Source organism: Hesperophylax consimilis, chromosome 4, assembly GCF_061612785.1.
Source record: "Hesperophylax consimilis isolate HC1 chromosome 4, BYU_Hcon_1.0, whole genome shotgun sequence".
NCBI lineage: Eukaryota > Metazoa > Arthropoda > Insecta > Trichoptera > Limnephilidae > Hesperophylax > Hesperophylax consimilis.
The window spans coordinates 36,848,702-36,920,790 of record NC_142839.1 but is presented as its reverse complement, the minus strand read 5'-3'; the positions used below and the strand labels follow the sequence as shown (position 1 = coordinate 36,920,790).

Sequence of the window (72,089 nt, the reverse complement as noted above, 5' to 3'; positions counted from 1 at the left end):
GATGGAATAAGGGTTGATATCTACTTATTAATGTTCTCGATTCGGTTATTTTAGCGGATCTTTAGAATACTCGGTTTTTGAAGGGATAAAACCCAATTTATGGATATCTACATATTTAAAACGACAGCGAATTGAAAAAGCAATGGTCCAAAGACAAATGCAAGGATAAAACTATATACTTTAGTTCATTAGGTAGTGTTCTGGTAAATTTAAATACGAACTCTAAATGTCATGCATATTCAAACTAAAAAATGATTGCTGAGAGATAAAAAAACTTAATGTTCTCTGTGCATTTTTAACGACTTCAATCAAAGTATGTTTAAGGAGTAAGGTACCTACACTGATCAAATATGTTGATATATATGACAATAGCAACGCCTGAACTGAAATCCTAACATATTATTTGTAAATTGTCCTTACATAACTGTTTCAATTGAATTTTTTTACCAAAAGACCAACTCATAACTAAATAAACAAATAAATATAACTTTATTTTCATTGAAATTAATCGTAAAATTAACCCGAAACCACCTGCCCAGTATCAAAGCTTTTACCGTCCGCCATGAAGTATTACGCCATTACACTTTATGTCATAAAATATAACAGCGTGACTTTCCAGAAACTTTACAACGTGACGCCATTTTCCGTGCATCATTATTTCCTTGAAAAGAATAGTTTCAGCGTACCTTCAAGTACCTTCGTTGTTACTCCCCGTAAATAATTTACAGGGGAGTATAGGTACAGTATAAAGTTCGTTAGAGTATATGGTACTTATGGTAGTGGGTCAAAATCTGACGTCCTTCAAACATCATTATAGCGGGTAAACAACCCTTCTAAGTTCTCTGGAAGGGAGAATTCTTTTGTTTGATCTCGTTACTTCGTCAAGTTGTGCCGTTGTTCTTATTTTACTAAACACAAAAACTTAGGGGGTGTCGACGATGTTACGACGCGTTCACTGCATGGAGAAAAATTAGTATGGCTGATTTATTGAAATCCGGTTAAAAACGTGATTGCAATCCATTTCCTATTAAAATATTAGTCCATTCAGAATAATATCGGAACACGTGTTTATGCAGCTGTGCTCTGAAATGCTATAATATTAGAATTTTCATGAACACGTGTTCCGACATCCCAATAACATAATTTTTTTTTTTTTTTAATTTTTTAAAAGAAAGACAAACATTCCCGGGTTACGAATAACCCAACAATGTTTGAAAATCTCCTACTACCACCACAGAAAGCCGAAAATGTTGCTTGTGTTGTGATGGAGGACTTAGCCAGCCGAGGAATCGAACACGCGACGCTCGGGTGAGACCCAAGCGCTATGCCCACTCAACCACTGACCGGACATATTCGTGTTTTATTGACAGTTTGTTAAGAAACCTATCAATGCATTCGTTAAAGGCCTGCTGTCCCGTTTTTAACAGGAATACGATTACTTTGTCCAGATTTTTAATAAATTAGCAATATTTTATATCGGTAAGTTTTCTTCCGTATGGGCATTACTGACTACTTCCAGCTACGGTGAACATGAACAGTGGGAAGATAAAAAGTAAGTTTGTCAAACACGAACTTCTGAGAGAAAAACAAACTTATTTATTTTTCACTGCACTCAGCAAACACCTATCACTAACTAGCATTTAGCAAGTTAAACTATGCAGGTAGGTTTGGAGAAAAACAAATATGAAAAAAATATTTTTTCCCAAAACGAATTACTGTCTGTATTGCATTCATGCAGCATTTTATAACTCTACACATTTTACAACAAAAATCAAAATTTCTCTATTTCTAAAAATTTCTCTATTTCTAAAAATTTCTCAATTCGCTTCAGAAGTATTAAATTTTACATAAATGCATTTTTAACTCGACTTTTTGTCCCCCAAATATTTAATAACAAAGTTAATAGAGTTTATTTATTCGTGGCTTTTATTTTAATCTTTTGACTGATCTTTCATCATCATCCCGTTTCAACTTCAAATAAATGAAATTAATTGATGAGCCAAACTACCACTGCTTCATTTCATCTCTTTATTTGTTTATGTGCAGACAAATTATATGCTTGAAGTATACTACTCGCCGCTCACCGCTCAGTCTAGTATTGAAACAACAAACTTTCTGCTTTACGATTGCCACCATAAAATAACGTATGGCAATATAACGTACATCAGGAGACGGAATTTGGAGCATCGTTAAAATATTTATATGAAGCATATTACAGTGATCAAAAACCTGATACAGATTGAATTAATACTACTAGTATTTACTAATATAATAAAATCGATGTGTTAAATGGGTAAAAGCTCTGTACTCGTGGACTTGGACGTATAATAAAGTCATCAATTGTATAGAATGAACTAAACAAACTACAGGGTTTTCCAATAAGAGGTGTTATTTTGAATAGCCCACTATTTCGGTAGATGTTACTTTTGAAGCTGTCATTTATTAACATTTGACAAGTAAAAACTACGCCATTAATAAAAATGGAATGATACAGGCTTCAACAACGCATTGAAATTATTCAAATTCACTTGAGTGAATCAAATGCAAATCATCAAATGCAATGATGAGGCCCATATCCACCTTGGTGGCTTTGTCAACAAGCAAAATTGTCGCATCTGGAGATCGGAAACCCAAGAGTTATTGTTGAAAAGCCTTTCGATTCTCAACGTGTGACTGTTTGGTGCGGTTTATGGTCCGGCGGAGTCATTGGACCTTAATTTTTCGGAAATGAGGCTGGAGCAACAGTTACGGTGAATGAATTGCGCTATCAAGGGATGATTAATGATTTTTTATGGCCGGAATTGGATGGTATTGATCTGGACAACATTAACTTTTAACGAGACGGCGCTACGTGCCACACAAGCAACGAAACTATTGATCTTTTACGATTGAATATCAAAATAACACCTCTTATTGGAAAATCCTGTAATTGTGACGTCATTTATACAATACAAAGCGCTGTACTTGGGAGGAATATTTTTGTATTCCCGTTATCCTAAAATCCTTGATTCTCTTGTTCCTCTCGTTCACTGACTGCTTCTGAAGAATTAATACTACCACTTAACCGTTCTGATCATCAGCTGCGATAAAAACGCATAAACCCTTGCTAAATAAAAGTGTGGCGTAATAACACGTAAAACCCATAACACGTTTTAATAGATCACCCCAAGTGGTTCGCTGAATTTGGTGTCTTAGCAAGTGAGCATTATCTAGGTAGTGGCTTGGATGCGTCTGCCCACCTACTATGTGGCGGGCCGGATTTGGAGAGGAAATTTTTTTCCTCAGCGCCTCCTGTGTGGATCTAATGTTTAAAAAAAAATCTCTGTGAGACATATTCTTCTTGGTACAGTGGTTTGTTCCACACACTAACTTACCATATTTTTATTTCTCGAAACATTCATAGCAATGAGTAAGGATTATTTCCTGGGTGTTGCAATTATTACACAAACCATCTAGCTTGGGCAGCTTAGTGTGTTTTATGAAACACATTAAGCTGCCGTTTTAACCGTTTGTAGAAAATATTGTGGCTGTTATATAATTTCGTATTTTATTTTTGAGAGAAGGATGCTTTAATACTTCTGGTGAGAAACCATCATCTTAGCTAGACAACCTTCTTCTATCTCTTCTTTCGTTCTGACCACTTTACCTATAACAAAATTTACACACACATACCTATAACAACGAAGTAACATTTATAAATAAATACATTCCTCAAAGATCGTTCGGGTTTGGAAAAAAAATCTGGAGTGGTGAAGACTTAACTACAAAGTTGCGATCCGCGTCTGTCAGTTTGTGTGCTTAGTTCTTCTAAACTACGTAACGGATTTTTATAGGGTTTACACTATCACTTAGAGAATTTCTTCCGGAAGGTTTATGTGTATATGTAATACGAAATTTGAGAAAAGTCTCCGAACAACGCCGGGTACACTTTAGCTAGTATAAAAAAAGACTTTTTGTATAACTAATTTTAACTAAAGTTTTAACTTTACTCCAGTTTTTTGGTGAAGCTAATTATTTACTACAGCCCTTGAGTTGTTTCATAAACACAGCATTAAATAATGTAGTCATTTTTTATAGTTATTTTTAACTAGAAATGTTATAGAAAAACTTGGCTGTAAAATACTACATACTACGCCCTTTTAGTGTCGTCCCACGTACATAGTATTTTAACGATCGTAATTATGAGGAATCGTGCCATTAGGGACCCGTGCGAGGACATATTGTATTTATCTTCACGTGTTCCTTGTACAAAACAAACATCGTAATAAAACGTATCGTAAAAACTTGGCTGTAAAATACTACATACTACGCCCTTTTAGTGTCGTCCCACGTACATAGTATTTTAACGATCGTAATTATGAGGAATCGTGCCATTAGGGACCCGTGCGAGGACATATTGTATTTATCTTCACGTGTTCCTTGTACAAAACAAACATCGTAATAAAACAAATAATAATACTGCACGATGTCCACTAGAGGTGAGGCGTATTTATCGTACCCAGTAAAAGTACCGGGTATTTCCATGCGATACTTTGTACTTGTAACAGATCTCTAAAATACCTGGTTCCAAAATACTCATGAGTATTTTATACCGGGACTAAATATTTTTAATAGGTACTTTTACCAGGTATTTTTGATAGGTATTTTTGACAAGTATTTTTAATAGGTATTTTTGATTGGTATTTTCAGTAGGTATTTTTGATAGGTATTTTCGATGGGTATTTTTTATGGGTATTTTTGATGGGTATTTTTAGTAGGTATTTCTGAAAGGTATTTTCGATGGGTATTTTTAGTAGGTATTTATGATGGGTATTTTTTCGTAGTAGGTATTTTTTTGACGGGTATATTCGACGGGTATTTTTGGGGTGTATTTGTGACTGGTATTTGATCTGATATTTTGCGAAGGGAAAAATGTGAGGAATATTTTTCGAAACGGAATTCCGTAGCAACCCCCCATGGATTTCGAAAAATTATTGTGACACCCCTCCACCCACGGATTTCAAATATTTCGTGGGGAGTATTCATTTTGAAATTTTTTTGTGGACAATAATGTTTTTCAGAAAATCTGTAACAAACCCCCCCCCCCCCCCCCCCCTCCATGGATTTCGAGTAATAAAACGGGGAATCAAGCTCCCGTAGATTATATTTTATATTTGTGGGGAATATGTGGGCAGAATTTATGCGAGTTCATTAGAATTACTTATTTTGAATCAATCCTCAAGTCAGTTTGAGTATTTTGTCACCGGTATTTATTTGTTCCTGTACTCATTGTACCCAGTAACGAAAAGTACTCATATGACCCACCTCTAAAGTCCACTCCCCATGAAACCAAAATATTTTGATAATGTTTAAGTCTTAAAATTTCCATATAAATCCACTTAAATTTCAGGGTTGGCAGCTTTAGCAGGGAAGAATGTGGTGCTATGACAGAGTTATTAACAATACTAAAACAGCAAACATTGAATCTTCTAGTGTGAAAATCATAAGTGGTTCTTGGTGCAGGGAGTCACATGAAGTCAACCAATTAACCAGGAAATCATTTTCTTGGCTCATCAACCCATAATGAGCAACAGTATAAGAACTTGTAAAATATCTTGGATTTTTCATGGACAAAGGACCTTAAGTGTACAAAGCTCAGCTATCTGGTGTCAAACCTGTAAATAGACCAAGACAGCAAACACCATACACCAAGTGCTGGCTGATGTGAATAGGCTTGTAGAGAGAGTAACAGGAATAGATCAGAAATTGACACCATCAAGGAGGCTAAAGCTCAATAAGGCTGTTTGGCCATCGACGAAGAGTGAAATAAGTAAGGACTTTCCACATTTCGAGGCATTCGCGTGCGGCACAACCAGGAAAACCGATAATTAAATTGAATATTTGATACTGGCTGTGAAAGGTTCAATACATAAAATAATGATAACTAGTTTCTGAGAATCAGTGTTGGTTTATTAGATGTAGCTTATCGGGTTCAGTTAATTAAATTAAATAATTATATTATTGATTATCTTCGCTTCCATCCTAATTCATTATATCACCGCTACCTTTATCAACTTTATATATACATTGATAGGGTGAGTACATCAAATACTAAGATAGCACATGACTGTGTTTCCTTTTTTATCAAAGGTAGACTTTGTTGAACATTAACACATAAACCGTACAACTATACAAATTTGTTTTATCGGTTAAAAACTTTACGCTGCCTTCAGAGCCTTCAAAGTTTCCTGATTTCCACAACAATAAAAATTCAGTTTGTGGTATACCTATAGGTAGTGTTTAAAATTTGTATGCCATGATGACCTCTCTGGCCCAATCATTAAAATCTCTAGCACCAATTCCATAGGTTACGGGTTCGAAACACGACGTGCTCAAATCCATTTTATTAATATTCGACTATCTCTCCTTGGACAACAAAACACTTGAATTTTTAATGTGATAGATTGACAATGGGCTCAATAGCTTTAATATGAACCTCGACCTTGAGGTTCCCACTTTATTTATAATACACTCGGTCTCTACAATACTCGACAGCTAAACGCCATCTATGGGTAACCTAACAGACTAAACCAATGCAATCTATGGGTGAGCTCTTGCACTAATATCAAGAATATTGCAATTGGTGTCATGAAAAATTTCTCCACATTTCAAATCTTTCTTCATGGTAATATCGACACTGGAAAGGCAAAAGGTAGTCAAAATGAGTTAATCATACATATTTCATTAAATTTTTTGTCTGATTAAAACTGCATTTTGGCTAAATTATCGCTTACGCCAGTTTCACGCCAGTTTTACGCCATTTCCGGCGTTTTTATGGAAATTCGACGCCAGGTAGATGCCGTCTGTATAGATAACTCTAAATAATTTCACCATTTTAATCACTGTATTTTAACACTTTTTTCATTATATTAAAACAGTTGGTAGGGCAAGATTTTCAAGACAATTAACACGCAAAAAATTCCAAAGTTGTCATTAAAAGCATGTTTTTTTTTCTTCAATTGCCAATGTAATATATACTCGTATATATGTGTTAATTAAAATACAAAAACTATCAAATATAACATATCCTCGGTATATCTGTTTATACTTTAATTATTTATTTACTTTAACTGTGGAACCCTCAATATAAGGTGTACATAGATTCAGTAGAAAGTAAACAATACATTTTTGACAAATTTTTGCACCAAATACAAAATAAACTGTAAATAATATGTTAAGTTTGCAAGAAAATGCACAATTATGTTTTCAGATCTATTTTTTCTACTTTTAAATGCTCAAATTAGGCCTACCTACCAGGCACACTACGCTCTTCGCGTAGAAGCCAAGAAAAATAAAGCAGTAAAACCTCAAACTGTAATATTTAACCACTGAAGACAATATTAGCGATTTAAAAAAGGATATGTTTATCCAAGAAACTATCTAGATTGCATTTAGTTCGAGATGAATCTTGCGATCATTCATAAAAATAGAAGCCAATAAAAATGTGCGCTGAAAAAATAAAAAAAGATAATTTTGTTACTTCTTTTTCGAAGTATGATACAGTTAAATATGACCGAAGGAAATAGAGTCCCATTCGCTCAGTTGGCAGAGCAGCGGCCGACTAGGCGAAGGTCCTTAGTTTAAGTCATAGATGCGACCGTATATTCTTTTGATATTTCTGTTTCAAATTTTAGTTTAAGAATCGCTAATATTGTTTTCAATAGTTAAATCACCAATACGGAATTACATGAATTGTGTAGATACTTTACATTAGTATATGTATCCCCATGTGATGTTCCCAGTAAGCCTCTACATCACAAAAATTTCCCACATTTATCAAAGTGTTTTCATTTTTAGATAATAGACGTGTACCTTATTGAATATATCTTTCCATATTTTTTTAGTTAAACATTGTCGCAGCAAAGAAAAGGTTCAACCGAAATCATTTGAGGATATACCGATTAAAATATTATTTATTTTGTCTGCGATGTTCCCCAAATACCCTAAATGTGTACATTTAACCTCTCTAAATTGAGCTATTTCCTGTACCTGTTCTAATTGGTATTACAACGAATAAAAAACATTTACACACCTGCAATTCTCGGGTTCCAAACCCGTGACCCCCGAGTTTAATTGCCGGTTTAAAAACGCGTTACCTGTGCCGTGGGATTACTGATAATCTCAAAACAAATGCCTGCCATGATAAGCAATGTTTATATTACGTATCTACGTATCTTACGTATCCGTAAATTGTAGAAATATTTTCTCTAGGGATAGGAAACACTGCTGAAAATAATTATTGCAGTGACAACTCAAACAAGAAGTAGTAGAACCTAAAATAAAAATGTGTTCACAACACAATGGTAGTACGAGAATTTTACCAGCCACTCATAGAACATTTTCCAAGGATCAGATAGATTTTAAATATCATATTATTTTTGCTACGTTGGCTTATTTTTAACCGCCGAATGATTAAATAAATAGTAGTATTTTATTTAAAAACTATTGTTGTTTATAATTTTTTTCCTTTGAAAACTATTGTTGTTTATAATTTTTTTCCTTTGAAAACAATCAACTTCATGTTTTTAGCACAGTGGATTCCCGTCGGCGGCATTTGTTTTTTCTCCGAAGATTTTTTCAATTAATTTTTGTCTTTTAGGCTAATAATTATTGGTTATATTAATTTGTTCAAAAATATATTACTAACGATGGGGTGAATTGAATATTATGGATAAAATATATATATTTGTTTTTTTTTAAATTATTATTTTTAAAAAGAAAGACAAACATTCCCGGTTTACGAATAACCTGACAATATTTTCAAATTTTCTACTACCACCACAGTAAGCTGAAAATTTTGCTTAGTTGTGATGGAGGACTTAGCCAGCCAAGGAATTGAGGATAATTTGTAGAGCGCCGTTTTGTGAAAAATCACCCCAGGGGCGCTAAGGGTTGGGCGATCGCGATTATAATATAAAATGTGTTAAATTAAACGTGATTTCGTAAATGTGTAGTTCAAACTAAATTACTTGTCTTAAAAACATGAAAATAATAATAATGATGATTGCGTTTTAAAACAGAGTGAACGTATATAAAGGCAGGAAGTTTTTGAATCGGGCTAGGGAGGAATTGATTTGGCGAGATCTATCCACGGAGACCGAAAACCAGAGAATCAAACAAATCATAAACTCGGGTTCGAATCCTGACAGAGATTAGGGAAGTACAATTGTATTTACAGTATTACTTAATTTAATACTTTTCATCTATTTTTTGACTTTCTAAGCTACGAATTGGGATGCACAAAACAAATCTAGAGTCAAAAGAGAGAGATGGTAATCTCCGAAATAAAACTACCAACCGAACAACTTTTCTCAACAGGTACCTTTCGAGAGGTAGGCAGCCTCTTTAAATTAAATGCAAAAATAAAACCAATTATCCGTTTATACCTACCTGAGAGGATAGGTATTCAATAGAAGTTACCCATACCTAATACACGAGGGTGCTAATGACCTCATAAAATAAATACTAGAACCAAATATTAAAATACAGACAGTCCTCATCCTAAATTTGGCATTTCGAGTAGACCTTACATATATCTCACATGATAATTGGCTGAATGGGTAGGCACACAACCTATCGCTAAAAGCAGGCTAAATGTCGACAAGATCGTCGTGTGTTATCTATGTTATTGACCTTGAAAGGGATGTAAATCCCCGACGACGAGTGAGTTACAACGTTTTCTAGAGGTGGCACGTAACTTAGGACCTTACGTGTCACATTTTCGCGACTAGATTCGTGATAAGGGATGTCATGGTTTTCCCCTTCTACACTCAGTAAAGTAGATTATCCTGGAGGTGTATGAGGTTGGGGCAATTCTGAAATGAGTGATGAGACCTGGTTTTCTTTATTCTGGCGTGACGGTTGCCGATTTGGAACAAGGGGAGACCCGGCCGGTTGTGATATCCAGACACGCAGATATCGATCGCCTTGTTCAAATTATCATCCATCGGTTTTGTTTGGTAAAGAGGAGGAGCCAATCTTAGCTTGAAAAAAAATAATTTCCTTTCCTCTCCTTCCCCTCCCAAAATATATACATGGATGGTGCCGACAACTAACACCATAAATTTATCGTATGTATATCACATATATAAAATCAAACACTTTATTATATTCACATTACCCTACGACAGGTAGAATCACGTAGCTAGTCGATGAGCAGGCGAATCAGAGAATGAGGTTTATGAAATGGCTTTAAAACACAGCGGTAATGGATTCAACTCACTCTATCTCAAAAGAACCAAGAGATACCACACATACATAGATAACTAGGTTTCTAAACCGAGAAACAAAAAACCAACACAACGTTCGGTGAAGCCTTTTTATACTGAACCGTCACGTGAAATTAGTACGTTCATGGTCGTACGTCACGTAGACAAACTAGGATGTACACACTTGAAGGGGTGTGTAGTAAAGAGAGGGGCAAAGGCTTGAAAGACGGCAGGGAGGACATTCCTACCCCGGATATATACATAACCAAAGCCTTATGGAAAAGTTACCTATGGGATTTAAAGAAAATTTATCGTAGAAAGAAGAGAAGGAAAAGTTTGAAGTAGAAAGGGCAGACCATTACAGAGTTTACCTAAAACAAAGTTGTACGGTTAAACTACTCTGTTATCTATACAGAAAACGAGGACATGATTACTCTGTATAATCGTTTAAAATTAGAGCATTGTAATAACATAAAAGTATCAAATTATATCGATTCGTCGACAATTTTTTAAATGATCTGAAACATTATTGAAGATCTTATCTAAAATTATTTCAACACACCCCCTTAAACTTCAAAGTCACCTCTGTAAAAGTACCACCACCTACCCCAGCGAATAAAACGTGGAATTTTCTTCATAAAACAGAGCATGCATTATTCACAAGATGTACTAGACCAAAACAAAGGGTGGAGTAGACTTTGTACTGTGTACTCCTCGGGTGCAATGGACCCCCCCTCCTCTGGTTGCCACCCGCCCTAGAGCCTTCCCACCCACTGCCACCCCCTGCACGGCACCATTGGCACTAAGCCTGAATCACACCCTCAAAATACACTACTCTCCTAGCAAAGCAAAACTAATAAATCTACTGAGCGTATCCTCTATGCATCGGGCTTTGATATCGGCAGTAGGTTGTGAGTTCAATTCACACTAAACCATTATATCGATGCTCTGTAGGGAACCCGCTTGCACAGCGCGGGTGTAAACTGTGCGCCCTAAAGTTTAAGTTTAGACTTACGGAATTCAATATGTTTGTTTCTTCAGTGTATATTCTGACGCTTTGTGATGATTATTTTTGATGAATGATGAAAAATAATTTTACGGAATTCTTAAGGAACACTAATTTTAAAAAAAAAAAACAAATAATATTTTTCTATATTCCAGCTATAAATATTATATATGCAAATTTGACAGTTAAATGGATACATACCTACCTACAGTCAGTTTGCTTTGAAATACAAATTTAATTACTTTTGGTTCAGACAGGAGTTATTTTCAAAGAAGAGTTTAAATAATATTTTTAGAAATAAGACGAGCCGTTACAAAACTAGCATAATAATTGATATATTTTGTTTTATTTTAAGAAATAACCTCTTTATATTTAAAATTTTTAATAATTCACTACCGTTTTTCACCGCTAGCGTTTTTAAAACTTCAAATTATACAAGTGCAAAAGTAATTAGGTATTGTTGGGTGAGGTAGTGTGAGTTGTGTTTTGAGGGGGTGGGGTGGGAAAGGAAAATTAAAAAACATTTTAGCTAAATAAATATATTATATTATGAAAATAATAAAAAAAAATATTTTTTCATAAAATCGTAATATTAAGACATCAACATTATGTATAGTATTGTGGTATGTCAAATTAATTTTAATAAAGATACCAAAGTACGAACCAAAACATCCAAACGAAGTAAAGAGGTCTAATGATGATTGGAAATCAATACTTTAAATTTAATATGCATCTCTCCCCTGGTGGGAGAGGGGATGTAAAGTTCAAGGTGTGAGGGTGGGGAGTGGCTAGAGACCACCTGTTATTTGTTTTTAAAAATAGACGTCTCTTTTAAGTTTCGATAGTACACTGAGAAAAATATAAAGTTAACACATTCTATGCATATTCTTAAGCAGCTTGAGTATTTATAATATCTTTTTAAATTTTTTATTTCAAGGGATCTTCAGTCAGCGTGATAAATGTATTTTATGCTTCATTTTTTAAATCTTTATTATTTTAGTTTTATTGTTGTGTTCAATTGAATTTATAATTTCGGCTCTGCAGTCCACGACCACGTGTAAAAATGACGCTGTTCTTAGCTTTAACTACCTATACACATGCGAGCTCTGCTCTGGGCCAAATCAGAAAAAGGGAACCATAGAAAGGCTTCGGCTGCAATACTACAATGCATACCGTATGATGTTTGGACTTCCCGGGCAGTGCAGTGCCTCTTCGATGTTCACGATTTGGATTTGCAGCTGTAATAAGAACAAGGGTGGCAGAATTGGAGGATCAACAACTCTAGAAATGGCCACATGATCAATTCCCGTCTGACTTTTTTTTTTATTTATTCGTACTGCAGTGTACATTTTATTATGTTTTTTTTTAAAGAAAGACAAACATTCCCGGGTTACGAATAACCTGACAATATTTGTAATATCTCCTACTACCACCATAGTAAGCGGAAAATGTTGCTTGTTTTGTGATGGAGGACTTAGCCAGCCGAGGAATTGAACACACTACGCCTGGGTGGGACCCAAACGCGATGTCAACTCGGCCACCGACCGGTCGATACTAACCTCTATTATGATACTAACCTCTTTGTTGTTTTTATTATAATTTATATATCATATGTTCTTACTTGAAAATCGCCATTTATACTCTCTATGATACGTGTGGGATTGCACTAACCTCTCCACACTCTGGAATAAAGACTATTGTATTATCAAGCATCATATCAACAAATTAATAATGTTATTAATAACGGTCGCCTGAAATATGCATTAAAATTGAAAATATCTCCCCAGTAAAAATAAATGCCGCCGACGAGAATTGAACCCGTATCTTCGGATGTCCGGTCAGGTGCTCTGAACCACTGAGCTACGTCGGCTTATTTCTTCTAACACGCAAAATAATTCAATATCTACTAGTACTTCAATCAACAATTACTGCTTATTATATTATTTCACTCGCATAATAATTTGTTATCTTTTGTGCTATGCATATAAAACCTTGTCTTATAAACATTAGTTTATCATTACAAAAAAAAATTAATTAATGGTTATATGTTTTAAACCTAAAATGACACGTAATATTTTGTTAAATTAAAAAGTTCTCATAACAAGATCACAAAAGTTAATATTTTGTGGACCTTCGACTTTTTGTATTTTTTTAATATTTTAATATTAATTTGTCAAGGTTGCCGGGTTGTCTGTATATGAATAATAAATATTGGACAAGGTCCTCTTGTTTGTGAGTGGAATGACCGCACTCTTTGCTATTTGTTTTGCTTCTGTACGTAAAAAGTTTTTATTTGTACTTTGTTTTTAAACCGGTATTTTTGCAAGAATCGGTTTTCCCGAGACTGGTAAACATTATTTCAATAATTTTGTTTGTAGATTTTTGAAGCATAAAAGTAAAACCGAATAATTTTCAGAAGGATATTTATGCAAGACTAATACAACGAAGTGAGAAAATAATTTCGATTTATACCAATCATCGAAATAAACAATTTAAAATAGATTTAAAACAAAATATCGAGCACATTAAAGTACAATCATCGTGCACAAACCTTTAGGTTTATGGTGAACCCAATTGAGGATTTTTTGAAAGGCAATCATGTAAAATTCTAGCGGGCTTTTGAAAATTGATTCGTACTTACATACTAATGACGGGTTGTTTCGTAGAATTTGAACAATTCTTAAAATTTTCAAGTCAATTTTCAAGTTCTGTGATAGATTTTTTTCAAATTCTGTTATTATTTCAGTTCTGTCAAGCAACTACCCTATAATAATATAATAACAGAACTTGAATAAGACTTTCACAGAACCCGGAAAATGAACATTCAAATTTGATGAATTGACAAATTTGAGTGACAGCCTCCATGGTCGAGGGGTAAGGCTCTCTACTAGCAAGCCAAAGATCGCGGTTTCAAATCCCGGCGTACGCAAGTAAATTTTGTTTAATGAATTTGTTTTATTTCACAATTTATTAGTTTAAAATAATATACTTGCGGCACGTTCCAGAGTGGAAGATACTCTCAGTGTAAGACCACCATTCAGAATAGAAACGTTGTTTGAAATGGCTTTAGCTATGTTTGGTGACCAGATCTGAACAGCCAGCTACTCCCCCACCTTCCTCTTCTCCATCTCCTCTCGCTCTCCACTACTTTTAGCCTCACAACATACCCCAATTTGGGATGCCATAATCTCCCTGGCTCCAGACGGTTTGGAGCAGTTGGGGATCTTGTGTCAAATCACAAATCACACAAATTAATCGGGAGTATCATGAAGCAATACAACGCATTACCTAGTAATCTAAAACTTCCAGCAACGAACAAAAAAACATTGGCAAAAGCTCTTAAAAGCTATTTCTTCAGCAGTTTTATTAATGACTGACACATTCTTTCTTTGGAACTCCAAAATAACTTCTGCATTTATTTATTTTAGTGTATTTATGTTGTCTTGTCATTAATCTAATGTTGTCTTTCCCGAAATGAGTTTTGTAAACTCACAGGGAATAATACATTATAAATTTGTTATCATTTTGTAATGTATTATCTTGTAATAATTTTTTTTAAATCATCACAGTGTAACTCTTATGTGGCATCGTATAGATATTATTAAAAATTCCAGATCGACAACACGAAACTAAATGCTCGGCACAGTATGGTCCATTCTAACAAAATGTCATGTTTCATTATCATAATTATGATAAATGTCCGGACAGGCCACATGTTATAGTATCCTATTAATATCCTGGAAGACAGTTGGCGTAGGTTTAAGGTAACACCGATGTTTAAAAGGCATAATCCTGTTAAATACCCGGTGTTAAGTTTGCTACTGTGACGGTGACACTAATACTTTAATATGAAAGATGTTGACATCAAGAATTCAGAATTTTCAGGATTTTTTTTTATTTAGTCAAATTCTAACTGTTGACAATGGCAATTTTCAGATATAATAACTTAAATGAGTAAGATTAGCGAGGTGCATTTTTTTACAGTATGGAGCGCTGAAGTTATCTAATAAAAAAACATAGGCGTATAGTATATTACCGTGGTTTAGTACACAATACGTATATAGCTGTAAGCTTTGGGGAATAGTCGTAAGGTTAGAAATCACCAATATTACACGTTTTGTCTATGGTTTTAATTGAGGAACGTGTTTCTTTTTTCTTTGTAAAACCAAACTACTGTCCTCACGATGGTTGAAAATGTATTTGATATTAATTATTAATAGTATTTGTTTTGCTGGAGTCAGTGCACTTTTCATGAAATAATTATAACGAAATAACTGAAAACAAACTGTTTTCATTTATTGTAATTAAGTTTAATTTGTAGAACTCCATTTTAATTTTTATTTTTTATATATTCAATAAGGTTTTTATAAACCCAATAACAATACTATTAAATATATAAAAAATAAAAACTGTTTTCATACTGGAACTAACAAAATCTCTCCTATGCCTTACTACATTATTTTAGAATGGAAATTACCCTTTATCAAAACGCATCGCTCAATGAATCATCGAAAACCATAGTTATTTAAAATTTAATTAAAATCAAATTTAATAGTATAATTATTAAATTCTGCAATTATTTTTTGGTTTTTGTAATTGTTACAACTGTTTTGGCTTTCAAGGCCATTTTCAAACTGTGGTTTTAGCCACGTTTAGAAAACTTATTTATATGATTCTATTTTACCCCCTCCCAATTTAAAATGATTTATTATTATTGATAAAATAATTGTGACAATAGATTTCATATTCTGTGAGGGTATTTTGAAGTCTGTTTTCCCCACATTAATGTTATCTAAATTGTTTAATAATGATGTAGCAGTTATTAATTTATTTAAATGAGTTATATTGTATACGAACAACTGATATACCGGGCCATTATCTCACGGCAGTCGCAGCGTAGTGACAATGTCACAGTGCCTTGCTCGTGCAGCAATACGGTGACAGCTCCGGCTCCGACCAATCCGACTCCCGCTTCGAGCGGTGACATTACGGTTGGCCGCGGGCCAGGGCGGCCGGCGCGGTTCTGTGAGACCGGAGTGCCGCCTGTAGCCAGCAGCCAGCAACCAGCAGCCAACAGCCAACAGCTAGAACCCAGTAACTAGGTGATATCCAACTATGTTAACTCCACACAGCTTGGTGAAAATATTTATGTTAACTATGTTAAATCCACACGGCTTGGTGAAAATAGTTTCCCTGTGGAGTTTCTTGTGAGGAAAGGAAGGGGTGAACATGGGTCTTGAAGAAACCCATGTTGTGGGAGGGAGGAAACTCAGGGGCTAGCAAATCGTTCCACAGCTAAGCTGAACTCAAGAACGAATCGTAGAAATGACACATTGTGACAAATTTCAACCTTTGGGCTCGCGTTTGACGTGTTTCCTGACTATGCACCGGTGCCGAAAGGATCAATGACGCTAGGTAATATCAGTAGAACAAGGACAGTATACCTACCGGACGCCTGTGCTCTAAAGATTTTAATCCGTTTGTTAAGATAGGGGAATCTGTAAAATGGACCGCCCGTTTCTGGACAGAGTCAAGGGTTTTTTCATGTATTTTGGGACTCCAGACTAGAGGTGGTTGCTAAATTCAACAGTGGGGTGCAATTGCGATTTTTACAGGGCCAGCAGTTGTGTACTATTAAAGTATCTTTATAGTACGACCAGCTTATGAGAGACCAACTTGACTGATATAATTTAGGTAGATACTTATCACAGTTATTATATATATAACCTACCGGCAAGCCCGGGTTTCAACTCACTTTTCTTAGTGACAAATGAAAATATGAAATAAATAACTGCAGACTTCTGGCGATTGTAGATGTGATAGTTGACGAAAAAATTAAATATGTATATACATATATACCATCTGCGCTTGGCAGAAAAGACCGGCATAGCGTAGCATCCAAGTACAAGACCATAAAATAAACAAGACAGAATAAAACCAATATTTTGCTTCTGCGAGCTCTCCTTTGAAATATTATTTACATAAACCTTCAAAGATCAAACTGTTTGTCATATTTTTCTGACAAACAGCGAACACAATACCAAAAACCTCCAATGCTGAAAAAAATAAATAATACATTCTCGGGGCTTTATATGTATCCATCACTCTGTCGGGTACAAGTTGCGGGTACAAAGTAAGAAATCAAAGCAGAAAATCGGATGTCTCTGTTTTACAAATAAAAAGACGCGGCAAAGGAAATCACTCCAAAGTGATACAAGTCAAATTAAATTTATAAGAAACGTGGTGCTATATACGAGAGAAATATTTATTTTTTGTTAGATTCGAGTGTTTTTTAGTTCAGTCAACACGGAAGAGTTACGCATTTTTTTTTCACTACCTTTGTTTCCGTAGTCGAGGTGAACGGCTCTCGACTAGCAATCTCGGCGTGCGCTAGTAATTTTTATTTAATCAATTCACAACTTTCACAACTTATTAATTAAAAATAATATATAGTATATTTGCGGCACGTCGCGGAGTGGAATTTACTCTTAGTATCGCCTTTGTGTAAGACAACCATTCAGAATTGAAACGTTGTTTGAAATGGCTTTAGCCGTGTTTTGTGACCATATCTGAATAGCCAGGTACTTCTTTACCTTCTTCTACCCTATCTCCTTCCCCTCCTCACTACATTCAGCCTCACAGCATACCCCAACTGGGGATGCTATATTCTCACTGGCTCCAGATGGTTGGGAGCAATAGGGACTCTAATGCTGTAGTCACATTAAAAAATGTATCAGTGATGCCTTCAAGTTCTCCCTATTATTAACTCTGACATTCTAACTATTTTTTTAGATAACAACTTGAGAAAAAATATCACCTATCTTAGAACTGGCTACAATTTCATTGCTAAAAACACATCGCAGGTATTTACCGTGAATATAAAATAAAATAGCAACGTCGCGCAATATTATGATGTAAATATGTTAAAGCAATATTATGTTAAAGGCAACAGAGTAGGGAATAAAACGCCACGTTCTAAATTCAAATGTCCAGATGAACCGAATGAATCCGCAATGCGAACACATGAATCTAAAACAGATGAACGCGAATCCAAACTGAGTTGATAGTTCCCGCCACATTCACACATTGAGTCCGAATCTACATTTTGTGGGGCAAATTTACACACTTATTTAGAAACGGGCGAATTCTTAAATTGCGATTAACGTAGCATCTGAGAATTAGCTAAATAAAATTCTTCCTCTTGCACTTTACGTAATTTCTTTATCATTAGTATTAACGAAAAATTAAAGCGCACTCGAGGTGATAATTCAATATAAAAAAAACTGCACTGAAAAATGAAAACATTATATCATTAAACATGTATTTGTATTCAAAATTATATCTCCCCTGAAAAAGAGAAAATAATTAGGTAACTTGCCAATAATAAAATGGTGTGGTGTGAATTGTTCCCACAATCAGTTCCAATCTTTAAAATGTCACTTAAATTCAAAGGAAATCCATACATTAGATCAGAGTTACAGATTAATTCAAAACCGAAATTAATTTTTTTTTGACATTGGGTCAAAAATTCTACGAAAAAAAAACACTTTTTGTGCAAAGATAATTCAAACACATCATTGTGATAAAAGTTAATTCAATTACATCATTGTGCTAAAAGTTATCAATTACATCGTTGCGGTGTAAGGTAATTCAATATCATCATGGGGATAAAAGCTAATTATATCTCCTCATGGCGATAAAATTTAATTCAATCACATAATTGTGATTAAAGTAAACTCAATCACAACACTGTGAAAAAAGTTAATTCAATCTCCTCATGGGGATAAAAGTTAATTCAATCACATCATTGTGCTAAAGCAGGTTAATTGAATCACACCATTGTGAAAAAAGTTAATTCAATCACAGTATTGTGATAAAAATAAATTCAATGACAGCATTGTGAAAAAAGTTAATTCAATCACATCATGGTGATACAAGTTTGATAAATATGTATTATTTATTTACGCACACTTATGTGTATTTTGTTACCTGTGTTGTCAAAGAAAGTATGATAATAACGTTTCAAAGAAATCTAATTCTACTAATAGCAGTAGGGTGGCTTCATTTTTATCACAAAAATTAAATAAATACTTACAGATTTACAAACTGATCTGTGCAAGCGGCCAAAACAGGATCTGAAGACTGAACGAACATTTTTTGCACAGGTAAAACCATAATAATAAAAGTTTTCTTATAGAAATGGCCCAACCAAAATTCACTCCATTTAATTACGAACTTTTTCCACAAGAATACAAACGTTTAATTGAAGAACAAATGGTTAATCGGAAAACAAAGCCACGGAGAGAGTGGTCACATTAGATTTGTATTATCGCGTCGGCCATCTAATAGCCCGATTTCGTCGTACGATATTATTTTATTTCAGTCCCTGAAATTTCGCTGAAAAATAAAATGCGACGGGGGCGAAACATTGCCCGGTCGAACAATGGTGGCTAACGGAGTTATTTACGGTCCTGTGTGTGTAGTTCTATAATGACGTGTTTTGCAGTTTTGTTATGTTATCTACACTCATGCATTTCTCTGTATTTTATGTCACAGTTTGTGCTGTGATAAAATGACATATTGAAAAATGCGGTTTCTAGGTATTATTGCGTATGTTGTCTACTCTTTTTATAAAATAAAAAACTTCAACGATGTCTTTGCACTAATATAATACTAATCCAATCTATTCTTTTTTCAACCAATCGGGCAAATTGTGACCATTATACTCCTTTTTCCCTGTACCCTTCACTCGTTTAGCCATTCTTTAAGGTATTATTATCTGTATCATACTCTCTATATTCTGATATAACCTACATGATAGTTGCAGGTTCGAATCCCAAAGTACATTAAATATACTAAATTAAGGGATATTAAGGACGGGTTGTTTCAGAGAATTTTAACAATTCTTCGAATTAAATGTTAATTTTTGAGTCCGTGAAAGATTTTTTCAAGTTCTGTCAACCAACTAGCCTATAATGATATAATAACATAAATTGAATAGGACATTCAAATAACCCGAAAATGAACGTTTAAAGTTTTCAAATTCTGTGATACATCCCATGTATATGTAACAAATTAATTAGTCATTTGTAAACTTAAATGTACAAATTACTAAAATAAAATTAATAAGTAAATAAATCCTTAGTGTTCTATGTGTCGCTCCAGAGTTGTGGGCTCCATAATTATCGGGCTGGGGAGAGATTATCCACTACATGGAATCGAAAAGTTGCTTCATATTACTTAGGCTACGTTTAGAGACTAAGTCTGAATAGTCAGATACTTCTCAACCCCCTTCTCCTTCCCCTTACCCATTTCCTTCAGCCTTTTAAAATTCCCCAATGTATCAAGATGAGATTGCCATACACGGAGAAAAATGAGTATTGTTTTTATTTAATATCTCTTAAAAATAATTGATAATCCGGTCAAAAATGGGATTGTGGACCGTTTCCTAATAAACTTTTAATTCTTAACATATCGGAACACGTGTTTATACACCTTGCCTTGATAGTACACAATGACGAAATCCGGAAATATTTGGGTTTTACGGATTACGAATAATTTCAGGAGATTCTTAATAAATTAGAAATATTCAATATTATTAATTTTTCTCCGTATAGTTTTACACGCTCCGCGTAGTTATCACATCAATTAAACAATACAAAATGACATTTTTTCGGATTCACTGACAAAATTTAAAAGTGGCATATTGTCAATAATATTATAAGCTTTTCAATATAAATATACAAAAACATACTCACATAAACACACACACACAACTATACACTATACACGTCACCCGATAATTACTGAATATACATACCACATATGAGACGTTACAACATACCATAGGTACCTATTTTGAAATATTTAATTAAATAATGACGGACAAAATGTTTCAATAGAATAATATATGTGGGATGAATTAGGAGTGGTGGACGATCCAGGAACACACTGCACAATCAAGTTAATAAAAAGTTGGGATGATAGATATAGTGTGTATGAACGTGGATGAAGCAAATAGTATGTACCAGGATAGATACGTGTGACATTCTCTCATATCTGCCTATCCTTGCAGAGAAACAACGAAACTATTAACGGCTAGTTATGAACTTAGATAAGAAATTACCAGTATACTCGTACAGACTAAAACTAATAGTTTTTTCTTTGAAATCATAAGATTTGTAAGTAGGTACTTCAATACCTGCCTACTTAATTATAAACCACTTATTTAATCTAACTTTTTTATTTCAAACAGGGAATTAGACGTTTGGAATATTATCACAAATAATATTTTATAAATTGGTTTTGGATATACATAATTCATAGTAAAAATACCGTTACTACAGTGACTATGTGGTGCTAAAACTATCACAAACGCATTACAGATTTCTAAGAATTCAGATTTGCAATCCTTTGTGTTCCGACAGCGTGTCACTCTCCCCACGGGTGAATTCGAGTACCTAGGCGTACATAACACGGCTTTACCATACCTACACACATAACATATCAGATGAATCTTACTTCTACTGCATTCAGTCTACTTTCTTCCAACCTCTGCCAAAAATCCATACCTCATTCATCAATTTGGCATCGGAAATCCGCTACTAACTATTAACCTACTTCATTTGACAACTTTTTCTTGAGTACATTAAATTCTTGGGATAGAAATCTCTAAAATTTGCAATGTTTAAAACCAATATCACACCGTATTTTTTCATTGTTATTAGATTTGTTTACCTATTTTTAATTCATATTCTTTATTCCTTATTCATTGACGAAGTGAAAACAAATTTAATCGAATTTTGAAATTTGTATTTGAAATAAGACTAAGAATCACATAGATAGAAAACAGTATAATAAATAAGAACACAAATGCCTTATGGACGTGGATCGTGGTTAAAATTTTTGACCAAACAAAATTGTTTCTACGAAATTCCAATGGATAGAGACCTACAATGGCGATGTCAGACGTGTGTAAGCAAAGTAAAGACAGAGCGCTGGGCTAATGGGCTAAATGTAACATTATTTCTATTCAAATTTGAATAGAAGGCATTTCTAGTTTTCTTCTTTATTCTACGTATAAAACAAATATAAAACTGATTTAAATATTAAATACCTACTTTCCGGTTGTTTTAACTTTTACAGGAGAACTCCCAATAATATATACAAAAACTCCTAATATTGAATTTGGCGTTGTTAACATGAAAAATAGTTTGAAATTTCTCAATTAAAAGTAATTTCTGTAAGCAAACTTTAGAAGCGGATAGTCATATTACAAGTACTAAAAACGGGACTGCAGGTCCTTAACGAATGAATTGATAGAGTTCCTAACAAAGTATCAGATAAAAACTAATGTTTTATTACGACGGCGGAACACGTGTTCATACAAATACTGATATTGTCATACTGGTATTGTCACATTCTGCCATGATATTTATTAGGAAAAAAACATGTGTTCTCGATATATATTCTGAATGATTAATATTTTATCATGCTACAGAATCATTTTTCTCCATCTGATTGAAATGCGTAGATATTTTCAAAGTGTTCATTTAGCTAAACCACACGTTGACGTTAATGTAATAATTGCCATCATAATTTTCATTTCCCTTTAATAGTCGGATCTGGGATCAATTCTATTGCGTCTACAAGTCTCTAGGTGTCTATCCTGCGCTTCTTCGGTTTGTCCAATCTCTCCTCGCATATGCTCTGCTTCGTGTAGGACCACAAACTGGACTGGAGTTCTGCTGGCACCTTATACGCATGTCCAAGCCACATCATATAGGAGATCTTCTATAGTTAAGTGGGAAAATCAACCTATATGAGATAAGACCTCAACTGTGAAAAGCTCTCGGTGAATGACGAATCGAATAATTTTCAGAAATATCGAGAAATAAATTCTTATACCGTCAATAAGGTTTACGATTGAAAAAACTTTTTAGTTATTTTTTTTCAAATTATTGCCTACTTTCTTTCATTTTAATTTTTGTCATTTGGAGGTCAGACAAATTCAAAGTAAATAATAATAAAATATAATAATATTTAAACCTTACAATTCGTTCTATCTTTTATTCTTTGCTGATTTTGAGAGCTTTCCGAAATCCGTGGCAACGTAATTCAATACAGTTCCTTATGATACAACGCAAAGTAGCTAAGTAGTAGCAAAGATATAAACTTTGATTTATTAAAATGATATAAATTATATTCAATTTTTCCACGTCATGCAAAATATAAATGTATACTTTTCCTTGTAATAAACTAGCGGCTCGTACCCGGCGTTGCGCGGAAAAAATGGAACAAAGAGTGCCGTAAAATAATTTCACACCATTTCTCCAAAATATTTGTTTTATTAAGTTATGGCAAGTATAAGAAGAAATTAGCGCTCAAAATAAGCCTCGCAAGTCGCAAAAAGTAACAATCATTTCTCATTTACGAAACATTGAGCAGATTATATTCAGTGGTCTTAATTTTATAACATTTTACTGAAAACAAGAAGCACCACCTTAATGGTATCAGAGATGGACCAAGTGGAATCCGAATAGTTATTACTGTGTGTGGACCGTATTAACTATTAACATAGAGCATTATCTACAATAACCTTCTTGATTATTTTATGGATCACGTCAACAGTTTCAACAACATATTCTTATGACGAATACATGTATTTGTTATTGGTGATGCTTATTTATTTAAAACGTGTTACATTAAAGGTGGAGAAGAAAAAACTTTTAAAATACAAAAAAAATCACCACAGTAAAGAAAGATTCTCGAGACATAAGAATATTTTTTATTGTAATTCTGGACCATTTGTATTGGGAAAAGCTGTCAGATTCTCTATTTCAGGAAAAACATGAACATTTTAAGAAAATAGTTTTCGGCATTAAAAATACCGTCAAATCCTATTTGTTTATTCTGTATTATTTATCTTTTTGCAGAGACGCACATTTTCTGATACCGATAGGCAAATAAAATAATGGTTTTGTGAAATCTAAAGAAAATATACTATTTCGAGTTAATGTATTTTTTTAAAGATAAAAATAAACTACATGATGAATGAAATCCCTAAAATATCCCTTCTCGGGATACTGTTATTTTACTTTTTTGTTCTTTAAAAAATAGATTAATAATAACTGTACCGAGTGTTTAAGAGTTCAGAGAAAATGCACCTGCAAATCACATAAAAAACACTTTTTCATACAGAAAATAACGCATTTTTCAATAAAACATTTTAGAGTTCAAACATTTATAGCACAAGGTTAATATTAACTTTTTCAGTTACAATTGACTAACTTTTTGGTTTTTCAATTCCAGTTTCCAGTGACGGCCGGCATGGTCCAGTGGTAACGCATTGGACTGCCATTCCGAAGGTCGCGGGTTCGAACCCGGCGTGCGCAAATAAATTTTATTTGATTAATTTTTTGTGTTATTTCACAATTAATTGATTAAAATAATATATAGTATATTTGCGGCACGTTCCAGAGTGGAAGATACTACCAGTATCGCCCTGGTGTAAGACCACCATTCAGAATTGAAACGTTGCTCCAAATGGCTTTAGCCGTGTTTAGTGACTAGATCTGAATAGCCAGGTACTTCCCCACCTTCCTCTTTCCCTTCCCCACTTACCTTCAGCCTCACAACATCCCCCAATTGGGGATGCCATAGTCTCACTGGCTCCAGACGGGAGCAGTTGGGACTCTTGTGAGGTATTTACTATAAAAAAAAAAAGGTGTGAACCAGTATCAGTAAGATGCAATACTAAATGATTTAATTATATATAGTTATATATAAATACTCAAAAAACGATTCAATTATCAACTTTGAAACGAGTTATCAGTAGAGAATTCAAGTTCGCTCAATTTACTGAATTTAAAAATGAGTTATCAGTAGAGAATTCAAGGCCACTCAATTTACGGAACTTTGAAACGAGTTATCAGTGGAGAATTCAAGGCTGCTCAATTTATGGAACTTTGAAACGAGTTATCAGTAGATAATTCAAGGCCGCTCAATTTACTTTAGCCTTGTCATTATTTCAGACAGAGTTCATGTATGAATATTATGATTTTTTTCCCACATAAGTTAATCATTCAAAATAAGTGAAAAAGGTTTTAAATTGTTTTAAAATCAGTTTTTCCGCTTCATAATACAATCCAAAAGCTTTCAAATTTTAGTTCGTCCATTAAGGCGATGCACTACGTCGTGTAATATTTTAAATTGAGACGCTATCAATAACAACCTTTACGTAGATGGCGATAAGGTTTAAATTCCCGCTTAACACCATCCGTTTGTTTTGATTTATGCAAGAAAAAAACATGGCCAAAAAGTCTTGTCTTTTATTTTATTTTGTGGATGTTCAGGCATAAATATTTAAAAAATTTTCGATCATTTTATAGATAACTTAATTTGCCACATTATACAATAAAATCATAACCGAAAATTGGTTCGGAAGAAGGAGATTTTGAACTTTAAAGCAATTTTCATAGGCCTTATACATTATTTTCAAACCAAACACATGATTTTGCATTACTACGTATGGCATCGCCAGCGCAAATTTTGGGTTCAAATATCCAAATTAATTTAATTTTAAACATTTGAAATTACATGTGTTTTAAGCCGTTTTAAATTACGATGAACAAATTCATTTGATGAGGAAAGTTAATTTCGTGGGCAAATGAATATTTTCAATTTATTTTATTTATTCTAATTATTATTTTTAAAAAAATCCCGGGACTGTCAAAAACTAATACCGAAATCCCGGGTATTATATTTTACTTATAATGTTGGTAATGTGGAAATTATGCTTTATTAATAAAGTTTAAATAAAAAATATATAAATAGTGCTATCTCGATTGCAAACCACGGACGCACCTGATTTTTATGATTTACATGTAGATGGTATGAATACAGAACGTTAAACATAATAGTTTGAAATGTAAATATAAATATACAATTCTTCGAAATACGGCAGCGCCATAACAATAAAAAGAGGTGGGTGCTTGGCCTACCTGTTAAATTTCCAGGTCCTAATCATCACTAAGTTACCGACTAAATATTCCTATCCTTACATAATTTCCGTTTTTCCCTAGGACTAGGGACCGCTATGTACGCTTCACTGTATTGTGAAATCGTTAAACTGAAAATATTGAAACTGGTGATACCATTCAAAGTGTACATATTTACAGTCTTACTAATAAAAAAAAACACTTTCCAACCATTAGACGGTGTTTTAGTTACACATTTAGTAAAGAATATACAAGCTTTCATTCAATTCGGTACTAATAAAAAACGTCAGTAACTGAACTCCGAAAAAGCTGGCAACGTTGTATTTCAGAAGACTGATAGCTGAAAATCCCGTCTTGAAAAAGTGAGGTAATATAAATAGTTCCGCTAAAATTCAATATGTATTTTTTTGGCTATTCTATGGGAATTATGATATATATTTTTTATATAAACGAGATGAAAGTGAATAGCAATTTTCTTGCAGATTCCATACATAAAAGGAACGTGTTGTCTAAAAATCGTATTTTCTACAATTTTACGATATTTTATTCAACACTTTAAGAGGAAGCTACAAGCCAAAAATGTGTATATTCTTGTTATACCTTATATCGTAGGTAATAGGCATTAAAATCACCTGACAAACGGAGTCTAGTAACGTTCGATTTCAGGCAAAAACTGTTTTTTTTTTATTTATTTTGTAAATAATTTTATAAGAAAACAAAAAATTTAATCAAGTGAAACTGTCACAGATAATTTTTGCTATGATATTATATTTTTTAAAGGTGTTTCCTTTATGCGTTCAAACATTTCTAATGAAAAAATATTTTTTTTAGTAGTTTGCATTTATATTTTTTATTGAGTAATTTATATATTTATTTGTATTCTACTATATATACTACATATGGGAAAACCTTTAATTTATCTAAAAAATATTTTTTAGTATTCATAATGTACACCAATTCGTTATAAAGATTAATCAAAATAGTGATTTGGCGCTAAGCTTCGCCTTAACAACCCTCGTCGGCTGTATAAACACTGCATATATCTTTCCATTAACTATTTTATGTCAGTTTCCATTTCACGTTTCTTTCAGTAAGGTTCTCACATAAACGGTTGTTTATCAACTGTATAAAATTTTCACCACGTTTATAATTAGTAAGGCTGTTAGTGGTTACACAATACTTTATGTGATTATAGATATTGGCGCACTTTTATTCTAAAAATGGTTTACTTTAAAACTATTTGATAACTAAATTAGTATTATTTACAAAATTCCTGAGTAGAATCTGACCTCCTAAAATTCAAGCTGTTGTTGGTACATTATTTCTTTACATGTCAGCTATGAAAATGCAAAAGAAAACAATTCATGAATATTACTTCCCATCTGTCTTGATGATATACATTAATTCATTAATTATGATTAATTTATAGGTTACTATGCCGCGTTGCGCTTCCTCCTTCTTTAGCAATTTCGACAGCGTTATAGTGTTTATCATCACATCTGCCCTTGTGATGGACATTGTAAAGCTATCAGAAACGTCGGCTAAAGAAGGTGAAAGTGTAACACGGCATAATAAACCAAAAAATAATGACAATAAAACATATCGATGGATCAAACGTATCACATAGGTACCTACAGAGCTGCAAACATATCTATAAAGTGGGGGTGTTGCTATTGTGTATAGAAGCGTGAATTCCATATAGGCACATACACACTGTTTACCCTATATTACCCAAATAAAATATTAAATTAATATTAAAATTTATTAAATTATTAATATAAATCAATCTACACTTTCAAAAATACGCGAGAATTTCCAGCTACGAATCGCGCCGCGCGTGCCTCTACGATCGCCCTGCTATAACATGTCAAAATAGGAACTAATATGTAAAACGACATATTCAAATGTTGACTGTATTCTACAAAACATGTTGCTGTGTGCGCAATGCGCATTCGAGGATAGACTCGTTTGTGTTAGTGTCGAAAAAGGCCGTGCCTTTCCGTACAAATCACAAATGTAGCAATCAGTGCCATCTGTCGGTACCTCTGTTAATTGTTACAATTTTACTAAAGAAATAAATATTTTTTAATCTTTGCTTTCTTTCATGGAAGATGCGTTAGGAAAACATACGGATTTTGTTTTATATCCAGTATTTGGCTTGTAATATGAATAATTTAAGCGGTTATATGAATAATTGTTTGGTAATCCTAACCAATATCGGCCAAAGCCTGCAGTGTAACCTCCGTGACCACCGGGGTATGCTGTAGAGGGGTAAGTTTCTCGACTTATAAATTTTATTAGATTAATTTGTGTTATTTCACAATTTATTAATTTAAATAATACATAGTATACTTGCGGTACGTTCAAGAGTAGAAGATACTCTCAGTATCGCCCTGGTGTAAAGTCCATCATTCAGTATTGAAACGTTGTTTGAAATAGCTTTAGCCATGTTTGGTGACAAGATCTGAATAGCTAGGTACTCCCCCATCTTCCTCTTCAACATCTCCTTTCCCTCCCCGCTAAATTCAGCCTGACAACATACCCTAATTAGGGATTCCATACTTTCACTGGACCCAGACGGTTGGGAGCAGTTGGGACTCTTGTGCGGTATTCACATAATAAAATAATAAAAAGAGGGATAAGAATTATTTTACCACAGGCAGAAGAGGAAGAAGTTTTTTTCTCAAATTGCTATCTTAGTACCGGATAGGGCAAAAAAATACTATCCCACGAACATATAGTGAACACTTTTGTAATAATAATAATATAATAAATATATTTCAATACACATATATTATCACCGAATTTGGATGGAATTAAAAGCATTAATTTAAAAATTATCTAAAAGTACAATAAGCCTGAGAGTGACAATACAAATTTATACTGCTGGAAATTTTGTATTCGTGAGTTAGTCCCTTTTCCTTTTCTGTTGAAACTGTTGATTTGTATGTTCGTCCCACATTCTGTCAGAAAATCAATTCCTGTAGTTCCTATATAAACACTCCCGAAAAAGTTATGTTTGTTTCGTGTCGGGGCGCTTATACAGCTTACTGCTCAATCGTTTTATGTCAACTTTTGCCTACCCCTGTCAAAGATAAGGATTAAATAATAAAGGGTTTAACACCTTCACAAACGACTTTCTCTGGAGATTGTGGCATAAAATAACATTGGTTAATATTGATATTTGGAGTTCTATCGTTCTCAAACAAGTATATAAAACAAACTACTGAGGGATACGCCGTGTCATTTTGGACATATCATGGCTTCTTAATTAACATAATCCATTGATATTTATGAAAGATTTAGTTTATTTATTTACACAAGATATGTGAAAAAACACTTTTGTAAGACCCATAAAACAATTAACATCACAACATCCTAAATTAAAAAACCAAAATTTAATACTGAAAAAATTAATGCAACACCGTAATTCATTTTATTAACAGATGTATTTAAAATGTTTTTTTTGTTTGACTGAACCTTCATCCATAGGGAATGGCTCTTAACTGCTGTGAAATTTTAAAAAAATATATTAAAACTTTTTAAAAATATATTTTTTTACTGAGGATTGAACCTTTCTCCTCGGGGACTGACTAAAATGAGTGAACCGCACTTCACACATCACTTAAGCTGAATCCTAATTAGATGGTACAGAGATTTATCTCGTATATTAGCTGCTGTAAGTTTATACATTTATTCCAGAAAAAAAACGATTTTCAAAAAGATGTATTTAAAAAGCAATGTTAATAATTTCTGTGTTTTTAAATAAATACTCATACGCGTGTCTGTTAAAAATATAGAATAAAGAAGAAAACTAGACACTCCACTAGTGCACTCTATAAAAATTTGAATGTAAACAAATGTTCCAATTAGCAAAATGTCTCACTTACAGTCGACTGACAACGTAGATATCTTTCCCATTTAAATTTCAAAAACCTATTGGAAACTTTTGCTTCGATTAGGCAAATACTTGGATCACGAAACACGCCCGCAAGGCATTTCTTATGTTCTTCTTTATTCTATGCTTAAAAGTGACTCATTAATAACAGTTTTATAAAGTTAGGTATTTTGTTGAACTTTGAGTAACTCGATTGAAACTATTTTTAATACGGCAAATATTATGAAACGTTATGTTTACCGTAATTAATCGTCAACTAGAATATTGTTTAATAAGTTTAACCCCTAAAGCCTATAACATTTTGCAATGTATTTCTCTTGAAGAGAATTGTCAGAATACATTTTCAAAAAAATACTGCTAAAACATATTTAATTATAAAAAATTTAAAAATTTGCAAGCCTTGACAAATATTTTTCAAATGGTAAATATTGTTTCACAGAAATATTTCAATTTCTTCGCGAAGATTTATGGTGATTTTTTTAATGCAAACTGAAAGCGCGGTATTTTGTCTTACTAACGCTGTTTAAATTATATTTTTCACCGTAATGCAAAATAAGATAACATAACTTTTACAAGACCGTGTCAGGCTAGGATATATGTCACCTAAAAAGACTCTACGATTGTTCGTTGTCTGTGAAGAATATCTCCCAAAATTGTCCAGGGGATTAACTGTGTTCCAAATGTTGAGTGGATGTAGTGGTAACTCTCCGTCAAACGACTCTGAATATTTTAATAGCCAACGCGATCTTGGCGACCTCTGGTATAAGAGCAATATGAGAATGAGAGTGATTCACAATACTTGTATGTAGCTGTCATCCTTACAGCGATCAGCGCCCAGGCGAAGCGAAGCTTCCTGCGGTAGGAAGCCAAAAATACCTATTCATTGATTTTCAAAACAATATCTATTATTTAAATAGTCCTGACGCGTAGAGCTATTTATACCGGACAAGCAGCCTAACTTCCTACTCGTTTATATTTGTACAAAGAAATACAGTGATAGCCGAACTGCTGAACACGAAAATGGACTAGACCACAATATTTTTCGAGCTAACGGAATTCCTTGCTAACAAAATAAAATAAATTATAAAAACTTTGAGTCGAAACGTATTTCTCATCTGTTATCTGCTATTTTTCGTGCTAAGTAGACGTTTTGGTGTTAAATGATGTTCAGGGTAATTTTTCGCTAATTTTAAAGTATATTGCTTTTTATAATAACAGTTTATTTAAACCAACGATTGCCTCTCATGCCGTTGTACTAGTATCGAAAACCCTGTAGGTAAATGTTATATGTCGCGTATTTTTTGTCATAGGTTTAGACAGCGCAAGCTTTCATATTATTGGGGACGGAATTGGAAAAAGTTTATTGTTTCTCCATTTCTTAGACTTAAGATTTATTGATGGTTAGATAATGTTAACTCTACGCAAGTACAAAAAGAAAAACACGCGAAAGAGACAACAAAAATATTGTCAGTCAGCTACGTTATTTTAATCATAATCTTCAAAATGTCATTTAACTAACTAGATCGCCATTTCTCACACCTACAAACATACTCACACATAAACAAACGCAAACACGTAACGTAAACAGTTAAATAAATGAAATACTGAAGTTAAAGTTAACGTTTTTCTTCGATCAACATTGTATTCTATAAGCGCGGTGCAAGCAAGACAAAGTGCGAAAGGCATTTCCAACATAAATTGGACAGAAAAATTTGGTAAACGTCGGTTAGTGTGTTTAGTGTCTGTCGCTTAATTTGCTCAATATTAGTGGGATGGAACGAATTGCTAAAATGTTTGGGAAATTCAAAAATTCAATTAGAATTAACTTGTCACAAATATATATTGTACGTTTATAAATCGAACGGTTGCACTAAGGCAAACATATGTCTATAAATCTGTACCTAGACTATTTGTGAATAAAGTAAGTACGATGGTTCAACAGTTGTTGATTGGCATTTGATAAGTTGGTAGCGTCCAGCGGAGTACCTCAGGGGTCTGGCCTAGGACCAATACATTTTTTATTAATTATATTTTTTATGATGTTCACTTTCTCCTATTCGCTGATGTTATTAAAATATAGTCAAAAGCTGTTTTTAAATATAAAGGAATGTCAAACCATAATTTTTTTCAATATTCCACTGATAGAATAATCCTTTAAAATTATGTCAAGAGATCTAGGTGTAATTTCTCACAATAAGTTTAACTTTGTTCCTCGCATTGATGAAATCTCAAACAAAGCTACGAAGATGTTGGGTTTTATATTAATAACAACTTGTGAACCAACTTCTTACAACTCTGGTTAGAAGTCACTTATAATTTAACTTTTCACTTTGGAGTTAACATTACAAAATACACATTTATAAAATCTAGAGAGTACAACCTAAATTTCTAAGATTCATCAATTAAATATTAAGTTTACCCTCAGAATTGATTAACTATGATTATCTTTTGAATTTACTTAACCTAAAAAAATATCCGATAGATAAATATAAAAAATATGTACAAATTTAAAATATGAATACATATATGAAAATATAGGAAATAATATATATTTTTTAGACTGATAGAATAAAAAAAACTATAAAATTAGCGGAAAGAACCAGATTTTTTTCTAGACGATTAATTAGTAACTTCCCGAGGGTTTTCTCTATAAACGTCAAAGATTTTAGTAAGACGTTCATCGGAAATAATTAAAACAAATCTACAGAAATATCAATTTTCCAGGCCTGTTAGGGCAAATTCGACATTATATCCGTCCATTACGGGCCGCGCACCGAATATTGTTTTTACACGACTTCATCACTTATATCGTTATGATTCCCACTTTATTTTAGAGATTTGTTACGAAAAATTTAACGGTAGGTATGTCCAATTCACCAAGGCCGCGCGTCGCATATTTTTGGGCAAGGCTTACATCGTTAAGATTCCAAATTTATTTTATGGTATTGTCTCTTTAAAACCCAGGTGCTTGGAGTAAATTTATGCTATTCTTCTCGAGAAATTAGTAGATGGGCATAATTATCTTTAACAAGGATGTTGTAGTATAATAGAATATGCGTCATTACTCATTATTCATTACTAATAATAATATACAGCTTCAGATAGATACCAATTCAGTTGTTCCGATGGAACAGCGAACAAATCCTTTGATCTGACTAAGTCTTGATCTTAGCCGGAGATTTGATTACCATAAAGCAGGCGTTGTATTGTACCAGTACATATAGCATTTAGCAACCAGTAAGCAACAGCAGGTATAGCTGCGATATGTTTGCGCCGAAGGCCGTTTCCCATAAATATTTACTGAAGATATCAAATAGATATTTACGAACTGAATCCGGACCTGCATTCTGGCAACGGCTCACAGAGGAATATTTTTAGAATGCTCACAATTATTGTATTATTGTATGCATAATCAATTGCCTATGAGCTAGAAGCTAGAATACCGCACATTACTCAAGGGACCCCTGTCATACTATTGGAGTGTGGGAACTGTCAATGAACAGATACAAGAAGAAAAATTAGTAAAGCTAAATTATTAAGAATCTCTTCAAATTATTCCTAATGCGGTTAACAACGGGATTGCAGCCCTTAATTAATAAATGTGTTACTGATATAATTTTAGCAGTAAATGAAGAATATATTATCACGATGTCGGAACACGTGTTCATGAAAATCCTAATATTTTCGTATTTCGTCATTATGTTTATCAATTAATCCTATTATTTTTCACCTGAATATTTTCAAAAATAATATCGCCTATTTTAGCCCTCTGACCCAAATGTGTCGACTGTATAATAAGATTGAGTGTGCTGAAGTAATATTTTTGTCGATAATTTGTATGGATTCAGAAAAAAAAATCTGCCATTGTTAAAAAATATGTTGCACTGATTATATTATGTACTACTTGCGTCTTACTTTTCTGTAATATTTGTATTTCATACATATTTTTAATTTTGAATTTTTATTTTCATTTGTTTTATATTTTAATCTTTATTTATGTATAAGAAAATTAATGTGTCCTATGGCTGAGTAGATTTTGGTAATTTTTGTCCCTATTTGTATATTAACTGAGTTTTTATAACTGGATTGTTCTCACGTAAGTGAGATCGTCTGTAAAAACCCAGTATAAATAAATGTATTAACAAGGTATGTATTAACACGAGTTCAGATATATTAAGAATTTACTAAACGTTTATCAGGAAACGGCCTGCAATCCCGTTTTTAACCGGATTACCAATAATTTGAAGAGATTTGTAATACTCATTTTCTCTGTGTACGAGGAAATATAATATTTTTTAATTTTTCAGCGGAAATATCTTTGCCATGCGGTTTTCATGTTAGATATATCTTTACTAAATGTTTTTCTATATATCTATATACGAGTATATATCTCTTTTTTTCTCTTTAAATGTTTACAAAGTTTTACAAGTTTAAAAGTTTTATTACTTTTTTTAATATATTTCCCAATTTTGTACGCAGCTTGCGCCGTGTTGTAGCAATTAACTAAGAAAGTATTAGGACGGGTTGTTTCGGAGAATTTGAAGAATTCATCAAATTTCAACGTTCATTTTTCTGTTCTGTGAAAGATTTTTTCAAGTTCTGTTTTTATTTCAGTTCTTTCAAGCAACTAGCCTGCAACTATATAGTAACATAAATTGAATAGGACTTTCACAGAACCCGAAAATGAACGTTGAAATTTGATGAATTGTTCAAATTCTCCGAAGCAACTCGCACTTGTTTTAATTTTACAATATTTAACGATTTGTAAAGTAAGGACCAAACAATACATATAGTGATTCTAACGTTAATTCTTAGGTTAGCGGTCAAACTGATATTTCGAAGCTCACTGTGGAAAAGACGTTATGAGCTGAAAGTGCATTGACCTTATAAATTCTTAACAGAAAAGCTTTCAGTACGCTAAAGCTCGAAAGTTTTGGCAGCTTCTGAAAAAAAGATATTCTGCTTTATAGATAGATAAATAGCCGAGATATCAAATATAGAATATATACTAAACAAATTTTGATTTTGTTCTAGCAAGTATTAATTAAGTGTGAATAATTAAAATTATTTGCTTAGCAAATGAAAGCTGTTTCTTTCTATCAAAGAGAGTTTTAAGCATTCTTTCATTTAAACTTTAAAAAATGTATATTGTTTGATGTAGAGTTAAAAAAAATAATTAGATGAAATTACTTCGATGAAAAAAAACGTGCGTGATATTATTGAATTTTCGTGAAAATATTTAATAAAATACGACTTATTTAAAATGGAGAAAAATCGTGGTGATAGTAATAGAAAGTATCATTTAAATTAAGAAAAATAAAAATATATATTTTTAGTTTTTCATTAATTTTCTTTTTCTTTTTGAACGCTTATAAAAAAGCCTTAAACTTTTCTAAGGGTCTGTTGTGATGACCTAAAGTTTAGGTTGGTTGTCGTGGTTCCAGGGTTACCGGTTTCCCCGCTGTTGGCGGATATTAGGTGGGTAATGGCGGTATTGGTATGAATGGATGACTAAGATCCAGCCACTACCGGGAAAAGTTAAGAATTTGACGTGTTTTATGTTGAACCGGGGAAAATGACGTCACAAAAGGAAGGTCAAGTTTTTCTTTAATGAACACAAACATTCCACAGTTCAAAGAAATTTTCTTTTGGAACATGCGAGCTTGGAAATAATCAATGTTGGACTTTCCTAAAGAACGAATACCTTAACAACTGTATTGAATAGAATGAGTTTCGAGTACTTTGGCGTATTCTAACATCCGTTTCAGGTGTTTGACATCCGGACCGATTCTGAAAATGCATTGTACGTAGCCAGGGTAACATAATGACGGTTGTACTGAATACTGAGACATGTACGTATTTTACGGTTCTGCAACGCTCGGGACTCGAAACAGTTCCCGGAAATCATTATTTATAAATCTTACCGCTACTGGCGATCGGGAGAACATTTGCGCTGGAATTGGAGGTGGAGAATCAACGTTGTGCTTCTTAGAAAGAATGATTCGGGATATTTATGAATAATCAATAGAAATAAAACTGTATTTTGGGAGTCGTAAAACACATCAGATCCGCGCAAATAAGAATGCCCGATCGACCAAAGTATTGTGCGAGTTTGAAAGTCTGAAAAACTTTCTTATCAAATGTAATAAAATAAAATCTTCTAGTTAAAATATTTTCTTAGTTTGTCGTGTTTAATATTGGGTGGGTATTTTAATTGCATTTCATAAGTTTATACGTTTTGACAGTTGGTTGTTTTCTGCATTCCTGCTGTGATGGTAGGTACCTATAATAAATATAAACATGTCAGAATATGAGTTGGAAGGTGGTGGGGTGGTGGGGTGGTGGGGTGCCGACTGGTGCTGGTGCTGGCGCTGGCAGGGCGAAGGGATATTTGGAGCGGCCGCCGCAGTAATAATAGCCGTCTAGGCGGTCAGTGCTCGGCGCGGCTATTCCTGTCCTCCCGGGCCCCACGGCGCAGAGGCGAGAGTCGCGGACAGCGCGCTACGGAGGCACTAACAGGGACAGGACAGGACAAGACAGGACATGACAGGACAGGACAGGAGCAGGAGCAGGACTTCATGCAGCGCTGAGTGCTCACCTGGGCCACGTGTACACTCCTGACACCTCGAAGCCGTAGTGCCACGAGCCCGAGTAGGCCCCCTGTCCCTTGGGGCCCGTGCACACGCCGTGTCCGTGCGCCTTGCCGTCCTCCCAGCCGCCGCAGAAGGTGCCTCCGTCGTCAAAGTCGAACCTCCCCCCGCTCACCTGCGCCCGGCCCCCTCCCACCCCCGGGGCCCCTTCCTCCCCACTGTTCACTTGGTTCGCCTGTTGCATATTTCAAATCTACACACATCTATGAATACTCCGTTCGCTTATTTCGTTCGACGCGAACTTCCGTCCGCGCTGTGTTTTTAAATATATTTTTATCGCGTACTTTTAATTTCGATTACTAAAACGTAATTGACGATCGCCCCGGCGTATTCTGGCGTCGCGCGCGTCCCGAGAACGGCACTGGACGCTGACGCCCATCCCGCCGCCCCGCTGCCGGCGTACTGCCCCTGCCCGCCGCGGCCCCTCCTCACCCCTGCCCTGCTTCTCTCTCTGCTCCTCTCTCCACTCCTCTCTCCTTCCCCCGCACCCCTCACAACAGCTGCGAGGCGAGGAAACTCGAAGACATTTCACGCTATCGCATCGTCGGGAAATGGGATAAAGTCCGCAAGAGTATATTGTATCCCTATCGGACCGGTCGCGGGTCGCCCGCAACCAGGTGCCAGGTGCGGGGCGTACTAACTTCTGACGCTGACGGTCCCAACCGACTGCGACTATTGTTTGTTCCGAGGAGTTTTGGCAAAGTTTCGCGTGGACTCCCACGGAGACTACCTCGAATGTGACTGGTGTACAGAGTGTACAGTGTCTGCGACCAATGAGCAGGGCCGGGATACTCGACTCGAGCGGGCTTCATTGCGGGCGAGCCCATTATTCAGCTTAGCTTCCGTGAGCTTTAGTAAGTTCGCTCGCTGCTCTCTGTCTCTGTAGGCGATACGGCCGAGTGTAAAGCGTATATCTACTATTTACACGCACATGCCGCACTCGCTCTTCACTATTCACTATTCACGTGAGTGCATAATACGCACAATACAACGCCGCCGCTACATTCATTATAATTATAATCGGATAATGTGTATAGCCCCGTTTTTTTTGAAAAATCACAAATATAAAAATAATCTCACCAAATTTCCCTAAGTTAGCTTTTACAATTGAATGTTTGTCTTCATACGTATTAAATTTTGACCTGTTTTTTTAATATTCCACATCTAGATATTTTGATTTAGAAGATTTTTTTCTTTAACAAGCTGAATTCCCCGGCGTTGCTCGGTCTTTACACGGAGTTTTTAAAAATCAGACTGATGTTCCTCTTGTTTTTTCAAAGTCTTGTGTGCAAAATTTCATCAATCTCGGAATGAAATTATTGATTTGTATAAAAATCAATGCCGGCTGCCACAGACAACCTCCTTTATATAAATAGTGAACCCGGCGTTGCTCGGAGTTATTAATGGATTGGAGTAAAGTTTTGGGGTTGTGAATTCTAGTAAGCTGGGTGTAGTTTCAAGGTGTAATTAATAATATTTTCAATTAATTAAAAAGTACATTTTGTAGGTATTAGATTCACCTCATCGTGGCAAGTCTTTATCGGGCGTCTCCGACTTCTTATACCATTCACTTCCACATCATATAATTTCACAACACTCCGTTCTTCGTTCATCCGCTCTCTAAACCCAAACAATCTATGCATCCCTTTCTCAATCTTATCCATTTCGCTTACTTCAGTATTATACATACCTACGCCTCGCTTTACCACATGTCTTTCTCGGGTGACCTCGATTTCTTCTACAATTCACTTTCATGAAATACATTCTGCTCTCTCGTTTCTTAGTTCATCACTTATTCACCACACATAATTATTGTATTCACTTTATCGCACCATATCTTCCTCTGGCGTCCTTAACTTTTTCTACCATGAACTTCCACGTCATAATTAAATATCCTTATCAGATAAACAGACAGTACAATCTCAGACTGTCATATTACACGCGAAAAATTATGCACAATTACATTTCAAGAAAAATAAAAAAATAACAGGTACTCAATGATTATATGAAATATCTACAAAAACTTTATTTTTATTTTTGGGAGAGTTTAAGGTGAATTAATCACTCGGATTAATATTTTTTGATAAGCTTTAAATGCGAACTCAGTGTTAAGACATGATTTTGTGAATAGTCATCTTTATTTAAAAATAATTGAAAATTGCGGATACCTTATGTTTTCACTAAGCGAAATATCAGTACATTTTAGTTCTACAGTAAAATTATTGTTTTATATAAAATAAAATTTATTTCCTCAATAATTGGAATAATCAAAACATTTTATTTTTATACACGGTGTCCGGAAACTCGTAGTACAAGCGGGAAACTGGAGAATCTACACCACCTGGGGAACCCAAAAAAACATAAAGTTTTTTGAATTGAGCATTTTCAAAAAAAAAACCAAAAAAAAATATTTTTCGGCTATTTTAGGGTTAAAGTTTTTTCTGGTGTTTAGGGTTGAATAACAGATGTTTTAACCCTGCAGAGCAGAAATATTTTATGATTACACCGGGTTAAATGAAGGGTGATTTCAAAATAATGCTTCAAATCCGAGTTTCTTCATTTGTTTTACTTTCAAATAGTTTTAATTAGTTGGGTACTTTGATCTTCAGTAATAATTTATAAGAATTTGATTAAAAAAAAAAAAAAAAAAAAAATCAACTTCAAACTCGATTTACTCGATAACGAAAGCTCAAAAAAAAATACTACAAAATCGACTCCAAATGTGATGTAGATTCACCAGTTTCCCGCTTGTACTACGAGTTTCCGGACACCCTGTATAGCAAAATTTATGGGTGCTTTATCTTTCAAAGAAAAAATTAGAAACATTCTTTAACACCTCCCGCGATACGTCCACAAAAATATGCATAAGTAATACAGAGGCAAAAAATTATAAAGAATAATAAGACATTTATTATCATTTTTATTTGTTCATATAATCAAAATAATGTAATATTTTTATAACAACTAAAATAAAATAACTTTGTTTGAATACCACTTTATTGTATATATTTATAAGCAACCGGTTTCAGTTCAACCCGAACCTTTATCAGGGTTAATAAAAACATATTGAATATTTTTATATCAGATACATTGAAATACAATAATTATTGCTCTTTCATGTTATATATCTACCTAGTTACTTCACTTTTACGAGTATATCGATGTATGTACGTAGATGTTACGCTTGGTGAACATTTATCATTTTCTTTTACACATAAAGCAGGTAAATAAAATGATTTTTGAAAATCTGAATTGAAAAAACCGTTTTGGGAAGATATTTCGCTTTGAAAAAACACACCTCAATTAAAGGATCGCCCCTTGGGATGATGACGTTGGTTGATGTTTTGTTTGCGCTTTGAGCTTCGATCTTTTAACTTCGAGCTTCGATTTTCGAGCTTCGAGCTTTGAGCTTCGAGCTTAGAGCTTTAAGCTTTAATCTTTGAGCTTTAATCTTTAAGGTTCGAGCTTAGAGCTTTGAGCTTTAATCTTTGAGGTTCGAGCTTAGAGCTTTGAGCTTTAATCTTTGAGGTTCGAGCTTAGAGCTTTGAGCTTTAATCTTTGAGGTTCGAGCTTAGAGCTTTGAGCTTTAATCTTTGAGGTTCGAGCTTAGAGCTTTGAGATTTGACCTTTAATCTTTGAGCTTCGAGATTTAATTTTGAGCTACGAGCTTTGGGATTTAGACTTTCAGCTTTGAGCTATGAGCTTTTTTGAGCTTGTTGCTTTTTCAAGAAAGCCAAAGAAATTTTAATGTCCCGCCGTGGGTCGGTCTTCACGCAGAGTTTTTCTTCATTAAAGAGAAATCGCACTGACTGTAAGGATCCTCTAATTTTGAACGTGCAAAATGTGCTAAATTTCATCACGACGTTTCAAAATAATGGGTAGGAAAACAGGATGGGGGTGGTTTTTCATCTTGTTTTGAATGTCAAATGTCCAAAGTTTTATCAAACTGTAGATTTACGTAAAAAACAACAGACAACTCTTCTTTACATATATAGATGGATACATATCTGAAGTCCCCAGCGTTGCCCGAAAAGTATGTAGAATTCGAGTTGCATCGAGTTCACCAAAGTTTTCCTCTAAATTTGACCGTCAAATGTTCAAATATTAATCGAGTCGAATCAAAATTCTGCTTTAAGGGGTTAGGTTAGTCAATAAAATCTCAAGAACACTGTAACCTTTATCTTAGTTCAAAGGTTAAATGTGCGAAATTTCATCGATTTTGGAATAAAACTATAGATTTTTATAAAAAACAAACCCACGGCGAGACTCTTCTTTATATATATGGAGAAATTAATAGATAATTTATAGCTGATCACGCAAGATTTTCAATAGCTTGACAGTAATTTTCAGAAGCTTGACTTGCAAAATAAGACGAAAAAGTACTGCTTTAAGGGGTGGAAAAATGGGATGTGGGTGTTTTTCAAAATCTCATGTAGACAGTAACATACATAATACCTTTAATTTTTAACAAATTGCCATATCAATTAAAAGAAAATTGCTCCATTATTAAATTCTCTTTAATATTAAAATCATGGCTACTAAGGAGTAACCTCATGTATTAAGACTGTGATACACTTTTTTTACCCATGACACTGTTTTTGTATTTTCAACTTTAAAGTATAACACAATTTTTTTTTGTTTTTTTGTTTGGTTTTTGTAGGTATGTATGTATTACTACGCTAAAGCGTTGATGATTATTCAATTTATGTATTTTACTACTATTATATGTGCAACAAATCTCCTACCGACAAGCTACTTTCAGTAGCTTAGCGGGTATAAATAACATTGTATGTAATTTTTATACAAATTAAAAAAAAAAAAACCTTTCTCCGGTTTTGAAAGTCAATTGTACAAATTTTCATTAACCTCGAAATAAACCTGTAGATTTGTATACAAATCAAATTGAAGCCGCTCACCACAAACACACAATCAACTTTATATATTAGAAGATAGTGGACTCGCTGCTTGCTTCGGTATTGTTAATGTCTTTCTCGAGCGTCTCCAACTTACTCCACCATTCTACTATATACCACATTGTTACTGTTAATAAACTACATTACATCGACTTTCATTCGACTCCGTATATCATATTGCGTGAAGTATTCCTCGGGCGTCCCCGACTTCTTGTACCATTCAAACCAACTACAAATTCAAATTTTCAGCAACATAAGGAGACTGCTTTACGAGTTTTTCGAGCGCAAACATACACAGGCTGAGTTTTGCGAGCGCAAACATACGCAGGCTGAGTTTTACGAGCGCAAACATATACAGGCTGAGTTTTGCGAGCGCAAACATACGCAGGCTGAGTTTTACGAGCGCAAACATATACAGGCTGAGTGTTGCGAGCGCAAACAAACGCAAGCTGATTTTTTTTATATAGAAAGATGTACTTTTGTTACTATTTATAAATATTTCGCCACCGGTTTAGATATAGTTTCGATACGGTTTCGATATATCATTATAAAAACTGTATCTGAACTTATATTAATAAATAAATAACAAATGTTTTTTTACTCCAATTTTACAAGGAACGACTCCAATGGTTTAATTTTCCAACCCTGTAAAAAAAGATAATTTGCTGACTTAATATGTTTTCATAAAATTATTCATGATAAGCTTGAAACCACTCATTGTCTGAGAAATATTAACATTTATGTTCCCAATAACCGGAATTAAGGCGAAGCTCACTGCTAAATCACTATTTTGATTAATCTTTATAGCGAATAGGTGTACATTATGAATACCAAAAAATACGCTTTAGATAAATTGAAGGTTTTCCTATCGTTTTGCTTGAGTAGAATACAAACTAAAAAATAAATTACTCGGTAAAAAATATAAATGTAAACTACTTTTTTTCAATAGAAATGTATGAATGCGTAAAGGAAACAACTTTTAAAAAATACAGTATTATAGATAAGATTATCTGTGACAGTTTCAAAAGATTAACTTTTTTGCTTTTTTATAAAATTATTTACAAAATAAATAAAACACCATTTTTGTGCTTGAAATCGAACGTTTCTAGACTCCGTTTGTCTATTACCTACAATATAAGGTGTACCAAGAATATACACATTTTTGGATTGTAGCTTCCTATTAAGGATATTGATAGTAGAGGTAGGTAAGTAGGTACATACGACTTTTAAAAAACCTATTTTGGATATAATAATTAATGGCTATAAGGCGCAAATTTAGTCGTTCCCCTCGTGCTCGTTATAATCATGTTTGGCTGTATCTTGTTATTTCTAAATATCATAGTGAAAAACAAATAGTAAACTGTGGATTCTGTGATTTTAAAAAATTCATTGAATTATTAACAATGTCAATATTATAAATTTTACGTGTTAATTGTAAATATTCCACAACAAAAAGTAAATAAAAAAAACTTTAAAAATAATACTTTTTAAATCTAAATAATAACTAATTGTTAGTTTTTAAGAAATATTCGAACAAATTTTAAATGATATGCTTTTTTAAATGTTATTTATTATCTTCGAATTTGAACATTGTAAAATATGCAGTTATTACTTTTTGTATCCAAAAATCAACGCACGATGAGAACATTTTGTAAATGTATTCGTAACGTTACTTTTATTTTGCTTCTATCAATATATGATATTTGTTATTACTTTGTTAAGCAATAAATAAATAAAATAAGTTTAGTCAAGTCGTTATCAAAAATCACCTATTATTATTACCTAAAAAATAAATAAAAATATTTGGTCAGCGCTCTTGAGGGGATATTTTACAAAAAACGGCGCTTTACAAATCATCCAAATATTATGAAAAATAATGTCACACTGCGGTAGTTGAAAGTTGAAACTGAAGCGCTCACACTTTCCCGCTATTCAGGGAAATCTATACAATTTTGAAAAACCGGGGAAATCATGGGGTAAATGAGAAGTAGCAACCGCAGTAGGACTAGGCAGTGGCGCAGTAGATGCGCAGTAGGTACCTAGTGGCGGGAAGGTTTAGTTGCGTTTAGTTTAGTCTTATAGGTGCTGACAGACACGCCGACTTTACCGGACGGTTTTCTTTGGCCGTTGCTAATTTTAAGTAAGTTTTTTTTAATCGGAAGTAACGACATAGTAAATTACCTACTGTAATATATAGCAACTTACAGAAGTCGTAAATGGCGTGAGATTTTGACAAGTCTTTTGTATGGCAATAGGCGGCTACTAAACTCAAATTTAATTTTAATATGACAATGACTTATGGCTAAATTACCAATGTAAACGAGATTTTACATAGTGTAATTTACAACAACTTGTGCCATGAGTTTTTTTTACGTGTATAATAATGTCAATTCAATTCAATTTTAGTTGAAAAAAATATTAACTTTATTGAATGAGGGTTCACACTAAAGTGTCATTGAACATAGAGTTGGTCAACTAAAATTGATACGTCTGAACGAGGCATATCGCCTTCTTACAGCTTATCAATTTAATAAGTTGATAAGCTTAGCAAGAATGGTACCTACCTAAACGCGCCGATGCCAGAAGCTTAAAATTAAGAGACGTTTTCATTGGATTTTTTTCCTATGAAATTCTTTTATCTATAATTTGAACTAAAATCTGATAAGGATATGAAATTATTTCTCGAAAAAAATATAAAAAATAGACTTAATAAAACCCGAATTCGCACTAGGTACGAAAAGAAATGTTGACAGATTCCAAAAATCAAAAAGAATATTTATTCTTCAGGTGGTACCTTCCCCTTGTAGCCCTTTTTAAAATTGAACATCCTTATTTTATTCAAAATCGAAATCAGCTGCTGTCATGTTTTTTGTATACAAGCATATTTTACTTAGCCATAAAATTTTATATCTCAGATACTCGTATCTTACTTTTTATATCTTTATATTTTATATTTAAAAAAATCTTGTTATCATTCGGATAAAATTAAAGAACTGCAGTTGGTCCTCCATTCTTAATTCTGCTATTAACAGAACGAAAGCATCTGGAGATTTTTTCGAAACAATTACACTTTCTTTGGACCCTTTCGTCTTCATTGACAAAATTGCGAAAAATTATGAAACTATGAAAGCAACTCGTTGTTTACATAATATTGTATTTTTATTCGGACTAAACTATTTATCCATATTCATATATGGTCACAAACAAACAATTTGTTTGTTTTAAAGCATAACTTGGTAAAAGTGTATTTTCATTATATAAATAAATTATCGCCATCCATTAACTCGTAACTTATCACATCTAATAACTATGTAACTTATAACTTTAAACTATTTTTAATCTATAGTTGACTGCAACGTTAACTGTGTCAATCTGTACATCCTGTTACATAGATACTGTATGTTCCTAACACTTTACGAAAGTCCCAGACAGGATCTCGAACATACATACAGACAAAATGCACAGTTGGGGAGGCCATTTTGAATTTATAGAGCTCTGCACCAATTTGGTTCAAAATCAGTATAGGGGAGGTTAGTGGGGAGCTGATATTGAATCTAAAGTAAAAATGCACAATTTCAGCAGCAATCTTCAATATCAACAGTTCAACTCAGTTGCGGAATTCCGCCGAGTGCTTAAGAACGTAGAGATACATATAACATACCAGTATATTTACTTTTTTTATTGTTTATTTGTAAAAAACAGTGATTCCAATAACATTTCACAACATTTACAAGTAATCATATACCTACGAGTACATTCATCTATTATATACATTTAAAATCAATTGCGATGCTTCATCTTGTTAAAGAAAATACTTATTCTGATCTTAAATTCATTGATGTTTGACTGAACCATGCCTATCTCTGAAGGAAGTAGGATTAAAAGTATAGTTGTTCTCCCCAGAGGCATGAGCATTGGTAGGTTGGTCCTGCCTCTTGGAAAAATAAAAAGCCTGTGCTGCCTAGCTCTGGTGAAGTTATCGGGAACATAAAACGTAATACACTCCAGAATATCAGGATTGCAAATTTGTCCGTTGAGCAGCTTATGTGCTACTACTACCATTGCAATTTTTCTCCTAACGTGTAGAGTCTACACGGATCTAGTCTTAGCATTTCAGCGAGAAAGTCAGAGGATATAAAAAGGGGTAATACCCAAACATTCGCATGTAAAGGTATCGCATAAACTTTTTTTGCACCTTTTCTAGATCATTTAAGTGTATGGCATCTTTGGGTCCCCATATTACCCAGCCACTCTCAAGAATGCTACGAACCATAGTAAAATAAAGCATTTTTATGACTGCCATATTAGAAAAAGATTTTGCATTGCAGATTACAAAATCTAGCATTCGTATGGCAGTTTTGCACACCTAATCGAAAGAAATCGAAACGAAAGGTCAGGCGTGTATCTTAAGAATATTATAATATGCATTAGATTTTGTAATACTTTTATGTAAGTTTGCTCGCGATCGTGAAAAGTCTTTAACCCTCCCGCACTGGACTGGAAGGGGGGTAATACACAACCCCAAGCGAGAGTTTTGTGCGATATCTAAGTTGTTTTTTTTACATCACCACAGTTGCTTCCCAACTTCCTCTTCCCATCTCCTTACCCTCCCCACTTCTTTCAGCCTAACAAAATACACCAATCGGGGTTGCCATAGTCTCATTGGCTCCAGACGGTTGGAAATAGTTGAGACATAAAAATAAAAAAATTATCCAGTTACTTCTTTCCAATACCTAAGAAATAACTCTCCCAAAAGCCACAGCAGTAATGTTCTTAGTTATGATCCCATAGGGCTGGGTGACTTATTGGTTAAAACACGTGCGCGTGGGGTTGAAGATACCCTACATAAGCAGCTCTTGAGCGTTCCATTGACATTGGTTCCGTTACGTTGAAGTTGGTTAAGCAACAAGCCATTTGGACAGGTGGAGAGTCCGGACAATTCTAGGTAAATTCAGATGTATGGCAAGAGTACCTTTCAATTACATTATCAGGGCCAGCCCTGTGCAGGCGCAGTTGGAGCAGATCAGTCCAGGTGCGGATTTGGCATGGAGCCAAGGCGATGATAATACCTAACACCGATACAGCATCCTTGAGGTTTTTACTAGCGTCAGACGCCGTTTGGCTGAGAGCCGACCCGGGACATTATAGAGAATAATCAGTATTGAATAAAACAATTGTAACATAATTAAGAATAATGATCTTTTATTGAGCTGTATGTCATATAAAAATGTATAAAAATACAACAATGCTTTTCAGAAATGAAAAATATTGAAGATTCCCTATAGTGTTTCAAAAGAACATAATGGTAAAAATATTATAAAACTCGATAGTCATGAACCAGCTGTCGAGGAATCGGCTGGAACTTCATTATATCATTAACCCCTATTGTGCGGCTGGCTACATTTGCAGTCCAGTAAAATTAGCGCTACCTTGATTTACACTGCAGTGTGCAGCTAGGTTTTAGAAGCTTTTAACGCATTTCGTTACTGTCCATGAAAATTCCAAAGTAAAAAAATTGATTTTGTGTAATCACTTCTATTATTTCAAATAATATTAAATTTGGCTCCAAGTTAAACATTAAGAAACCAATCAAATGCAAATCTCAGAAAATAAATCGAGTCCAAAAATTATTCTTATTTGATAAATAATTATTTAAATATGATTGTAAAATAGTAAAGTTTTTCTAAAATATGTGTTTAGTTCTTATCTATAACCTAATTAACAAGGTAGATTTAACATTTTTTAAAACTGAGAGCCGGGTTGGATCATAATTTCTTTATAATATTTACATTGAATTCCTTAGACAGACGATATTTGGCATTCAAGTTTCAAAAGCTCAATAGAAATTTTGTTTAATAAAAAACGATACAATATAATATACAGGGTTGTCACAGGAAAAACTAAACCCTTGCACACACTTTCCACAAATGATCATCTAGTCAATTCACATTATGCAAGTGCATTATATAAGCATAATAAATACAAAACAATACAAGACCAACACGTCAACTCACCAGAGATCAAATGGGAAAATAATTCACCGACTCCAGATATTTTCATATCAGAGGGTTCGGCTCGGTAATATTATTATTTGTATTTTTTTTATATTATGTAGTACCATATGAGTGGTAAGATCTTTATGGACAACCCTGTATATGTATTATATTCTTAAAAATTTCTACTCTTTCAACAAGATTGATAACTCTGATTTATCAAATTAGAATATGAGGGTAGGTACTATTTGCAAAGTCTCATTAAATGGATGTTATATACTAACTATATTTGCAGGTTGTAACAATGTCAATAGAGAATAAAAAGAATATTTTAAAAAATATTACAAACAATAATTTTTGTTTTTGAGAGAATCACATACAAGATGGCAGCGAGTGGAGGTGAGCGGTTTCGCAAGAAATATCCAATTACAAACGTAATCCCCTAGGTAAGTAAGCGGGATCAATCAATTTTAAATGCATACAAAATAAAATATTAAAATACTATAAGAATAATGTACCATTCGCAGTACAAAAAAATATAAAAAGTGGCCATTACCAACTCTATCTCAATCTGTGTACCAAAAATCATGATTTTTTTTATTATCTTCTTAACTCTTGGTGTGCTGTCGCAAAATATTCGCCGTGCGTCAGCTGGTTCCATTTACGTCATACCAACTTACCAGATAATCTGTCCATATATTTATAAACACACATGATCTAGTGTATTTAGTTTCCTTAGTTATATTCAGAGAAACGATTTTTTTTTTAATATTCTTAAGGATACGCTGGCATTTGAGAGGTTAATGGTAATTTTTAGAATTCCGTTTTTATATTTTTTGATACAAAAGAAAAGCTTATAAATAACGTATGAAATATGCTTATGTTACAGATGTGCTCGCACAAGTCTATGTTCACTTGTGGAATTTCTTGGTAGAGTCTTTAGCCATGTCCAATAGCGTCTGGGCGGGTTTGAAGGGCGCTCCATACAAGGAAGCGAACTCGTCCATCTTGCTGACCAGCTTCCCTGCTCCGTATGCGTCCACCCATCTAAACAAAGAACAAATGGTTATTAAAGTAATAAGAAACTCAATAATTTGCATTAGAATAAATGGAAATTTTTCGAAATTCTAAATATTACGTCCCTAAAAATTTCTTGTTGAGTGGTTGTTTCATAGAATTTAAACAATTCATCAAATTTCAACGTTCATTTATGAATTCTGTGAATGTCTTATTCAAGTTCTAGGCTCACGCAGATACGTAACTTACATACGGCGTATTTTATTAAGGCAGGGTTGTTTCACAAAATTTAAACAATTCATAAAATTTCAAAGTTAATATTCAAGTTTTTATTCACATACTGTGAAATAACCGGCCCATGGTGAAATATTAACAGAACTTTAATAAAACGTTCATAGAACTTAAAAAATAACTTTTAAATTTGAATAATTGTTCAAATTCTCCGAAACAACCCATCCTTGGTAATCTAGTCATAATATTGGTAAAAGATTCAGGGACTCATAATATTATTATCTTTCATTGCAATCTCAAATCCAAACATTTTGTATTAAGGCACTATGTCGTGTAATATTTTGAATCGAGCCGCCATCAATAACACTCCTTACGTAGATGGCGATAAGGCTTAAATTCCCACTTAACACCATCCAGCTGTTTTGATTTAGGTAAGAAAAAAACATGGCCATTTATAGAAAGTAGAGAAAAGTCTCCGAGCAATGCAGGGTAAACGTTAGTTAGTGAAGTCTCCGATCAATGCTGGGTACACGTTAGTTAGTGAAGTCTCCGATCAATGCTGGGTACACGTTAGTTAGTGAAGTCTCCGATCAATGCTGGGTACACGTTAGTTAGTGAAGTCTCCGATCAATGCTGGGTACACGTTAGTTAGTGAAGTCTCCGATCAATGCTGGGTACACGTTAGTTAGTGAAGTCTCCGATCAATGCTGGGTACACGTTAGTTAGTGAAGTCTCCGATCAATGCTGGGTACACGTTAGTTAGTGAAGTCTCCGATCAATGCTGGGTACACGTTAGTTAGTGAAGTCTCCGATCAATGCTGGGTACACGTTAGTTAGTGAAGTCTCCGATCAATGCTGGGTACACGTTAGTAAGTGAAGTCTCCGATCAATGCTGGGTACACGTTAGTTAGTGAAGTCTCCGATCAATGCTGGGTACACGTTAGTTAGATAAGTCTCCGATCAATGCTGGGTACACGTTAGTTAGTGAAGTCTCCGATCAATGCTGGGTACACGTTAGTTAGTGAAGTCTCCGATCAATGCTGGGTACACGTTAGTTAGTGAAGTCTCCGATCAATGCTGGGTACACGTTAGTTAGTGAAGTCTCCGATCAATGCTGGGTACACGTTAGTAAGTGAAGTCTCCGATCAATGCTGGGTACACGTTAGTTAGTGAAGTCTCCGATCAATGCTGGGTACACGTTAGTTAGTGAAGTCTCCGATCAATGCTGGGTACACGTTAGTTAGTGAAGTCTCCGATCAATGCTGGGTACACGTTAGTTAGTGAAGTCTCCGATCAATGCTGGGTACACGTTAGTTAGTGAAGTCTCCGATCAATGCTGGGTACACGTTAGTTAGTGAAGTCTCCGATCAATGCTGGGTACACGTTAGCTAGTGAAGAATAAAACATGTTTTGAACCCAGGTAACATTTAACCTATGTATTCTGTGAAATAATGATTTTATTTTTTTATTACGTAATAATTTTGGTACAATAAATCGGTAGGTAGCTTTATTTTTAAATTCCTTTCATAAGTATATCATTGTGAAAATTTAATGATAATATCAACATAATGGTATACATAAAACAGCATTAAAATATATAATATCAACAATGCACAGTAAATAAATTGCTAAGCACTAAAAATAAAATAATCAGTGAAAAGCAAATTATCGAGTTTTCACCATAATAATAATAATTTGGTGACTGTAATGGCAAAGTTTTATTGAAACATAACAACACGGCGATTAAACTGTTTCAAATAAGAACACAACAATAGCACTGGCAGTAGAACTGAGCAATATCAGTATTGTGATTATTAGATCTTTGATTACACTGCATTTTTAGCATTTTCTAAATAAATAGTCTGTGACGTTTAAATAACCGATATTGATGATGCCATGTAACAAAAAAAAATCTTTATCATAAAATGACATGAATAATTTTTTTTAGTGTGAATACGGCATAATCGTCCCAACTATCTGGAGCCAGTGAGACTATGGCATCGACAATTGGGGTATGTTATGAGGTTGAAGGTAATAGGGGGGGGATGGAGATGAGGATGAGGAAGGTGGAAGAGTAGCTGGCTATTCAGATCTGGTCACCAAACACGGCTAAAGCCATTTCAAGCAACGCTTTAATTCTGAATGGTGGTCACACACCAGGGCAATACTGAGAGTGTCTTCCACTCTGGAACATGCTGCATGTATAAATGAATTACTAGTCCTTTAATGGCACGCAAAAAACTTAACTACAAATTGCTGGCAGAGTAAAAACTTATCTACAAATCCTGTATTGGGTAAACAAAGTGCAGACTTGTTTCAAAACTTATAATTATAAGAATATTTTGTCACACTATTTAGTTATACACTTTTACAAATGTGCGTAACCCTATTCGTAACTAGTTTTTTTGTTTTGTTTCCATCACTTCATGACTTTATATCACAGGACGTGTATGACAAATGTGTACTACAAGCGAAATCAGCTTTTTGGGTTTACAGACAAAACCTTATTTTCTCAAAAAAAAGCTTTTTCTGCTTAAAGACAAAACTTTATTCCCTCAAAAATAAAACAGACATTTTTTCACATGTCATCATCACAGGTCATTCAGCCTAGTAACCCTCTCCAACTCTGCCTGGTCGAAAAAACCACCAGAAACCATAATGCGGTCTTGTCCAAATATGGTCAGGAATAGCTGGCTAAAGTATTTAAGGTATTTTCCCAGCATGCTATGGATTAGTATGATGAAAAGGGGACTTTGGACAATACCTGAATGGTCCTCCTGTGAATGGGGGGAAACCAAGTCCAAACACAGCTCCGACATCTCCCTCCAGGGGACTGTCGAGGATCTTTTCTTCCAAGCACAGCACTGCCTCATTGACAAACCTGCAAAATACAAAATTATATTATATCCACAGATTCAAAACAAAGTACATAACCAGATTGTTTAAATTAGGTCAACTAATCTTAGTTGACTTCATCGCATTACTCACACAGATGCGTAACTTACATACGGCGTGTTTTATTAAGGCAGGGTTGTTTCACAAAATTTAAACAATTCATATTTCAAAGTTAATATTCAAGTTGTTTTTATCCACATACTGTGAAATAACCGGCCCATGAACTTCAATACATAGAACTATCACAAAATTTGAACTTTAACTTTGATATTTGATGAACTGTTCAAATTCTGTGAAACAACCCGTCCTTCGACTTTAATAAAAACAAAAACAATTAATGATCCTTTCAAAAATTCAGAGTTCAAAGCCAAAGCGTATTGAAGTTGGTTATATAGAATGTATTTTGGTATGCCGAATATTTTTTTATTATTAAAATACTGAAGGTTATTAAAATACAGCTTATTTGAATGCGATAATCTTCAGAACTGAATTGAAATGCGTAATAAACAATGAAAGTATATGCGCTCTTAGAATATTATAACACAGTGAACATAAAACTTGCTGTCCCTTTTCCGCTAGTCAAAATAAGTATGCGTAAACAAGACAAAGGGATGTTCCTTGCCAGCAGAAGCATATACATTCAATGCTAAGCTTTTTTATTGGAGTCAACTCTGCATATCTCTTAGAGCTTCATAACCTCTCCCCCTCACTCATTAATGAAACATGTATAAGAAAGTGAGTTCTCAGCGGCATCTTTAATACAAATAAAATGTGTGATTATGTACGTACCTAGAAACCATTCTGAGTTGCATGTCCTCTTTTGAGTTGGCCCCCTTCGACACCAGGGCGTACTTCTCTTTGAGGATCTTGAGGGCCTCCTCGTTGACATCCCGGTTCTTGGATCCCTTCTCGTAGACGTACAGACCCTTTCCAGACTTGCGACCCATGAACCCAGCTTTCACCATATCGGACATGACATTGATGTTGCCGCCTGCGAATCTTTCTCCAAATGCCTACAAATTAGACATTAGTGGCATTATTTAGAAGAACTTACACTCAAAATATCATCATTTCATACAGTGATTTTAAGTGCAACATAAAATGTGTTCCCAATATACTAAAATAGCAACAACAACAAAAATGATTATTTTCTATGTATCCAGCGTTTTAGGGTCATATTTGTCATATGTATATGGGTCCCCTCCAGCATTTGAGGGCCATATATGACTGGGCGTCCAAATTTTATAAAAGCATTTTTATATTTTTTTCTATGATGTGGAAATACTTCATTTTGCAGTGTGTTTTTTTAAAGTTACAATAAATAAACACACATGTAGTTTAATATGGGTGTGTTAACAATAAACTTTGAATGATAACATTGTTTTCTCTCGTATGGGTGCAACAAGAGTTGGAGAAAACCGTAGCACAGAAGACCACAAAATTCTCTCATACAATGTTTTAATAAATACTTATGATAAGTACTTTTAAATTTATTATAAAATAGTGCGATCTGCATATTCGGCAGTTGAAGGGTAAAATGATGTAACATAACAAGAAATAAGATTCATACCTTAGCCAGATCAACAGCAATGTGACTACCCACATCAATTCCAACCTCATCAGCCAAAGTGGCGGCTCCTACCGGAAAGCCAAATGACTTGCTCAGCTTGTCCAGCTCGATGGGGTCAACTCCCTCTTGGAGCAATCTAAAAGAAATTAAATAACTGTTAAACAGAACTTAAGTCAGTCTGAAGAAATCTTCCTACAGAGGCAACTAATAATCAACTCTTATGTAGTCTCACGTCACGATTACTGTAATGGCATTTATTCCAGCCTTTCAAAATATCAAACTGACAAACAGGCGCGGCTCATAACCGGAGTCTCTAAATATTTGCACATTTCAGAACACCTTCGTAACCATCACTGGCTCAAGAATCCAGTATAAATTGTCCTGAATGGTGTTTAAATCCGTCAATGAAATGGCCCCACCTTACACTTCTGAACTATGCGTCCCGGAAAACACTAGTCTGAGGCAGGTAACACTTGGATCAGCAGCATCATCAACTATAGGCAGACTGATGGAACCTAAGCACAATCCAAATACTAAGTTAGGAGATCCCACTTTCGAAGTTTCTGGGCCTAAGGTTTGGAAAAAACTCCCTCCAGAACTGAGATGCATAACAAGCTCAGCAGAATTCAGGTCCAAATTAAAAACTTGCCTTTATGAGAGAGCTTACCCTTAAACTAAATAGTACACCTACCAGAGAGTAGCATTTTTGTATAGCCTATAATATATACTATACATATACTATACACACTTTTCTTATTGGATTTACATTTTTGAAGCCTTACACCTCAATCTGTCTCGTACCGAGACTTGTAAAACTTCTCCAATCTCCTTGGAATGATGTTGTCATAATAATATTTAGCTAAAAGACTAATGGGATCACCAATTAGATAATTAATACAAACTAGAAACTCTTATGTTTAGATTAGTACTGACCTGATGGCCTCGCTGAGCATGGTGGACAGGATTCTGGTGGTGTAGAAGCCGGGTCCGTCTCCCACAGTGATGACCACCTTGCCCTGCTTCAGCCCCACGGCCACGGCTGCTGCGCTGGTCTCCTTGCTGGTAAGTGGGTGTGTGATGATCTCCAGCAGTTGCATCTTGTCCACAGGGGAGAAGTAGTGCATTCCTGAAAAGATACATTTGATTTAAGTGATTTAATACTTACTGATTTATTTATTCACTCAATAATAACAATGTTGAAAATAACACCTGAAAACATGACACCCTATCATGATAGATTGTTCAATTATTTTAAAACTGCAAATTATAATTTTTTTTAAAACTCTTTGGACCTGTTGTTTCACAGAATTTGAACAGTTCATTGCAAGGTTAAAATTCAAGTTCTGTGAAAGTTTTATTGAAGTTCTGTTATTATTTCACCATGGGCCGGTTGTTTCACAATACTTGGATAGTAACAGTACTTAAATACGACTTTTTAAATATGATTAATTGTTCAAATTCTGTAAAACAACCCGTCATTCATATTTTTTGATAAATTTGTCTCAAAAAGTTTACAGTAGCAATGAGCAGGATAAATGGCTGAGAGGATGGACAAACTGCTGGAATTTACAAGAAAAGAAAGTTAGACGGAAACAAGTGGCAATATAGAGCCTTAAAGAGTGGAAACAGCTTGAGGGGGCCTTCACCCAACGATGGATATACTGGGTTAGATGATAATTATGACACCTGCACCAATTTACTTATTTATTCTTGAAACTATGGATAAAATAAATGTGCACTCACCAATAACTTTGTCTGGCCTGGAACTGCCGGCTGCGATCTTAGTGATAGGAATGGCACTGGTGTTGGTAGCAATGATACAGTGTTTGGGGATCACCGCCTCCAGCTCCTTGATGACTTTATGTTTGATGTTGATGTCTTCAAATACGGCCTCAATGATCATGTCAGCGGACTTGAACTTGCCGTAGTCCAGTGTGGGCAGGAGGTTAGACAGGTACTTGTCCTTTTCAATTCTGACAAAGATAATAAAAGTATGTATTAATATCAATAGCTTTTTTTGCTTTTTTTTTTTTTTCCGAGACCGAGTTATCTTGGTTGCACCGCGTACAGTCAAGAAAACGTGGGTATTATACCAGCTATTTAGCACAAGATCAGTTGACAAATTAATTATAAAGCATACTTTCATGGGCAGGTTTTATTAATAATTTACGAACATAAGATATACGTATTTGTATTTTGTATTTATATTAATTCAAAAGTCCCATTCGCCAGAATCTTCTTCTTCAATGGCGCTACAGCCCATTTCGAGCCTTGGCCTCCTTTAACATGAGCCTCCACCGCCCTCTGTCCTCGGCCGTCGTCTTCCAATCTGCAACATGGAGTAGTCCTCTGGCATCTTTCCTGACATCGTCCTCCCATCTCAGCCTAGGTCTGCCCGCCTTTCGTTTGCCTCCCGGGTGTCCTGTTAAAACCTTCTTTGGTACACGTGTGCTTGGCATTCGGTGCACATGTCCGGCCCATCTTAGTCTTTGGAGCCGTAAATGAGTAGAGAGTCTGGGAGCTTGGTAGATGTCATATAGCTCCTTATTGTGGCGGATTCTCCATGCCTCTCCCTCTCGCACCGCTCCTAAGATTCTTCGAAGTACCTTTCTTTCGAAGGTGTCCAGCCGTTCCGCAGACTTTGCTGTCAGTGTTCCCGCCTCACATCCATAGGCCAAGACCGTTCTAATAATTGTTTTGTACAGGGTTATTTTGGTTTTCCTATGGACGTTTCGGGATTTGAACACTGGCAGCAACGCGAAGTAAGTGTTGTTTTTTTTTTTTTTTTACAGTATTACCGCACAAGAGTCCCAACTGCTCCCGTCTGGAGCCAGTGAGACTATGGCATCCCCAATTGGGGTATGTTGTGAGGCTGAGGGTATTGGGGAGGGGAGGGAGATGGGGAAGAGGAAGGTGGGGAAGTACCTGGCTATTCAGATCTGGTCACCAAACACGGCTAAAGCCATTTCAAGCAACGTTTCAATTCTGAATGGTGGTCTTACACCAGGGCGATACTGAGAGTATCTTCCACTCTGACTCTGTTAGCGGCTGTGATGCGCTTTCTTACTTCTACTGGGTCTTCGTTGTCCTGCGTTATGATGGAGCCCAGGTAGGCAAACTCTTCGACCACTTCAAAGTTATAGGAGTTTTTAAAATTCACTTTATCTTTTATTCTGCGGTGTGGGGTTCTGGTTTGCATCATGATTTTAGTTTTGTTCTCGTTGATTTGCAAGCCCACCTCTCTTGCTGCAGTCTCCAAAGGGTCAAACACCTCTCTTACAGCCTGTAAGGATCTTCCGACAATGTTAAGGTCGTCTGCATATCCAACTATTTGATTGCTTTTGTAGCAAATGTTTGAGTCGGTAGCAATCATTGTCTTCCTCACGACGTGCTCCAGAACAATATTGAAAAGAGTGGGAGCTAAGCCATCACCTTGTTTCAGCCCCTGGGAGACGTTAAAATCCTCCGTTGTTTCACCTCCTATCCTTACTCGACATCGTGAACCAACCATCGTTGCTTTTACAAGCTTGACTATTTTGGGCGGTATACCAAAATTTAGGAGTATTTCATATATTTTCTCCCTATCTATACTGTCATATGCCTGTTTGAAGTCAACAAATAGTTGATATATGTCTATATCGAATTCCCAGCATTTTGTCAGGATTTGTCGAGTAGTAAAGAGTTGATCAGTGGTGGATCTCCCCCTCCTAAAACCTGCCTGATACTCTCCCAGCAAGTTCTCTGAATGACGTTCTAGTCTTTCTTTCAAAATCGTTGTGAAGCCAGAATCTAGTGGGACCGTAATGTTGTGAGAATAAAAGAAAAGAGGTTGTATAAGTTACAAAATTTAATTGGCGGTTTCTGGCAAGGGTGATAACAGAGATATTTCACTATTTCTGGAGCTTAATGCTAGAAGTGCCTATATCAAATTTGTGGATTGCTAAGGATTGAAATAAGGGACGTTTTAGAGTACTATGATACAGATATAAATGTGTAAAATGTCAACATTGATGCAGGCTTAGTATTCCAGGAGAATTAATGCGCAGTTACTGAAAAATCATCAGTTTTGACAGCTAATTTTTATCATTTAAAAAAAAATAATTTCATATTATAGAAACAAACAGTACACGATTTACAGAGATGAAACAATATACAGGATTAAGATACTTCATGTTGGGGTACCTATGATATGTTTCCTTGTAATGTCTGCTAAGTGGTGTGTTTATTCCTTAATTACCAGGTGATGTGTGTAGTATATAGCTGTGTGTGAGACGTGTGAAATGTATGTGTGAGTGAGAGTGTGTGTGTGTCTGTGTGTATGCGCATTGAAAAATTTAAATTATTGACATGATACCATGTTTGAATTTGGGCAGTGAATCCGAAAAAATGTCAATGTTAGAGTTAAGACAAATATTATTTAGAGTATGAAGAGCTTGGTTAATTGGTGAATTAGATGCTTGGTTAATTGGTGTAATAAAAGAATAAAACGTTTATCTGCCTTATCTGTTGTAAACATGATCTAATATATTGATTTTTGATCTAAAGACATTGGACTTATGCACTATCAAAATGGCTAAATATACACATACTAACAATGCCTTAAGCAGAGGTTCCTAACTTCTTTCGGGACACCTTTTTACAAAAGCCAAGTGACCGCGACCCCAGTGTGGGGGTAGGTGTCTAATCCAGAGCCAATTGTATGTCATATATATTCAGTGATCCTGTGACAAGTCACCGGAACAGAGTAACTGGGAAAGGAATTTCAACTATCTCTAATATGAACAGCTCATATTTAAAGAGTTAGTTATAATATGTGTTAGTTATAATAGTGGCTGCCATGCACCCAGAACAAATCAGCAAAAACCATACCAGATGTTAGATTAGATTAAGTTATGTTTAATAAAAAGACCAATAGACACTTACGCAGACATCTTCTTCCTTTTAACCGAGTTGCCGAGTCCAGTTTGGATCTGCCCCACTCCGCGGTAAAGGCCAGCATTGTTGGTGTCCTTGAGGATGACGTTGTAGCCCTTGTCAACGCTGACGTGGGCGATACCCGCGCCCATCAGGCCAGCGCCCAGAACTCCAATCTGCAATGCGCAATACATCATCAGCCATTTCTGGTACATGCTCTTTCCTTTTTCCTCCATTCTCCCACACCCACCATACTCTTCAGTCACAGATCATTCATTCATTTATTCAATGTGAGAGGACTTACAGTTTGTGTTTTGGTTTCCGGGTTGCCGAACCTGTTCTTCTTGCACTCAGTTTGTCCTCGGAAGAGGCCGATGAGTCCCTTGGACTGGGGGGTCTGCGTCAGCACTCCAAAGCCCTGGGCTTCCGCTTCGTATCCCGCCTTGGAACCCTTCTCAACTCCAGTCTTGATAACTTCTAAAATCTGGAAAACAATTACATATTTTACTTCTATAAAGTTTCTCATTTGAAATTTATCATTATTTTATTCAACCCCACGTGTCATTCACACAAAATGGTGTACATTGGTACGGTAAAACTCGCTACGCACAGAATTGTAAGTAGCAAGTTCCATCGTGCCCGTTAGTCAGTGTGAAGAAGCACAAAGTGTACCTACATGTATTTTGAATGAATGGATCTGAATGAATAATAAATATGCCGAAATAAACAAACCTTCAGAGGAGCCGGGTATAATCCACCAGACATCTTCAAGACCTGAGCCTTGGCTTTTCCGAACACCTTTTCCCGGACAAACTCAAAGTCCAGAGCGAAGGCGGTCACCTTCTCCACCAGGGACTTCTGGGTACGGTCAATCTTGATTTTACCGTCGGCGATATCTCCGGCTATCCTAATGGCCACTTCCTCGAGATATCGGAGGTTCGTTTCTTCCTGTGGCGCGAGACCTACAAACATAACATAATTGCCTCAATAAGGGCATACAAATGTTGGGATTTATAACTAGGTTAAATAGAAATTTCAACAATATTTCACCATTGTTTCGATAGCTTATCCGTAGGTAAAGTATATTTTCAATTTATTTTGGTAACTCGAACCTATGAATAGTGGCCATATATTCGATAAATTAGCCGACTTTTCTACCTTTTGCGAGTATTTATTTATTAATATACGTTATCCTATGGATAAGCTATCAAGAGGATGGTGAAATACCCCCTGTTTGTACTAAACTGTTATATTTTGCCTTTTTTAGAAATATACTTGAGTACAATTTTCCCATCTAGAACCCACATCATAATAATCATGTACAAGCTACTGAAAGAATACAAAATAAATTCTTATATTTTCTTTGTTTTAAAATGGCATTCCAGCAATTGTACAACACTCTTGTAAATTATATGAATACACTTAATTGTCGAACAGAACAATTTTCAGTGCCTTGGTATTTTTATAAATAATTTCTAAATTAAGCAGAATTGCTAGCATTGATAAGCTTTCAGATTTCACTATGTAGTACTAGAAGTCAGGATTTATTGCAGTATAAAAATTGTGGGACTAACTACATTATTTATTCTTCCTCATTGCCCAGAATACTAATGGAGGGAAATATTTATGCTTGGTCAGTGGACATCTTCAATTTATCACTAAACAAATTGTTACTGTGGCAATTCAGTTCTGTATAATACATACTGTATAATTTGTATTAATCGTATGTAAAAGCCCAAAAAAAAATGTTAGTAAATAAATAAAAATTTAAATTTTATTTTTTTAGAATAACTTAATGAGAAAAACCTCAAATTGTAATATTTAATTATTGAAGACAATATTAGAAATTCCTAAACGAATATTTGAAACAGAAAAATCAGAAAAAGATACGGTCACATCTAGGACTCGAACCCAGGACCCTTGCCGGGGCACCGCTCTACCAACTGAGCTAATGGGACCCTATCTCCTTCGGTCATATTTAACTGTATCATACTTCGATAAGAACTACCAACATTGCCTTCATTTTTCTCACCGCATAATTTATTAGCTGATATCTTTATGTATGATCGCAAGATTCAACTCGAACTAAATGCAATCTAGACACTATATTTCGCCATTGTATAATCAATAAATGCAACTTTCTAGTTGAAAGCCAAAACCAAACTAGGGAAAGCGCAATATGGAGTTTGGTGAAACTTTCAAAGCTAACAAATACAATGTTTTATCTAAAAAAGGGTTGAATTTTGAATACGAAAACAAAAGCATTCTACACTGTTTTACTAGTAGATATACGAATTCCATTAAAAGCAAACGGTTGGAGAAATGCAAGAACAAAAACTTCAAAATTTACCATTAACTATCGTAAAGTAAAATAACATTTAATTTGCATCTTGTTGCAAGTTCCAGCACATACTCGGCTAATCTCACTCACACTCGTCAAACTCCGGAGGTCACGCGGCATCAAATATTCTACTATCGCTGCCATCGATATACCAATTGTGGCGCACAAAGATAGTCTTGTTTTAGCGTAAGTTCTTGGATTTTTACCATCAGGGGGATTGTGTTTTGGTTTTTTTTTATATGAAGTACTTTGTGCTGATTCTATAATGCACAACATTGGAATATCGGGTTGCTCTTCAATCGTATTTTTCGATCGCGTATATTTTAAAGGCAGTATTTTAATGTTTATAGTGTACTAAAATCAATATGCAAGTTTGTCTTATTTTCCCATCTTTTTAATGGGTGTTCACTGCACAAAAGCACTTTAAAATTAAACCGCCACTCCCTATAATATATGTAGGTATGATTTAATATAAATTAAAATACTATTTTTACAAAAAACAGCTTTAACGCAGGGGGTGTATCGCTGTTTCTTAAATTCAAACCATGCCAGCGTGGCGGGCCTTAATTATGTTGGCTTAGTAAGAAAAAACCGACATAGTGTACTAGGCCATCATTTCAAATTATAGAGAGGGAAGGTGAATTTAAATGGTAATTTTATATAAATGGACAAATTTCATAATTATATGGAAGATTGGAGTCGAGTTCAGACTTGAAGAACGGAGGGAAAGCAATTTTACGTAAGGCTTAATAGAAGAGAGTATATGTATTTGTTTAGAGAAGGACAAAAAAAAAAGTGATCTAAGGTATAATATCTACAGCCGATTAATATGTATCCAAAAGGGTAATATTAGTCAGAAATGTAAAATGACCTGGTCCCAGAGGTGCGACCAGCAAATCAACGATGCCCATCCTCTTGGCTCTATCCGCACTCAATGACTTTCCAGTTAAAGCCAGGTCCAGAGCTGTGGGGATGGACGTCAACAGAGGCAATCTGCAAATCAAAAATACTGTTACTCAACCACATTCTTTTCATTTATTCCAAAACACACTCTTTGTATATTGACACTGGATTGATTTAGCTCCTTCCTATGTTTCATTAGACAATTCTCTTGAATTGTCTAATGTAAAACCAATATCTCAGAATAATTACTATCTTAGATTTGATAGTTGATATAACTGGGGCTAAAGATAATTAATTCTAAGATTGTAAGCAGTGTTGAATTACGAACATTGATTTGTTTTGTCATCTATAGTAAAGATATATAATATAATAGTCAGTAATCAAGTATGATTTATTGGACGTATTGAACAGAAAATAGGTTGGTGTGATTAATGTGAATAGCATAGAATGTGTAGATCATCCTGTACTTATCAGGAAATAGCAACATACATAATTACAAATAGTGGTGCATACCTTTGGGTGCCACCGCCTCCAGGGAGCAGGCCGAGCATGACCTCCGGAAGGCCAATGCTGGTCTTTTTGTCCTTCATGGCGATGCGGTAGTGGCAGGCGAGGGCCGTCTCCAACCCCCCTCCAAGGCAAGCCCCTTGAATGGCGGCAACATACGGCTTCTTCGACTTCTCCATACGGTCAAACAGCTGCTGTCCTATCATTGGGAAAAAAAATAGACTAAAAGAGCTAGTAATGTATTGCGTTCATCTACTGAAGAGATAAACCTATATAAGTGTGATCTATTTCTATTCGAAAGAAAACATATGATGCCAATAATTTACATAAGACCATTCATCTGCCCCCTGACCAGACACTTCCGGGCCACGGACACTCCCGGGTCAGTATTTCAAAATATCTGGTAAATTTTATCAGAGATAAGGAAAAATTGAGGTTACTTTGGACACACAAACACACTCACAACATGCTTCTATCGATTTATCTCTCCAGTGATAGGTTACGTAAATATTCACCACACATCCATGCTGGAGAAAACTATTTTATTATAATATGGAAAAGCTTTTCAGGTGCATAAAATGTCGCTACAGAAAAATAGCTTATTTATAGGACTACATCTCTAATAAAGTTACTCACCAACTCTGGATACGGCCGCCCCCTCCTCGGCAGTCTTGCATTTCTCCAGCATGGAAATATCAGCTCCGGCAATAAAACATCCGGCTTTCCCTGATACAAGGACGGCGGCTTTAATTGCAGGGTTGGACTCCACTTCGCCAATGATGGTCCGGAACTCCTCAATGAGGGCTTCATTGAGAGAATTTACCTAAAATGATTATGAATTCATAAACTTAGCTAAAAGTATTCAGGCAGTTCCATATTTTCTTATAATTTTCTAACACCAAAGGTTAACTTGATAGGAGTCTAGTGTCCAGGAGTTATAAGTAGTATGTAAAATTAGAGAAAGAAGTCCCATCCATTCTCTTGTAAATCAAACATGATTAAATGTCAAGAAAAGCAAAAAGGGAGAGGTGCAAAACAAAATTCACATGATTGGTTCCAAGGATACAATCAAGAATCACTACTCATGTTCTGTTTACTTGGGCCCAGAAGTTTTAGGCCTAAAAAAATTTGTCACTTTTTAATTCCAGAGGAAATATTTCACTTATTTATCTTTGGATGTTATTGAAGCATGTAGGCAGCAGTGCGCCAATTGACACTGGCAATACAAATAATATAAAACACATTTTATAATTAAAATATTTGACTGTGACAAACTGGCAAAAAGGAGGTAAAAGTCATGGAAAAAGTAAGTACCTACAATTATTGTAAGGTATAAAAATCAATTTACTTTTATATAACCAAGTTTTTTCATTAATATTTGATTACACAGTGTGATTGGATTTTGATCTTTCCATACAATTTCAATTGTTTCTACCATGCTTACAATGTCAGATTACAACTAGCAAAATCTTGGCAGATATCATTATTATCTAATAATACATTTATTTTAAGATATATAACTGGGTGTAAAACAATAAAATAAAATAATATTGCTTTGTCGAGCATTTACATTTTGCAAAACATAAGAATTTTAGATTTTTATCTTTATTTCTATCCAGACGAATACTTCATCATCATGTTGAAATAATTATGGTGAACTCGTAATTAACTCAAATTCTACAACTATACTTAATATATTATTATAAACAAAACTCATTTGAATTGTGAATTCTATCAAATAAATTGCTTATGTAAAATGATTGAATTTAGAAAATTGGGCTGTCTTGAGGTATGCGATATAGTTGCACAATGTATGATGGATTAATTGATGAATTAGATAAATAAACTTACCTTGACATTGGGTGAATTCAGGCTAATAACGTATACACCATTGACGATCTTACATTTGGAGTGAACCTTTTCATTTGCAGCAGATGCATATAACCTCGATTGGGGTGCTGAAATCAGAATATTTTTAAGATTATTATTAGTCGTCCATAGGTCACCCACCACATAAAAAATATTTATTTACAAAATGTGGATATCAATGTAAACGTGTCTGAATATTACCGAAAGCCGGATTAAACTTGATATTGCTTTGGGATAGGCGATTGAGAGCACCAAAAAACCTAATGTTTGACATCGCGCCGCCTTTTGAAAACCCTGCTGATTTAACTATCGACAGCAGCCGGCCAAGATAATATATTAAATAATATTTTAGACTTTTCGGACTTTGTTCCCATCTGACGTAACTGACGTAAAGTCAAAATCAGTGTTGCCAACTCGATTTTCAAAATAAAGCCAGACGTCTCCCGAAAAGGAGCTGAAAAAGAGCTAATACCTTAGACCGAAACAGTGATGGTATGACCGAATTTTTTGTAGATTTCAGAATGGATTTTTATGGGGAATTCTTCATTTGCTCAGTACTGGATTCCACACAATATTATTTTGTATCCATGGGAAGCGGGGGGAGGGGAGTGGCTAGCGAATTTCTGGAAAAATATATTCCCCACAATATTTTTAAAGGGATTTTTTTTGGGTTATTCCCCACGATGTTTTTTTGAATCCGTGGAGGGTTAGTTGCTAGGATAAATAATTCCCCAAAGAATATATCAAATTTCCCTAGCATATTTGAAATTTCCCCAGAATTTGCTCTACTTTCGTCGAAGATTTCATAATTTCCCTAGATTTTTGTACCTTTCCCTTTCTCTGAAAAATATTTTTCTCCTTTATTTTGTATTAAAAAGGAGATAGATTATCTGAAAGAGCTAAGAAGATAACCCACTTTTATTGGAGCTGCCGGCCTCAATTTAGAGCTAAACATAGCTTTAAGGAGCTGAGTAGTTGGCAAACACTGGTCAAAAGTAGAGTTGCTCCACTTAGCTCACTCATAATATTATTATGGCCAAAGTGAGTTAAAGGATAATTCCGATTTCTACACCTTAAACTTAGATAACAGTAATTAATTGATTAATTTTACAAGAAATCTGTTTTTCTTGCGTTGAAGACATTTTATAAAGATCATTATCGCCAGCCATTGACTAAATACATCAATGTCGCCAGCAAAATAAACCGCCAATAAAGCAATCGAAACAAATAATAATTAGAACAACCGAAAATAAGTTTATATAAATACAAAATGTTAATTTCAAAGACTAATATCGCACCTCAAAAGCGATGATAACTAAACACAGTGACAATTCAACACACTTTTAAAAAGTGATATAAAGTCATTAGAAACGATAATTTTTTTTTACCTAACCTAACCTACATAACCCAGTTAATAAAATTTTTGTTTCCTCACTTTCCATGACTATATATAACTTTTTAAAGATATGATGATTTATCCGGTTACCATAAAAAATATATGTCTCTACTTATAAAAAATTGTTTGGTTTATAGTTTTATTTAAGCCATTTGTACATACAAGATTACAAATTTATTATTAACATTATTACATTTTAATTATTTATTGGATTTTCTTTTCGTAATATTATATTAAATTATATGGGTCATTCTGTTGCTTCATTCAAATCGCATTTCCCCTAAATAAAATGGTATGAAAGTGAACGCTTTTCAAGATTTTAAATAAAATATCCTGCTAGAATTTATAAATTATCTTTCCCTATTAAATACTCTAAAAAATCATACATTATGTGATTTTACTTTCTTATTTAAAATACTATACTCTAAATTAAACTGTTCTGCAACTTGTATACTTAAACATCCCCATTAGAACAACAACGTTGTTTATTCTCCGATACAGAAGTATCACACTAAGCGAAATCAATAATTGGGTGACATTGATTTTTTTTATTTTTATAATTATAATTGTTTAATGTTGAATGGGTGAATTTTGTGGATCATATTAAAAACCTATTCCAACCCTATTCTTGAACCTTTAGTTGTTTTTTTTTAACCTATCTGATGCTTTTCTGTGTCTCTATAAAATTTTTGTTTATTGTATTTTTATTTCATGTGTGGATGTATTTTTTGTTTATTGTAATCTGATAGTATTATTACTCTAGCGTCTAGACGATCTAGGCCCTCTGATTGGTCGAATTCAAATCGTATGTTTCGTGTAAATCCCGAATGGGGGTCTACAGGCAAAATTCGACCACTCTGCCCCTCTGGCGGTATAAGAACGAACCAAATGACTAGCGCGAATATTTGAATATGCATCTTACAATACGCAAAATTACTTGACCATTAACAAGCGTTTAATAAAAAGATTCCTTCTGGAAGCTTATCACTTTGTGATGGCATTATTTATTTTATTAAAACATTAATTACTTTGTTTACATCACTTAATTACATACAACCTCTACATGTTAAATGAACGAAGTTCACCTCATCAGAAGTATGTATACATTGAAGTCAAAAATTAAATATAGATTACAATTGGAAAGAAGAAGTGGAAGTAGGGGGGAGGGGTAAGAGTGGGCGGAGTTTATCAGAATTAGGAATTACAATATCGTTAGACGGGAATGACCAGTTGAGTGGGAAAATATTTAAAAGAGGGTTTATAATTTTTTTTTCTTATTAATTATATCTGATTTTATATTGACATGTTTTCTTATTTCTAAATTATTTATTTGCGATGTTTTATATCCTGTATGAAGTATTTTAGGAACTGAATTTTTATCAAGTGTGATCATTATTCAAAAGATGATCAAACTCAAATGCATTATTTCCATTTAGAGCTCCGAGATGTTCTTTAGTTCTGACTTCAAAGTTTCTATTGGTTCTACCTTTGTAAAAGGAATTACAATCATCGCAATTGATTTTATAAACTCCCGATTTTTTTGTTTGTTTATCGCTATCTTTATTATTAAGAATATATTTCTTCATTTTGTTAGTAGTGTAAAACGCCGGTTGAATAGTACCAGGAATATTTTTATTTATAATTTTGGAAATATCGTTATCCACAAATAGAATTCTGCGCCATTGTTTATTTCTTCAGAAATAGGGTAAATATACCATTTGAAGAGATCATGTTTAATTTTTTTATTTAGTATTTCAACTATCAATTTATTACAATAACCGTTATTAAATGCTATTTGTTTTACGAATATATTGTTTTATAGTTATATGCTATTTGTGTTTTCAGGTCTTAAAATACTTCACAAAGGATATAAAGCATCGCCAATAAATAATTAATATTTTTAGATATTAGAAAACATGTTAATATAAAAGCAGATATTAAACAAGATTTTTTTTTAATAAAATCCCTTTTAAATATTTTCCCACTCAACTGGTCTTTCCCCTCTAACGATATTGTAATTACTAATTCTGATATACCCCGCCCACTCTAACCCCTTCCCCCGCTTTCCACTTCTTCTTTCCAATTGTAATCTTTATTTAATTTTTAACTTCGGAGTATACTTACTCCTTATGAGGTGAACTTCGTTCATGAAATATGTAGTGGTTGTATATAATAAAGTGATGTAAACAAAGTTATTTGTGTTTGAAATAAAGTTTAATTAGATGACATTATTTTATCTATTTCCGTTGTATATCAATGCATATGTATGCAATAAAATGTAAACATTATATTTATCTGTTTATTGGACAATTTGTATAGCGCCGCTTTTGTGAGATATCACCTCAGGGGCGCTATATTGTAATAATCTATTTATAATATATACTCACCCTCTCTCTGTGAATGACATAATATGTACCTATTAAATGTAACTGTTTTTAGTATCACTTAAACTGGGCGAAGCGCAACCAAGTGCCGCCCGCAGGGCCTAGCAGCAAAAAACCTGGGGAGCGGGTTTTTAACTGCTAGACTTACTATTTGTTCTAAATTATGCAACATGTCAAAATCATACCACTTGTACCCACATAAAAGCCCTACGGACGTAAAATGACTAAAATACACATAAAATATATAAAAGATCATTTTATTGGAAAATGTAGCTATTTGAAAGGAAAACTTGTATTTGTCGCATCAGACACTTTTTACTAAATTTCTTTATGACATAGAAAAAACATGCCAAAATTTAATTTCCTTCCACTTCCCCGGGAAGGATCAGTAAATGTTTCCACAATTTAGAAGAGTTTGCATCTGTGAAATCACTACATTCATTATTCTGTTTATTTTGTTAATTTATTAGTATTTAAAATATTTTAGACCTATTATAACATAAAGAATTCAAGTTTTGATTTTGTCACGCGACAATCTTCATCGCCTTCCGCGGAAGAGATAATTCAAAATTTGACTGCATTTGTCTTTGTTCGTCAGCAGTTTGCCAATCAGTGTATCCATACTGGGCCGAATGAGATAATAGAGAAGATATTCTGAAGAAAAGATAAATTTAAAAAAAAAATTCCTAGGGACCATGATATGTTAATTTTATTTTATTAAAGTACATATTCATATTATTTGACAAAGATATTAATTACACAAAAAGACATTGGGAACCCATAACATTCCTGAAATCGGTATTTGATATAATATAATAATATATAATATAACTGAATGCTATATGACCCTGCACAGAAAATTTCAACACTCAACTGCGCTGCAGACCGTTACCTTACTGCCCTTGAGGTGATTTTGCACAAAAACGGCGCTATATAAATCATCTAAATATCATTAATATTTATTATTATTATGATGAACAAAATTTTCTGAGCAGGGTCTTGCATTATTCGGCTTATGTCGATTGCCCACCGACCCGTGGGACAACGGGCTTAAAAGTACATATTTTTGGTGACTGGTAAAAAACCATGTGTTGTTTGACACAGTGTTTTGAAAAAACCAGGGAGGTATAAATGATCTGAAAAACCAAGCAAACATAAATAACAAATCTTACTAAATGGTAAAAACCGTGCATCTGGCAACACTGTTTTCAAGTGATCTTTTGTTTTGGGAGTAGAGATGGTCGATATTCCTGTTCGATCTATTTTCCTGTCCCGGGTACATGGAAGCGGTAGCTTTGCTGTCACTGGAACCGTAGATATCTATATACCTAATAAGTCTTTTTAGGTTGATATAACTCTAGTAGGGGAGTTGTAATCATATGTTATGGTATGCATAAGGTAGGAACAACAAAAAAATAAGAAGTTAATGTAATTAATAAAATACATATAACCATTATTAAGGTTTCCGTTTCATCCATAAAACTAACACTTAGTCTATTGTCACGTACAGCTACTGGATTCCTCTGCTGGCGAATTTACTAGGAAATAAGCTAGCACATAGGATTGCAACAATAACATTTGGCTGTCATCAGTTGTTTTGTTTTGCTCTATCTAAAATTAATTTTTTACCATTCTTTTTTGTTTTCTGGCAAAAAAAAAGTGTAGTGTGTTGTGCCTTGAGGTTTCTTCTCCCTCCTGATCTTCCAGGAGTCACTTTTCGCTGCTGATTTCCAGATATTTATAAACTTTTTTACTTCTGTCATTTTTCATACTATTATTGTAGTTGTTTACTGTTGTGAATAATGGAGGAAGATTTCCCCCCTGGAGCCCCTACAAAGCCCCCAGATCCCTCTCCAGACCCCCCAGACGGGGAAAATGTAGAAATTTCTGACAGTGATTCTGTCATCTTGACTTCTACCAAAAAAAGGAAATTTACTCCTTCTTCCCCAATAAAACTTGACTCGCCTTCGACTTCACTGTCCCCACCAGCACTTTCTCAACTTCCTCCAACAAACTTTTATTCTCCTCATTCCCGTGGCCCATTCATAGCATACGCCCAAAAAACTGAGCAAGGAAAAACCATCCACCCTCTTGAATTTGGCAAATTCCTATCAAATAGCAAGAATCTTTCAATCAAACCTGGAGGTGTAAAAGCCGAGGGTCGCTTCCGAATCTCCGTCGAATTCCTCTCAGGGCCAGCTGCCAACAGTTTCATCAAAAATATCTTCATTTCATCTAATTCAATGTTCAAGGCATATATCCCTACTTTCAATGTCACTCGCATGGGCCTGGTCAGAGGTATCTCGACCGATCTGTCCATCGAAGAAATTCTGTCTTCACTTTCAACCCCCCAACATATTGGCAATCCCATAAAAGCCAGGAGGCTAAATTACAAGGACTCTTCTGAGGGTATAATTACCTGGAAGCCCTCCGGAAATCTGTTGTTATCACCTTTGAAGGTCAATCTCTTCCCTCCCATATATATTTATTCTTCAACTCATTACCAGTTGAAATGTATACATATCCCACCACTCAATGTTTCAATTGCTGCCGTTTTGGTCATACCAAAGCTGCATGCAGATCTCAACCCAGATGTTTTAAATGTGGAGAAAACCACGCAGCTGACCAATGTCCTTCTTCCTCCTCACCTAAATGTTTTAACTGCTCAGGCTCACATACAGCTATCAACACATCTTGCCCAGAACAATCTCGCCAAAAAAATATTAAAATTTCAATGGCCTCTCAGAACTTGTCTTTTCTGCAGGCTTCTAAATTATTCCCGCCTGTCAAAAAATCATTTGCTGAGGCTTTATCCAGCAACTCCTCATCCAACCCTCTTCCCTCCACTACAACAACTTCTTCTCGTTCAACTAAATTCACATACAAAAACGCTATCTCTAAACCGGCTCCTGGATACGATCAGCAACAACACAACTCACTGCTCTTAAATCCCAATGGTTCACCTCTTTCAAATGCCACAAATGGGTGTGCAAATAATTATAATCCGTCCTCAATGAACTCTCTTAAACTTTCTGAAAAACTCTCCCAAGACAATTCTTCATTTATCCAAACTCTTATTATGCTTCTAATTGACCTTATTTCTTCTCAAACTAATCTACCGTCCAACGCTGCTACTATTATTTCCACATTAAAATCATTTATTCAAAATGGCTCTTCAGGATGTCAGAATACTTCAGTGGAATAGCCGAAGTGCTATTTCTAACAAATCTGATCTCCTTAACCTATTAAATTCCAACTTTATTTCTTTGGCTGCTATCTCGGAGACTTGGTTTACTCCATCCACCCACTTTAATGTGGGAGGGTATTCCTGTCTCCGCGACGATCGCCCGGAAGGTTCGGGCGGCGGTGCTGCCCTTTTTATTAAAAAATCCATATCATTTTCCCCAATAAATAATATCAAACCCCCCAATGCTGACTTCCAAATGGTTGCAGCTAAAATAAAGGACACATCCTTTATTTCAGTCTATCTTCCCCCAACAGCCCACTTCAATAAACAAACTTGGTTGCAAATTGTAAGTCAACTAAGCCCTCCTTTCTTTATATTAGGCGATTTTAATGCCCATTCCCCCGTCTGGGGTTCTGCTTTCTCCGACCGAGATGGTCGAAGTGTGATGGATTTCCTAGATCAATCCAACCTTTTCCTTTTGAATGACGGATCTCCTACTAGGATCTCACGCCCCAGCACAAACCCCAGTGCAGTGGATCTCTCGATATGTTCTACTAGTCTGGCTTCTCTCTCCTCGTGGGTGGTGTCCCCCGACCCTTGCTCCAGTGATCATTTCCCGATCATCATTACTTATCAAACTTCTTTCCAATCGGACAAGTCTCATATTTCGACAAAGATTAAAACGAAACACACCAAATGGGATGAATTTAACTCTCATATGGACAAGTTCCTACTAAATTCACCCGCCACCGATATATTTTCCGTCAAAGATGATTATAATAACTTCAAATCAATGCTCATAACTGCAATAAATAAATCAAATCCTCCCCCTAAAACTAAATCTCTCAAAAAACTCCCTCCAACTCCCTGGTGGGATGAGGAATGTTCCAAAGTAGTAAGAATTCGGAAAGCTAAATCTCTTTCCTATCGTTACAATATGACTATGGAGAACTATCTTATATACAAAAACGCTGAATCCAATGCCAAAAGGGTATTGAGGTCAAAAAAAAGATCCGGGTGGTACAACTTTTGCAGTTCAGTATCTCCGAACACTCCAATTTCGGAAGTTTGGTCTATGATCCGAAGATTTCGATCCTCCTTCAGTTCACCATCTCCTCGAGCGTCCCATTCTAAATGGATAGATGAATTCTTGGACAAAATTGCCCCCC

General features: G+C 34.6%; 2 protein-coding genes across 2 annotated transcripts; both read right to left on the bottom strand.

The window, feature by feature from the left end:
* Nucleotides 1–36,744: 36,744 nt before the first annotated feature.
* Nucleotides 36,745–37,694, bottom strand: LOC149424656 (junctophilin-1-like). The gene has a single exon (XM_089630910.1). It carries the CDS (start codon nucleotides 36,982–36,984, stop codon nucleotides 36,745–36,747), a length of 240 nt encoding a protein of 79 aa, XP_089487036.1. The 5' UTR covers nucleotides 36,985–37,694.
* A 9,201-nt stretch (nucleotides 37,695–46,895) lies between these two features.
* Nucleotides 46,896–64,343, bottom strand: Mtpalpha (monolysocardiolipin acyltransferase Mtpalpha). The gene is made up of 14 exons (XM_089631458.1): nucleotides 64,155–64,343; nucleotides 63,936–64,042; nucleotides 62,721–62,907; nucleotides 62,091–62,283; nucleotides 61,546–61,667; nucleotides 59,066–59,295; nucleotides 58,638–58,817; nucleotides 58,343–58,509; nucleotides 55,163–55,392; nucleotides 54,353–54,545; nucleotides 53,420–53,555; nucleotides 52,639–52,862; nucleotides 51,719–51,835; nucleotides 46,896–48,753 (listed from the first exon to the last, which is right to left on the bottom strand). The coding sequence occupies exons 1-14, from the start codon at nucleotides 64,225–64,227 to the stop codon at nucleotides 48,618–48,620; spliced, it is 2,295 nt and encodes a 764-aa protein (XP_089487584.1). The 5' UTR covers nucleotides 64,228–64,343; the 3' UTR covers nucleotides 46,896–48,617.
* Between the last annotated feature and the right edge of the window lie 7,746 nt (nucleotides 64,344–72,089).

What these genes read in the sequence shown, in the direction of transcription:
- LOC149424656 (XM_089630910.1), bottom strand. Translation starts at nt 36,984, where the DNA reads ATGCAACAGGCGAACCAAGTGAACAGTGGGGAGGAAGGGGCCCCGGGG.
- Mtpalpha (XM_089631458.1), bottom strand. Translation starts at nt 64,227, where the DNA reads ATGTCAAACATTAGGTTTTTTGGTGCTCTCAATCGCCTATCCCAAAGC. An exon ending in TGAATTCACCCAATGTCAAG is followed by an intron (nt 62,908 to 63,935) that starts GTAAGTTTATTT and finishes TAATCATTTTAG; the next exon opens with GTAAATTCTCTCAATGAAGC. An exon ending in GGAGGCGGTGGCACCCAAAG is followed by an intron (nt 61,668 to 62,090) that starts GTATGCACCACT and finishes TTTGATTTGCAG; the next exon opens with ATTGCCTCTGTTGACGTCCA.